The following is a 72,089-nucleotide window of genomic DNA, read 5'->3' as shown; positions in this document are numbered from 1 at the left end:
GCTTTTGAACATAAGATAAAAAATTCCCATAGAAATAAAATAGTCTTCTAGTTCTTATAACTACCAAACACCAAGTTCAGATTTATGAACATCGGTTCAAATTTTTCTTGATGGAACATCCATTTCTAGTGTCTTCATGTTTCACCTAATTCAGTCCTTGAAAAGTTGCAATAAAAGAAACTTGAAGTTCAGAGAGCATATATAACTTGTTCAAGCTCTGGAACTCATGAACTCATGAAAAGGAATTTAGACCTAGCCTGCTCCTTCGTCGTTCAGTGTTCCTTGCATTATACATGCTGCTCTCTTCTTATGCTTGATGTGGTATCTTGAAGAACATTGAATTCCAGCCCCTGTGTTTAACAAAAGGACCCTATAAGCTTAGAGAGGCCAATCTGGTTGCCCTAGATCACATACCAGCAATGGAAGCATGGGATTAGATCTCCCAGGCTCTTCTCTGGGCCCACAATTTTGACTCTCCTGTGCTTACTCTTTACCACTTCCTTACGTCTCAGTCCTTTCCACCTTCCTCATCTCTTGGACCACATTGTCCATTTGCTCACCTTTGGTTTAAGGGTTTGGTGATTACCCCCTGAGTAATTCCAGCTCTGAACCTCCTCCCAGTGCCAGGTTACATCTGTAGTTTCCTAAAGGTCACCAAGATGGTTTCTCTTGTCAACCCCACTGATTTAAGAGATGTCTAGGACACCTGTGTGTCACTGGGGACATTTCCAATGATGATTGAAATGTGGTAAAGTAGCTGGGGGGAGGCATCTACACTGAATTTAAGGGGCACTTTCCAAAGAGCACCAGCTGAGAAGGACTGTGAAAGGTAGTGCACCCATCTGCAAGCCCTTCTTTCTAAGTGAGTGCATCTATCATTGCTGTTCTCCACTGATATCAGACCCCAATTTCTTTGGCCTTTTAACATAGACTCAACACTAGAGACTTTCCAGTGATCTTTTAGGCTTTCAGTGTCAAGTTGGGGCTGCTGGGATATCCTGCTTCCTGAATTAGAAACTTCATTCTTTGCCTTTCCAGCTTGAAAAGGGCCATTGGATTAGGCAGCTCTATCATGTAAACCAATCCACTAAATCACCTTTTATAATACATATGCATACATTCTATTGACTTTCTCTAGAATGCAGCTTCTTAAACTGTAAGTCATGACCCCATATTGAGTGGCATAAGTTAATGTAGGGGGTCACAAAAAACTTGGCACCAGTAAAATATTTCTGAATGTAGCACAGCCAAAGATGAACTGAAAACCAATGTGTAATGAATATAAGATGTTCCTGCAGTGCTCTCCCATGTTGCAGCTCATCCCTTCACCACAGCCTTGGCTCTGTGTATATCACATATACCTGATACCATGAATGCCATCACTCCACACAATGAGAAGGAATGTTGCCTGAATTTGAGACTGTGGCATGTTATGAATTGCAGTGTTTTTACTATACATACAAGGTTTTCTGCTCTTATAGAAATGCAATCGCTTGATTATAGTAAACAAAGATTTTTTTTGTAGGCCTCCTTGGGCACTGCACCACAAGGGTGCACTTATATACATGCAGGCATAACACTCATACACATAAAATAAAGTAAATCAAAAAAATTTAAAATTAGGGCCCGGTATGATGGTGCACATCTTTATCCCAGCACTCAGGAGGCAGAGGCAGGTGGGTCTATGAGTTCAAGGCCTGCCTGGTCTATATAGTGAGTTCCACGCCAGCTGGGGCTACAGGGAGACCCTGTCTCCAAAAGAGCAAAAAAATATATTTTTTTAAATAATTAAGTAGATTTTGGCTTAGGATTACAAAAGAATAATCAACAACTTCTGAAATAACCCTAACCATACCTCAACAATTTTATTCTGTGTATTTATGTGAAGCAAAGTTCTGTGTTGATTATAAGATCAAAATCTTGATCAAATCTGAACAACATTGAAGATGCTCTATGCCCTGAAAATATCAAATATCCATCCAAAGTTTGATTTTTTTATGCAAAAATAAACAAGCACATCTATCTAATTGGCATGTAAATTTGCTTTCATTTTAATAAATGTTAAAATTACATATATGTATATATACCAAATAATTTTAAATAAATTATTTGTGATTTATTAGCAGTAAATGTTTGATTTTTATAAATACTTTATGTACTTATATCCAGAAATACATAAAAATATCTCAGTCAAATGAAGTCATGAGTAAGAAAAGTTTATGAAGCCTTGCTCTAGAGAATCCTGCTTAATAGAGTCACTTGTTACAATAATCAAATCCAGTATTGTTGATTTTTTTCAACCAGCATTTGCTGAATAACTTCTCTATTCTAGAGATTGTTCTGGACACTGGAAACTAATAATACCCATGTCTTCACAGAACATACGTCATTGTTACGCACCCCCCATGCCAAAAGATGATGTTAGACAACTGTGCATGGATCGTTCCAGAACAGAACACCCGGGTAAAGTGAGAAGTAATTGGAAGAGTGCACCAGTAAATCGCTAGTGGTTTTATTCTAAAAGTGGAAGTCAAACTGAAGAGTGCATAGATCCCATGTAGTTTCCCTAAATCAGGGAGAAAACTAAGAAAGTCTGGATTTCTTACTAAATGGGTCATATATCAATTAACTGGGAAAAATAGATGTAGTCACAGTTAGACCTCATGGCTGCAACCTCAAAAGCCTGTTACTTTTGAATTGGGATCAAGAGCGTAACTTATAAGCACTGGATTGCTAGCAATAAAGACTGCTGACGGGAACAAATCATGTTTGCCTTTGCTTTTTTTTTTTTTTGTCTTCTTGAAGCAGGGTCTCCTTGTAGCTCCAGCTGTCCTGGGACTCACTATGTAGACCAGGCTGGCCTTGAACTCACAGAGATCCGCCTGCCTCTGCCTCCCAAGTGCTGGGACCACAGGCTTGCGCCACCACGCCCAGCTTTGCCTTTGCTTTTTTAAACTTCTGTCTGGTAAATGTATAATCTCTGAGGAGGGTTGTGGCTTATTTTGCTTAGGCTCAGCAGTTCAACACACATTATATGATGTTTTGTAAGCGTAATAAAGCAGAAAATTCAGAGTGAGACTGCAGATTAAAATTTAGCCCTATTTTGGGGCTAGGTAGACAGTTCAGTGCCTACAATGCTTGCTAGCAAGTAGGTTCAGATCTCAGCACCCACGTTTAAGCTGGGTTACAGGGTATATGCCTGTAACCCCAGCACTAGGAGACAGAGACAGGCAGATCCCTGGGGCTTGCTAGTCAGCTAGTCTAGCCAATCACTGAGTTCCAGGTTCAGTAAGAACCCTGTCTCAAAATAAGAAGGTAGAGAGTGATAAAGGAAGATCCTGATATCACCAGCCTCCTGCCTCCACACCCACATACACATGTGCACATACATGTGCATACATCACACAATAATAATAAAAATAAAAGAAAGGAAAACAAATTAGCCTCAGTCAAATACCAGAAAGCTGAAGCAGGTGACTAATTCTAGTGACAGTAAATATCCAAAGCACAACGATAAACAGGCATTTCCAGAGCTTTAAAAACCAAAACTCTTATTGCCACCTCATCATTTTGACATCATTTCTGATGACATGTATGCATCAGAAATTTCATAGTGTGCTGCCTATCGTTTTCCTTCACAATTAAAGCCAAGCTTAATCCTCTCGTATTCCACATAAGTGAAATCTGTCCACACTTGATTTCCGTTTTTGTCCTACATATACTATCTGTGAAACTCGCCACTACTCTTTATTCATTATTCTAAAATACCAAAAGCTGTTAAGGTTTGCAACTGAAATGGTCACCAAAGCTCATGTGTTGAAGGTTTGGTCTGCAAAGCAGCAGCATTCAGAGACGGGAGTTTGAGAAATGACTAGATCCTGAGGGCTCTGACCTCATCAATGGATCCATTCATTGACGATTTCATAATTTGATGGACTATTGGCAGGTGAAGCAACCTGTTTGAAGGGAGCAGGTCATTTCAGGGAATGCCCTTAGGTTACATGTATTTCTCTCTCTCTCTCTCTCCCTCCCTCCCTCCCTCTTGTCAGCTACCACAGGGCAAGCAACATTAGTCCACCATGCTCTTTCCTCCATGATACATTCCTTCCCACAAAGCAGGGGGATCATGGTCTGACACCTCAGAAACCACAAGCCAAAGTAAATCATCACTCCTTCCAAGATTTTTACCTCAGGAACTTTGTCACGTCACAGAAAGCTGAATGACAGAAAATCTAGCTCTCAATGGCATGCTTCTGCTTTTGTTCCATCCAGACCCCAGCTTACCTACTGGATGGATGGTGCCACCCACAGTCAGAGTGGGTCTTTCCCCCCAACTTCATTTGCTGTCCCACATGCCAATCATCTTTAGAAACACCCTCGCAGACACACCCAGAAATGTGATTTACTAATATCCTAGGCAGCTCTCAATTAAGTTGTCCAACAAGATTAACCATACAAGCAACAAACATGAAATGAACTGTTCAAACATGTGCACAGATGCTGTGGGAAGGGAACACTTCTACAGAAACTGGAGCTGTTGTCTGGCAAGCAGGCCATATGGCACGCCATGAGGCCCAAAATTTTTTAATATTTTATTTTTTATTTTATTTTATGTGTATGAGTATATTGTCTGCATGTATGTGAGTGCACCCATGTCGTGCAATGCTGCGGAGGTCAGAAGAGGGCTTCAGCTTCCCCTGGAACTGGAGTTAAGGACAGTTCATAGCCGCCTTGTGGATGCTGGGAATCGAGCCCCAGTCCTCTGCAAGAGCAGTCACTGCTCTTAACTGCAGAGCCATCTCTCCAGCCCGAGGCCCAAGATTTTTATTGGTTCAAAGATACATGTAAATCCAATGTGCAATTTGTAAGGCAGCAGAAGAATGTCAATGCAAGGCTGGGGAGATGGCTCAGTCAATAAAGTGGTTGCCGTACAAGTATCAGGACCTGAGACTGATTCCCAGAACACACATTTTTTTAACAAAAAAATCAGATATGCAGCCAGGCACAGTGACACACACCTTTAATCCCAGCACTTGAGAGGCAGAGACAAGCCAGCCTGTGAGTTTGAGGCCAACCTGGTCTACATAGTGAGTTACAGGCCAACTGGGGCTACAGGGAGACCCATTCTCAAAAAGACCAAAAATAAAAAAGTCAGATGTGCAGACATGCTGGTACCTGCTTGTCATCCCAGCAGGAGACAGAGGTGGGCAGGTCCCTGGGACCCACTGGCTAGCTAGCCTAGTCTAATCAGAGACCCTGTCTGAAAAAGCAAAGTGGACAACACCCTGAGGATGTACACACGCATGCACACATATGTGCACCTGCACACACATGCACCTGCAAAACATGAACATGTATATACATATAAGTCTTAATTCATAATTTCTGGAAGAATATGTTCTACTATAAAAGTAAAATGTGTGAAAGGCAGCAGACAAAACATGCAAAGAAAAATAAATTGCCTAGGAAGGCTAAAGTTATAAATGGAAGCCTCTGGGGACTGGAAAGATGGCCCAGTGGTTAAGAGCACTGGCTGCTCTTGCAAAGGACCCAAGTTCGGGTCCAAGTACCCACATGGCGGCTAACAACCATCTGTAACTCCAGTTACAGAGGATCCAATACACACTTCTGTCCTCCAAGGACATTATATACACATGGTGCATTTGCACACAAGCAGGCAATCACATACACATAAAATAAAAATAAATCCAGAAAGTTTTTTTTTAATGGAAGCCTCATTTAGGCCTGTGGCTAAGCAGCAAGGAGAATCCTCGTGTCCTGTGAGGTGACAGTTGTCAGCCTTCTCCCCTTTTGACCCAATCCCTTTCTGAGAAAAAACAGGCTCTGATTACACAAAGTAAGTCTGCTGAGTCTACCCTGAGCCCCATCAGATTTTCTCATCTCAGGAAATGAACCAGACACTAGAGTCATTTTCTCTGGCTGTACTGGGGAAAAAGAAAAATAAATAAATAAAACAACAAATTGGTAATGAAGCGGAAGCAGCATGTCTGTTACTTCAAGTTCGCTCCCACTGAACACTCTGCACACTATTTGCATTCCAGATTCCCCGTTGAAGGTGAGTGTGCCTTGAACTCTCTCTCTCTCTCTCTCTCTCTCTGTGTGTGTGTGTGTGTGTGTGTGTGTGTATGTGTGTCCCCTCCCCCTTCCTGCCTTCTTCCTCACCAGCAGTAAGAGGTTTTGACACCACCTGGAACTACCAGGATTCCAGAATGTAACACATCTAGAAAAACTTCCCTTTATGGATGCGATTCAGGAAGGGGGGGGGGGTTGACCACCACCACCACAACTTACAACTTTTTTTGGCCTAAATTCGAATTGATGGGTACCCTTATGAGAGGAAATAGGCACAGAAAGAGACAGTAGGGATGCACACGGGCCCCACCCATGAAAAGACCCAGGGAAAAGGTAACAAAAAAGTGGCTGTCTGTAAGTCCAAGGGGTCTCCAGAGAAAGCTCCAGAAGTCCAAGAGTGAGAAAACAAATGTTGTTGTTTGCACCAGCTGGTCTAATATCCAGGCAGTATTCTGAAGAAACTACACATAGTTACTCAACTCATTCTAGCAGCAATAACCTGTGTGTGTGTGTGTGTGTGTGTGTGTTGCGTGTGTGCATGTGTGTGTGTGTGCGTGCGTGTGTGTGTGTGTGTGTGTGTGTATTGCAATGAGAGGAGCATTATTAATATCCTTTTTCAGGCAAGGAAATTAAAACCCAGAGCAATCAAAAATTAAAAGTTTTTAAAGGATAACACGGTAAGCAACTCAGCTAGAAGTTAATTCCTATACTCTGCCTGCCTCCAGAGGTCATAGCTGAACCGCCATGGCTCTGTGCCTCTGTTTAGAGGAATTCTCTATACTGTGTTTCTACGTTGGCTTTCTTTCTCTTTGTATCTTAAAAAAGGGGTGAGAGGTAATGCAGAGATTTATGTCTCGTCAATATGCACTTACAGACATGCATACAAAGATCATGGTGTCTGGGAGTAAAAATAAATAAATAAATAATAAGAAAAGCCAGATTCTCTGTTCCCTCAATTTTTTGAAGAGTTTATTAGGATTCTTTATGCTCTAAAAGCAACCCCAACTCATAATGGTTTAAATTTTTTTTCCTTTTTATTTATTTATTCATTTTTTAATATTCCTTTTTTTTAGAAGAAGCATAGCATTACAACTTTATCATACAGCAATAACAGTTTCCAGAGCAAAGATACATCTCTTTCAAAAGTGGCTATAAAATTTTTAGGTTCACTGTTGAATTAATACAGTTATACAATACTGAACTCAGTATAAGCCCTGTAAGACATAAAATTGAATGAGTTTTTAACCTTTAAAAAAGATCTCCATTTCATTTTAAAATATGCTGTTTCTTACAGAAAGACTCATTGTTTTTGCTACTAACACTGAGATGTTGGTACATGTGTCTCTCTAAGAAAAGAGTAAGTTGGGCTGGAGAGATGGCTCAGCGGTAAAGAACACTGGTTGTTCTTGCAGAAGACCCAGGTTCGAATCCCAGCACCCACATGGCAGTTAACAACCATCTGTAACTCCAGTCCCAGGGGATCCGACAGCCTCTTCTGACTGCTGAGGGCATTGCAGGACATGGGTGCACTTATTTACATGCAGGCAATACACGCATGCACATAAAATAAAAATAAAAATAAATTTGAAAAAAGAAAGAAAAGAATAAGTATCTTCCATCTCTTCCCTGTGATTCCTTCAAATTCTCTCTGGAGCAGATGCTCCAGAACCTCTTCACACCATATGACTGGGTGACCAGGCTTTCTTTCCTAGAACTCCTGTGCCACCATTCAGCCTTCTGTTTCAGATTCCCAGCTGGAACACCACATCCAAGGGTAGGGAACACACTACTCAGTTGAAGATGAATAGGTTTCCATGCACTCTCAGAGCTGAGTGTCTGGGGTGGAAGTGGTGGGGAGCCTCCTAATGCTTTCTTAGAGGTTGCCTGAGGCTGAAGGAACAGGAACAGGAACAGGGAGTCGGTGCACTGAGTATAACGCTCCTATTTGGAAGCTGAGACATAGTTCAGTGGCAGAGCATTTGCGTAGTGTGCCCATGACACTGGGCTCCATCCCCAGCACTCTAAGAAAACAGTTTCTATTTGGGATGATGAGAAATTTGTGGAAATAGGAGGTAGTGATGTTTGTACAAAACTGCGTATGCTTAAATTGGTTCAAGTGTTAAATTTTTGCATTATTATTATTTTATCACAAAAGTAATTAAAAAGGAGGGCTAGAGTGATGGCTCAGTGGTTACGAGCACTTGCTGTTCTTCCAGAGGACATGGCTTCTGTTCACACTACCCACATGGCCACTAGCAACAGTCGGTAATTCAATTCCAGGGGATCCAATGCCCTCTTTTGGCCTCCATGGGTATTCCATGCATGCAGGGCACTTATGTACATGCAAGCAAAATACAGACATAAAAATAATTTTTTACATAATTAAAATAAACAATCTCCTAAATTTACTTTCCCAGAAGCTGAGGTATATGGAAGTTCCACCCTTCTGGAGCCCCTTTTTGAGATCTTCCTGAAGCAGGAAACAGTGCAGGGTCAATGGGCATAATGGAAACCTGGCCAGTGTCCTCAGCCAGCCAGGATTATACCTAGGGTGCACTGGACACTAATGTGAGAAGAGGCTCAGGACATGTAGCTTTTTACTAGAACCCTTATCATGGACTTCTTGAGAATTCATATGGGGAGATAATTTAAGGTCAAATCACTTACTGGTGGTTTAGATGGGACAGGGAGTGTCCTTCTTAACTGATATTTTCTAGTGGTGTTTTCAGTGTTCAGAGAAAGTGAGTGTTCTGGATAGCTTTAGTGTCAACTTGACACACCTGGGTTGAGGGAGCCTCACTTGGGGAATTGCGTTCATTGAGCTGGGACCTGTGGCCATGTCCATGGGCATCTTCTTGACTGTTGAGTGATGTTGGAGGGCCCAGCCCACTCTGGATGGTACCACCCCTGGGCAGGTGGGCCTGTGTTGCATAAGAAAGCAGGCTGAGCAGGGGCCAGGGAAGCAACCCAGTAAGCAGCATCCTCCATGGCCTGTGCTCCAGCTCCTTCCTCCAGGTTCCTGCCCTGAGTTCCTACCTTGGACTCCCTGATGAACTGTGACCCAGGAACTGTAAGATAAATAAACCCTTTCCTCCCCAAGTTGGTAGTGGTCAGAATGTTTTGTCACAGCAATGAAGAAACAAACTAAGACAGGGAGCAAGTTGTGTGGTGGGGTTGCTGACAGAAACAAAAAGTAGTGGAGGAGTTTAGAGGAGGCTTTTTTCTCCTGGGACTGACTACACACAGCTGGGGACATATCCAGCAGCCTCAGCAAACCCAGAGAGTACCAGAGCTTTAGTTTCTGACAGCATCAGCAAGGGTGAGCAGACAGCTCTGTGATAGCAGCTATTCAACCACATCATCGGCTCCCCAGCAAGGGAAAACCAAATCCAAGGCAGCCATCTAGCTGCAAGGTGAGTTCATGGTAGATGCTGATAAAAAATAATGACTTTATGTCCACTACCTCAGAATGATTTTTAAAATATTTTATTTGTTAGTTTTATTTTATGTGTATCAGTGTATTGTCTGCATATATGTAAGTTCACCCTGCCAAGATCAAAAAAGGATGTCATATCCCCTGGAACTGGAGTTACCAGATGGTTGTTGGCCACCATATTGGGTACTGGGATCTGAACCCAGGTCCTCTACAAGACCAGCCTAGGGTTCTCTGCAAGAGCAGCCAGTGCCCTTAACCATTGAGCCATCTCTCCAACCCCCAAGTCAGAATGATTTTTATCATACCTGCTTTTGTGCAACTAAGCTGGAAAATGTGGGCTGTGACAGCTGCACAGAAGAGGAACAAATTTGCATGTTGCTGGGTTGTAAGAGCCCTTAGATTGTTGGAGAGGTCTGATAATGCTGTCAAGTGCCCTGCAAACGGAGTGGCGCCCGGCTACACCCGATCTCTCTGTGTGGCTGAGAGCTAGCATTGCAGTCAGCATGGGATCAAGGGTTGAGACTAACTCAACTGAAAATATTAAAAGCACGACAAAGGAAGCCTGCATCTTGATAAGAAGATATCATTGAGGAAAGATGCTCACAGCAAGACAGAGAACGACCTTGAGCCCCTAAAATGTTACAGACTTCAGAATTATACAATGCCTGAAAGAAAAAGAAAATGTTCAGCTCAAATAGAGGCACTGGAGCTAGCAGAAAGGCTGGCAGTGGGTGCTTGCCACAGATGCAAAGGAGGGTAGGCAAGCACAGGGAGGGCAGAGGGCACAGATTACCATGCTGATTACATTTTTGTTTTCAAGGCTGGTCATTTGCTTGTTTAAATAGCTCTGATAACTCACAGTAACCATGCCGGCAGGAAGGAAGATATTCTAAAGAGACACATGTGCTCCCCCCTTTGGCTATCAGGAGAAACAACAGTTTCTAAGAAACTGGAACTTCCCAGGAATCTCACCCTGAGAGAAGGAAAAGACTGAAGCCTGGTACTGCCAAAGAAGGAGCTTGCTTCCCAGGAAGAGATTTTACACAGTTCCTACAACTTGTCAGACCTCCTTGCGGGAGAAACTGGAGCTGAGGCAATGATCAGTCAATGACGAGCAGGACCACATTGGCCAGAGCTGCTTAGTCATGTATACCTCTGGTACTCTATTTAAACCTAAACCTCATGTCAAGACCCCAAAGATGGACTTGGAGGTCACTGGAACTACTTTGAACTGTTTCTCAATGTGGTCACCTTGAATAAATTTCCTTTTTCAGTTTTTCACTAATGCTTTGTCTGATAACAGGCTTATTGGGGGCAGTTGACCAAACCTAGCTTGTGAGGACTGCCAGGGCCCAGGATGTAACAGCTCTGATAACATCTCCAAACATGGATAGTTTAACTGAGCCTCCTTCATCGATAGGAAGTTCATTGCTTTTCAAATAAAAAGATAATGGAAAGAAGAGCAGGACATGTGGGTTCAGACTTCTAATTCCAGTACTCAGGAGGATAAGGCAAGAAGATCAGAGTGTGAATTCAAGGCCAGCCTGGACTACAGAGCCAGACCTTGTCAAATAAATAGAAGGAGAGAGAGTGAGGGGGGGGAGAAAGAGGAGGAAGAGGTGACTAACAGTAACCAAATTAGCTAGTTTCAAGAAGCTAATATAAATACTAGAAATAAGACTTCAAATAGAAATGTCAGTAGTAAATATGTGATTTTAGAAATGAAGTCTTCAGAAAAAAATATGCCATATAATTCTACATGTATGAATAGGCAGGCCATTAATGGTTCTCCTCAAAGGAAGACTGAATCTTCTGATAGTGTTCAAAGTCCCCAATTTTTTTACTTAAACCAAATTTCTCAAAATATGCAAATAAATGGGCTACCCCGGACTTCCCCTTTCTAGTTTACCTGTATATATTGTGAGCAAGAACTTCTGGAAAGACTCTAACAACAAAAGCTGATTGACAGATTTGCACTTCAGAGGTGTGCAGGGATTAGAATGCAACAAATCCAGAGTCAACTTCTCTCGGGCCATCTTTTAGCCCCCTTAGTAGACATTCATTGCCCACCTCTGTATACCTAACATCTTTGTGACTATTAGATAAATCCATTGGTGGGGGGGGATTTTCAACATACAGACACACACACACACACACACACACACACACATCACACTTGTGATGGAAACACACTCTTGTTTCCATTAACCAGCAAGCTAAGCATGCCATCAGATAGCATGAGGCCTGTAGCTGGACTCCCCCACCTTTTTGCAACCCGTCTACATCTATGATGTATTGGAAAAGTGTTTTGATTTAGAACTTTCTTTGGTCTGTTACTATAAAAACATCATGAAGCTGTTATCCCATCGGAACATGGAATTCGGGATAACCTGAATCTGTGTTCCTGGGCCATAGTCACTCATTGGTTTCATAATAAACTACCACTTATCCTCTTTGAGGTAAGAGTTGTGTTTTTGTGTCAACAAGATTATCTGGAAAGGGAAAGTCTTAGAAACAGTAGGCAGAGGCCATGTTCTCTTTGTCACTGAGTCCTCTCTCCTCCATGCAACGTAAGGTCACTCTGGACATCTAATGAACACTTGCTGGGTCCAGAACAGTGGCTCAGCAGTGAAGAGCACTGGCTGCTCTTGCAGAGGACCCAGGTTCAATTCCCAGCACCCATATGGAAGCTGACAACCACCCATAACTCCAGTTCCAGGGGAATCCAATATCTTCTTCTGACCTCTTTGGGCAAGGCCCAACGTGGGTACACTTACATGAAGACAGTACATGCATACAAATAAAACAAAAATAATAAAATATCTTAAAACCTCACTTGCTTTAGTCGCCATCATGGCACAGGTCAGAAATGAGGTAAAATTCCATAGCAAAGGACACCTGACACAGCCCATGTGTGCAGTAAGTCAAACAGGAATTTCTAGTTTTGATTCATTTAGTCAATATCTGTTGCAAAAAAAACTCTTGCAAATCTTTCTTCTTGACAACAGATTTTGTTTTCCTTTTGAGATACTGGAGATTGAGCCCAGGGTCTTGTAGCACATGCCAGGCAAGTGCTCTACCATGGAGCTGTGTCCCCAGCCCTCTTCTTATTTTTTATTTTGAGACAGTATTGCTCAAGCTAGCCTTCAACTGATGATCCTCCCAACTTCAGCCTCACAAGTAGCCAGAATTACAGGCCTGCACCCCCTAGTAATAAGTAACAGTGCTTAATAGAAAAGACATTTCTTCAGTCTCCAGATGGAGTATGAGTCTACAAACAACAGTCACTAAATTATTTCCTGTGTGTATTTTCCATGAGTGAAAAGGGTTCCAACAGCCAGAAATGTTCTCCCAAACTCTGATGGCTTGCTGACAAAATATTTAACATCAAAACAGATGAACAAGTCCCAAGAGCCTGCACAGGAAACACGTCCTTTGAAATACTGTGCTTGGTCTGTTCCTACTTCTGAGTTCATGGTAAATCTAGTATTCCATCTCACCTCTGGATAAGCCGGTAACCAGAGATGAGAACAAGAACTGTAAGGAACATTAAACTACACGGTGCAATTTTCTGATCCAACACAAGAGGGCAGGTTTTGCTTTATTGTAAACCTAATTCCATCTGCTAGTAATTAGGATGGCCATTGCACTAATTGCAAATTCAGAAACCCCCAATGGTATACAATGTGCATGAGTGATCTGGGTGTGTGACTCTGGCAGCGAAATCACTTCTATTTTAATTAAAAGGCCAAGCCCAAGCCTTTCTATATGACACTGTTTACACATTAACACATTACATCTAAGAATTCAGAGTTGTGTCCTGTGGCAAAAAATACAAGTGGGCTACTGGCTTCTACCCAGTAAATGTAGTCTTCATGAAAACACAAAGTATACTACTCTGCATTAGGCACCTTATAATTTTGTTTGTTTTGTTTTAGGAAACTTTAACATATTCTATAGCTCGCAACTTTTTGTGTGTTATTTTTAAGATTCCATTAAGGGACCTGCCAAAACATAATTAAAGTCACAGGAGTTATTTATATAGCAAGTTCCAGGCCAGGCCAGCCAGGGCTACAGAGAGGTCTGAAAAAAAATTTTTAATTAAAAATTAAAATGAGTACTCTTTTAAAAGAAATGCTTTAAAGAGTTACATTTCATTCATGACACAGAGTTGACAGAACTGAGACAAGAGTGAAAGCGACACAGAGTATACTATCTACAAGCGTCTCAGAAGTTAGGGGAGGGAGGGAGGGAGGAAAACTTCTAGTCTGAGACTGGTTCACTCATTCATCCAAAAAAAATATTTATTGGGTACTCAAGATGAACAAGGCTCTCTGGGAATAGGAAGACTTCAGCCTTAGATTTTGCCATTGTGATTGTGTTGTGATTATCCTCCATGGGGTGGAGCCTCTTTTATGCAAAGGTCTCAATGAACCAATAGCATTTTCTGAGTAAGGCAAGATGCTTAGCTATAAAGCCAGCAGAGCCATACAATATGTTGGACCACCTGACCTCTAACTTCAAGTCCAAGATGAAGATGGCACAGCCATTACCTCACTGCCTCTAACTGCTTCTGGAGCCTTCCAACAAGATGACTGGCCTTGGAGGCTTGGAGAATCCTTAGGATCCTTGCCTTGAAGGCTTGCCCGTAGAATTAACAAGTTAGCTCTTGCAGTATCCCTTCTCCCAGGTCAGTGATGAAGCAACCACACCAACCCGAGATGAGACATCAGACTGTGAAGGCATGGAAAGAAGCTCTTCATGGGAAAAGCTGTTCTCTTTTTCTGCCTATACAGAGGGGAAGTAGTTATATACTTGATATGTATACATATTTCAATATACTTATGTTGACTGTCCAAAAGATGGGAATGAATGCACACAAGTTAGAAATCAATAACTCCCCAAAGAAAAACAATAATCTGGAAAATATTTTTTATTTCCCTCTTGTTAGAAATCAATAACTCCCCAAAGAAAAACAATAATCTGGAAAATATTTATTTTTATTTTCCCTCTTTGGAAGTTGTCTATTACTTACTTGTTAACATAAGAGTAAATATATCTAAGATTAAAGTTATTCATTAGAAGTGTTATCCTTAACAATGCTAAATCCTAAACAAGGCACCAATTAAGGCCAAAGAATGTTGCTCTAAAAGAGAACTGAATTCACAAAAGATGAATCTAATTACTGAATCTAATTTCATTTTGGAATGCCAACTTCATAAATGCATTTCTATTGAAATCATAATTCACATAGTTTCTTATACTGAAGATATAACTTAAACTGATATGTTCCTTTTCTTTAAGGTTGAATGTGTCTCCATCATTGAGAAGTACAGCCCCACAATGCTCAGTGACATTTTCTAAGTTTATTTGTGTAATATTCAATATAAGCAATACCAACTCTTTACTGTGTAAGTTTACCCTACCTTTATGGTTGCTAGAAAGCATTTTTAATTGATTTATTATAAGGTTAGAAAATTGTATTCCTCTTATATGAACTTCAAAATTAGAAAATTGTTTCTTTTAGGAAAACATAATGTTTATAAAAAGTTCCACATATTCTAGACAAAAGTAGCTAAATATAAATGATTGCCATTTATCTGTATCTCAGATATATCTTGCTTTAATCAAATCTTATGATAACATGGTATATGAAAATCAAGATATACCTGAAAGGTAAGAGAGAGGTGGTTATTTGTTTTATAGAATTATTCATAATAGCTTATCGATAAAAAATTATTTTCCCTGGTACTTTTAATACATCATTGATTTATACATAACTTTAGGAGCATATCTACTATGCTCAATTTTCTCTTTATTTTAACATTTTTCTTTTCATTTAAAAATGGGATATAAAAGCATATAGCCAACAACTCTAAGCTCAGAACATAAACCTTCCAGGGAGGACCATGTGAAGGACACACTCTTGTGATGTCCATGAACACTGTTAATGGCAGAATTCAGATCTGTGCACAGGCCGTGGTTAAGAGCCCAAGCAGACCCTCACCCATAAGGATGCTGGGTTATCTTGGCTCTTACTGTCACGCCTACTTTCAGATAGACTTGTAACTTTATGAGACTTGGACTTGAATTCAGTTCCAGCTGGGCATCATCCCTTTCTGGGATTTCAGATGTCATTCCAGGGGATCACATTGGTTCTTCGTAAATCACACATGCTCTCCTGCCGCCCCCATCCCTCACCCTCACACAAGGCAGCTTCAGAGACCTCTTACCCATTCTTTATTTACACATACTCATACCAGCAGATAGGCCCACAGAGAAGTCCTTTGGACTTCGGTCCCATTCCTGATGCAGATATCAGATATGAACAGATGACATTTGCCTTGCCAGCTTACTTGTTTTCTCTTTTGAGACAAGGTCTCACACTATAGCCCAGCCTATCCTGGAACTCACCAGAATCCTGTCTAAGCCCAAGTGTTCAGACTACGACCCATGCCTGGCTTGAAATATTTCTTTAAAAATATTTGTTTTTTATTTACGAGATAGACAGAGAGAGCAGACACGCATGTGCCATTGCACACATGTGGCAGTTAGAAGACAATTTTCAAGAGTTAGCTCTTTCCTTCCACTTTGTTTTTGAGGAAGGGTCTTCCTTCCCTTGCTGTTTCTGCCCTGCGTACTCCAGTCTAGCTGGTCTGCAAGCTTCAGGTAGATTCTTCTGACACTACTTCTCATTTTACCATAGGAGTGCTGGGATTAAAGTCATGCCAGGCATCTGGCATCCAGCATTTTACATGGGTTCCTGGGATCACACTCAGGTCACAAGGCTTGCATGGCAAGCACCTTTACCCACTGGGCCATTTCATAGGTCCCTGACTTGAAATCTTAGTAACTTTCAATTTCTCAGAAATGGGGGGGGGGTCATGACAAATCTATACAAAATCTATACATTATGTTAGCGATTGCTTCATTCTTATTTATGATCTGATCATTCCTTAGCAGAACATAACCATTTAATTCTGTATTGTCATATTTTAAACAGATGGTTTGCTTTAGAATGATAAGATTTAACTGATTAGTATTCATGAGTAATTACCAGTACCACACGGCATTAACAAATCTAAAGCCAACTCTTACAAATAATCCAAATGAATTATATGCAAGATTTTTTTCTTATGAGGCTGCCTACTAAAGGAATCAAGGAGTCAGCATCAGTGAAGAGAGACCTCAAAGTCCTGAGGCTCTAATCAAATTGTCTCATGTTCAAGGATCAAAGCCTGACCAGCCTCCCAGTCAGCCATCTCTGAAAAGAATGATTCCACATTTGTCAATAAGTTTGGACTATATGATAACCAGGAAACTAGAATTTTATTCCCCCATCTGTTTTTTTTTTATCACTGTGGAGTGAATATTTATGTAGCTATTGAGTCTTGTAATGGACCCACTGTTAAGAACTGCAATTTTTAACTAATTTTGTAAAGTTCAATTCGTAAAGGAAAACTAAATTGAAACTTCATTTATTTATTCTTTATCCTATATGGAAAATAAAGCTTATTTTCACCATCAAGCCTAGGAAAAAAAAGAGGGGAAGATTAAAAGAGGAAGAAAAAAAAAAGCCGGGTGTGGTAGCCCACACCTTTAATCCCAGCACTAGGGAGGCAGAGGCAGGCGGATCTCTGTGAGTTCAAGGCCAGCCTGGTCTCCATAGTGAATCCAGGATAGCTGGGGCTACAGGAAGACCCTGTCTCAAAAAGATGGAAAAAGAGAGAGAGAGAGAGAGAGAGAGAGAGAGAGAGAGAGAGAGAGCCTAAGGCAGATGAGGACGAGGACACCTAAGGGAGTTTTTAACTAAAAGGAATCTCAGAAAGTGAGTGTTGGCATCCTGCTGTGGCTAGGTCTGAGTGTGTTCCTTTCTCTGGGCTGGACAAGGTTCAAATGTGCTCCCTCCTCCAGGCTGGGTATGATGTAAGCGTGCTCTCCCCCGTCCCTCCCTCAGGGCTGAACAAGGTCTGAGTGTAGTCCTGCACCCCTCACCTCCAAGCTGGACATAGTCTGAGTATGCTCCCCCCAAGGCTGGAAAAGGTCCAAGTATGCTGCCCTCCAGGCTTCATGGATTAAAACTGAAGCCCCATTATAAAGTATTAACAAGATAGAAACTTTATGGTTTTAGAAATGGGGAAGCAATTAGAATTAGATAAAATCATCAGGATGGAGCCCACCCCCACAACATCTCAACCCACTGCATTGAATCCTAGTGGGTCTATAAGAGGGAGACATACACCTCCCTCTTATAAGAGGGAGACATACAGATAGACATATACCCATGCTCTCCCTAACTGTTGTCAAGTGGTGTTCTACACCTTCTTGGGGATCTTTCAACATGGCTACCACCAAATTCAGCCTACAGTCCTTGAACCTATAAAACAAAATAAAGTTCTTTTCTTTATAAAGTTTATCCAAAATAAAGTTCTTTTCTTTATAAAGTGAGCCTGCCTGGGATATTTCAGTACAGTAATGAAAAGCTGACTAATACACTCCCCATAAACATCATTACAAGCAAAAATACTTGAATGGATCATAGTTGACCCAGGCCTCATTCAACTTCAAATTTAAATGAATACAGTCAATGATTTGTTGTTATTGTTTGTGCTTTCAAACCACAAAGAGCCTTAATCAATATAAAACATTGTTATCAAATGTAACAGTGTCAGCTCTATCTTACTTTGATGACAGAGACAGGGATAGACTCAAGCATCTTAGCTTGAGTTCAATAAGCAAACCAAAGCAGCATCTGCAGCTAAGCATCTTCTATCCAGGGGTTCATCACTATAGGAGGCAACATGCCAAAGATTCGACTTAAAGGAAGTGGGGCTTTATTTAATTACTGCCCAGGAAAGAAACCATGGTTGGTCAGCCTCTTCCCTAGGGGAAGGTGGGTACAGCCTAGGCCTCTTCTGTATATCTCTTGCTGCTCAGATGTGTCTCCATTAAGGGTGCATATCCTTTGTGAAGCCTTCTGTATTGAAGGAAAGCCAGCAGCCCAAAGAGACCAACCAGAGCCACCAGTGTTCCCGTAACCACTGAGAATGTTGTGGTCCAAACTGGACTTTCTTCCGCTGAAATTAAAATGAAAGAGAAGGTTCTACAATTAGTATTTCGTCAGCCAAACTCTCTCAGAAAAGGGAAGAATAAGCATATTTGTTTTTCACATGCATTTTTGTTGAGAAAGCAAAACTACCTTTACTGGAATTTTATCTCATCTTTCTTCACAATTTATCATATCCACAAATATTTTCTCAAGGAAGCCAGAAATGCATCTCTTAATTTAAATACAGCTTATTGCATTTTGTAAATCTGTTACAATAAATGTTTATATGCAGAACAAACCCTCTAAGGAAATACAGAACTACATTTGGAAGTTAGAAACTCATTTGTAGAAGTGCGTGCTAAAATGCTATCTGGGGGATTGTTAAATAAACAGCCCTCAGCAGGAAATTCTGCTATTGTCTCTACCCTTTTGATGGATGATAAATGTATGTAAGAAATCAGGTGGGCTCTTCTGACAGGAGACCCTTGATAACAGAAGCAGACTTGTTTATACCTATTTAGATGGCTGCAAATAAAATCAAAACCCCTCACCTGATAGATCTGCTCACAGTCTAATAGTACTTTCCTGTGAAATCAATGATGCTTTGAAATAAATATATCTATGTCTATTTGTCATTTCTCTAAAACATAATAGCTGTCGTTGGCCAGCAGTTCTAGAAATTCATCCCTTCCGTCAGCTTCCAGTTCTATACCCAACCTCATCTCAAGGCCAGATTACATTCCTCATGCTTTTCCTCCATCCCACAGAAGGCCAGGCCCATCCTGACTAGATTTCTCCAAAAGGATTTCACCCATCTTCCTAATCAGATCCACAACACTTGTTATTAGTTACAACTTCTTTTTGACATATTGTTTCTTAATTCTTTGATAATTTCATACAATGTATTTGTAATTTTATTTACTTGTATTTTATGTGTATGAGTGTATTGCCTACATGTATGTAAGTGCACCCATGTTGTGTAGTGCCCTCAGAGCACAGAAGAGGGCATTGAATCCCCTGGAACTGCAGTTATGGACAGTTGTTAACCACCATGTAGGTGGGAGGACTTAAACCCGGGTCTTCTGCAAGAGCTGCCAGTGCTCTTAATCACTGAGCCATCTCTCCAGCCCCCTCATACAATGTATTTTAATCATATTCACCCTCCACTCCTCCCTCTAACTCCTCCTAGATCCACCCCCACCTCCCCACCTACCCCTTAGTGTCCTCTTATTTTTTGAAATACTCCACTGAGTCCAATTTGTACTGCCCATATACTTCTGAGTGTGGGGTCAGCCACTGGAGCATGGTTGACCTATCAGGGGTCACATCCTTAAAGAAAACCAACTTTCCCTCCTCCAGAAGCTATCAACTGTCGATAACTCCTGAGTTGGAATGGAGGCTCATGAGCCCCACCTTGCTAGAATGTTGACTGGCTTGGTCATCTGTTGTGGGTCTCTCCCTCCCCTCGTGGGCCGTTGGCCACCAACCCACGAGAACAAAGGGAGCAGAAGCGATGAACGGGGTCAGGACGGCCAGTGAGCACAGATGGAAAAGACCTTCTGGGAGTCGGTTTCAGTGTTGCAACTTGCTTATTCAGTGGGGGTCAGGGAAAAATATAGGGTGGAGGCAGCAGCCAAAGCTTCACCTGTTGGTGTTCATAGTATGCTTTATTTGAATGTGGCAGGAGGACCCTATCATCTGGCTACAGTGCAATGCCTAATTATCATACAGAAAAAACCTGGGGGCAATTTATTGCAGGTAATTATGCAAAAGGTCATGTTCCAAATAAGGCCAGGCATCTGTGCTTGGAGGCACTTTCCATATAGCACCAAGCTCCTTAGAGCTATCTGGACATGGTGGACTACAACCTTAGCAGCAGGGTTCCCCTGCAGGGTCTTGCATAGGCTAGTTACAAATTCTTAAAATGTGGATTTTTTTCTGGGTGTGGTGGCACACACCTTTAATCCTAGCACTTGGGAGGCAGAGACGGGTGGACCTCTGTGAGTAGGAGGCCAGCCTGGTTGACACAGCAAGTTCCAGGCCAGCCAGGGCTAGATAGTGAGACCTTATCTCAAAACACACACACACACACACACACACACACAAACATACAGATTTTCATTCTACCATTTCTTTGATAAGCCACCCAAACTGACTACCTTTTTTCATTGTCCAAATCCTGTTTTCCCTTTTAAAAAATTATTTTTAAATTATGGTAACACACACATAATATAAAATTTACCATTTTATTTTTTAGTGCAGTTCTGTGGCATTAAGTACCTTCACATTGCTGTGTGGCTGTCACTGACATTGTCTACAGAACTTTTTTGTCTTACAAAACAGAACTGTTGCATCCAGAACACCTGTTCTCCCTGATCTTAGCCCCTGGATGCCACAGTTCTTCTGTCTCTGAAAAATTTATTATATGTTCTTTCTTTTTCTATTATTTATTCAGTGGGGGGGTGCATGTATGTGCACTCACATACCACAGCACACATGTGAAGGTCAGAAGGTAACTTGCCAGAATCAATTCTCTCCTTCCACCATGTGGATTCTAGGGATCTACCCCGAGTCATCAGGTCTGGCAGCAAGCACGTGCTTCAGGCCAGGTCACAGATCAGACCATAATGCACAGTACCTCTGCCTAGGCTTTCCAACAAAAAGGCGTTAGAAGCAAAAAGAATTTTCTTTCCACTCTCTGAGGTTTTGGTAATTTGAGCACAAAAGCCAACTGACCAATAGGCCTATTAACAGGAGAAAAATCACACAAATTTATGAATGTATTAAGTGCATAGGAGTTTCACAAAGTGTAAAACTTTAAGAAGAGCCATCTGGTTGAGGCTTAAGTGCTCACCATACAGGAGAATGGGAACCCAGGCTATAGTCAAGGACAGGAAAAGATGAAATGATTTTTAGGGGAGATTAATGGGCCCACAAGCAAATGATATACTGGAGGAAAGTGCTCCTGAGCTCTGAATGTGGCATCAAATCTAGTCTGTTCTATGAGTTCATCTTCTGAAGGACCTGGCCTTCAGGCAAATGGGGAACGTCAGAGATTCAGCCTTGTCTTGCACTTTGGGAGGGAAAGAAAGGGCAGAGAGGATTCAGGAGCCAATCAGAGAAACCTCGGTTCTCTTTAGTTCAAGCAAAGCATTCTGCGTGTCAATGTGCCACACACTCTGAGGGGTCATCTTCTGAATGCAAATGGGCTTTCCTCCTCCTCAGTTAAACCACCTGTACCCTTCCCTGCCTGTCTCTCTCCTTCTTCAGCCTAGAACACCTGCTCACCTACCTGGCATCTACCAGCCTCTTCAAGTCCAGTTCAAGATCCATCTCCTTCTTAAAGTCTTTCCCAAGTCCCTCACTCCCCTCTACCCTTGGTTGGAAGAGGATCAGAATATCCCATAATACAACATTTCTATAACATGCCCGTGTATAGAAGATCATTTTGACCTACAGGCATTTAACCTCCAGCAGGTACAGCTTCCTGGAGTTTCTGAAGCTGACTAAATTCAGAAATTCCCAAGAAAAAAGCACTACCAGAACTCCCCTCCCTGGAAGAAAGTTCATAGCTATGAAGAGATGGACCTTTATAAGCCATGCTAAAATAGCCTGTCTTCCACTAGTTTCCCTAAATATTTCCTCCCCAGTTTGCCACCTCTCAGAGCCCAAACCCTTTGTTCCTGTTGTGTCTCCACAATTTCTCATTCTTTCTTTTAAAATAGCATATAAGCTTCTGGACCACTGGCTTCTGTTCTTAAAAGGTCTCCCTGTCACACAAAGATTAACATCAAATCTCTCCTGTTAATATTTCTCTTGTTAATCTCAGCTGCTGAACATCAATGAGCCGAGAGCTAGTGGGGGGAAAAAAAATCCCTTCCTCACTGGTATCAGCTCCATCTCCCCAGATAGAGGCATAAATTTCATGGTCAAACCAATCAGTCAGCATAGTTTTGTACCTTCTGATAAGCTGATGAGTTTTAGACCTGTTTGAGCCTGCTAATTGATTGTTGCCATAGGAAATAAAAGGTCAGGGTGCACAGTCCAAATCTTCAAATATCATTATGTTCAATCCAAGAGGAAAAGGAAAGAGGTTCAAAAAATATATCCTTAGCTCCAGGAAGAAAGGAAACTCAAATCAGGAAGAACAGGAAGTAGATGCAGAGCAAAAGAGAAAATGGGGAGCAGACGCTAGTGCCTGAAAGGCTCAGAGGTCCGAGAGCGACCAGGGGAACTCAGAAGGGCTAAGACTTGGGGAAAATGATAGACACAAATGTGGAGACACCACTGGCAGATTCAATTCTTCCGGTTCTTGGCACATTAAGATACTTTGGGTGCTTTATCTTTCCTTTCTCAAACTTTCTTGAGATTCTGTGAAGAAAATGTAAAGTTCTCGGGCCTGGGCAAAAGACAAAAATTTGTACTTCTACATATACCAATCAAAATATCCTCTCTTATTTTTAAACAATTGGGAAAAGGTTTCTAAAACGTACATCTTAAAAGCAAGACTTAGAAAGCACAAATTTGAAAACATGCACATGACCAGTCTGTGCATCACGCTGTCCAGTCTGTCATCAGGCCAGTGTCAATCTGTGCAAACCTGCCCTGACAGCATCTGTGCAGTCAGGCTGATGAAGTGACTGATCCAGTTGCAAAGCCATTACAGTATATCAGTCAAAGAAGTACCAGTCTATATTCAAACCATGGTTGTGTATACTAATATTAGTCTTTTAAAATATTGCACTCCATTACTTTTTACAGTGATTGAGTTTTTGCTTTTTTGATGCTCTTTGACTCTGTTTTATTTTTGTTGTTGTTTTTCTTTTTCTTTTTTTGGTCTTTTTGAGACAAGGTCTTCCTATAGCCCCAGTGGGCCTGGAACTCCTTATGTAGAACAAGCTGGCTTTCACCTCACAGATATCTGCCCACCTCTGCCTCCTGAGTGCTGGGATTAAAGACTTGTTCCACCACGCCCGGCTCTCCTATCAAACTTTTGTGCTGAGATAAATCTCATGCTTCTCAAACCATAATCCCAGCCATGCCTGCAGATAAGGAGACCACACTAGTCCCTGTCTACAACTAGCTAGTTCCTTCTGACTTTATCAGTCATATATTTCAATAGCCATGGGGCAGTTTCCCTTGGATCCGATTAATTCAGACAGAATTGTGAAATCAGGCAGAGGAGCAAACATTGCCTCTGTGGAATAAGGTCTCTTAATAACTCAGAGTTTTCCAAAATAGTCTGCAGCCAGTTCCTTTCTGATGTTTAATTGGTAGCTTAATGGCTCATCTTGTTAAAACCAAGATATTCTAGAAAATAGCCAATAAACTTAGCTCAGCCTGAATACTTCAATTAAAGGTCTTAGTTTACATTTTAAAACAGAAAGAAAGAACACTTCCTTAGAAGTTAAATGAGTCACACATTTAGAGCTTGTATTCTGTACCTGGCAGATCAATGGCATAACTGTAGCCAAGTTGGTCTGCAGTTACAAAGAGTTCTTCATTAGTCACTGGCGGGAAGAAGGGAACCATGTTATACATCCGATTGTGACCGATGGGTGCCAGCTCTTGAGGCCAGGCATCTGTAGGAGGGTTGTTTCTTTTCAGCCACTCATCAAAGATGGCATCAGTAAAGGAATGGAGGACCTGCAAGGCAGTTGGACATGTTAATCAACCAATCCAGCTGGAGCTCTTGCTACAGCAGAGTGGAGTTCCTAACACCTGAGTTTCTATATCCCCAGCCCAGCCTTGATGACACATGTGCCATCCTGTTTGTCAGTTTTGTCCTTGTTGTTTGGTGATGAACTTTTCAAGGACATGTGGACACATCACCTCAAAGAGCATCATAAATCCTTTGGTCAAATGAAGAAATGAGAGTTCATGTTGCAACTTTCACACTGCTTTAGAAACATTTGAGACTATCAGCATATGTGTGCTAATTATTACTTTCAGAAAAAAAGGGAAAATAGGATAAACATACATTATAGTCAAAATTCAGATATATGGGTTTAGCATGAAAGAAAAGGCAGCATTGACCATTATTGTAAAATAAATACGCAGTAAAAACAAACCAAAGTGGGTTTTCAGATTGTGCTAACCTTTCACCTATTCATTTTGTAAGCATTTCCTTGAATTTTTGCTATAATACAACAATATAGAGTCTAAAGATGTTTGGATGAACACAGTATTCATTTTTATTTCTCAAAGAAGCTCTGAAGTCTTTTCAGAAAAAGCAATCACATGTTTTAAAATATTACCAGCACAATACCAATATGTGTGCCTAATTTTCCAACAGGGCACTAAATGAGAGTTCAGTTGAGATTTCACACCTAGCAGAGTTCTTTTATTCCTAGACCGCATGTTCAGGAGCTCAAGGCCAGAATCTGCTCTTCTTTCCTTCTATGTCTTAAGGATGGTCAACCCAGGATCACCGTATGAGAGGGCCACCTCTCTGGAGACACCCATGTTGGGAGGAAGCCCAAGCCAGTCACACAGAGAGACCACACAGAGAAGACGAAAAGAACAAAGGCTATCTAGGCCACAGCTGCTCCAGTGCCTGCCACCATCAGACTGCAGCTGCACTGAGACCCTGACCCACAAACTGTCCAGTAAAGTCCTCCTGAGTTCCTGCCCACACTCATGAGAGAGAAAATAAGAAATCATGTGAAATGAAAATGATCATTAGTTCTTCAAGTGACCAAGTGTTGGGGTGATCTCTTATATAGCCACAGGTAATGAGAGCAAAGGGAAAATGTCTGAACATCCTGTGACAGGCTCAGGCTTACTCCACTATGTACAGTGGAGTAACCGTCAAGGTTAGTGCTGATGTTCTAGAAGGGAGTGGCAGTAAGGGTTGAGATGAAGAGGTCCATGATTTAATGACCAAGGAAAGGACTGAAAACATCATTAGTGGACACCAGCATGTGGCAGTGGGAAAATGGAAATGATGACATAGCCCCTAGCACAGCTCCTATCGTGTTGGAAACGTGAGTAAGTGGTCACCATCTCTGTGACTCTATCACCAGCACTATTATTATTTTAACTTGAAAAAAGGACTTATGGGAGAAGAATGGAGGAATTCACATTTTATAAACATCTATGGACTATATACCTCTGACATCATAACTCTATACAAATAACTAATAAAAAACTGAGCATTTAAGAAAGCACATAATTAGCACTTAATAAATACTGTAATTAATGTTGTTAATGTTTGTTCTACATCAAACACTACTCTATGGACTTTAACTATAATGACATATTGAACGCTTAAACAACCTGATTTGGTAGATACTACTTTTATTACATGCTCAGCCTACTGTGACAAAGGACCACAGATTAAGTGGCTTAAATACTACACACTAATTGTCTCCCAATTCTAGAGAACAGAAGTCTAAGGCAAGATGTCAGTAGAACTGGTTCCAAGTGATGCAAGGGAGAATCTCCTAAGCCCTGAGCCCAGCTTCTGGTATATGATGGTGATCTTTGCCATTGCTTGTCTTATAGATTTCTGTCTTCATCCTCACATAGTTATTTTCTGTCTGTAACTGTCTGTGTCCAAATCCTTTCTGTTTCTATGGACATTACTTGCTCTGGGTTGAATGTTCTCTCCAAAACTAATGCTGAAATTCAATTGCCATTGTAATAGAATTAAGACGTGGGACCTTGAAGAGGTAAATAGGTCATAAGGGCTGTGACCTCATGAAAAAGTTAGTGCTGTGATTGTGGGGGTGAGTTATTATGGAATAGTTTCCTCATAAAAAGGATGATTTCTGCCTGTTTTTCCTTCCTCTATCTTGCCCTTCCCTTCACTGCCATCATGTTAAGATACAGCACACAGGGCCTCACCCAAAACCTATTACTTACAACTCACCCACATTATGGTATTCTTTTATAGCAGCAGGAAGTAGACTGAGGTTCCTCTCATACTGAATTAGGGACCTACATTACTCCAATGTGACTTTATCTGAATTACATTTATAACTAGAAAGTCACTTTTTGAGGGATTAGGAGGTCAGTATGTGAATGAGGGGAAGGCACAATTTAAAGCAAAAGAGTACTGTCACGGATGAAGAATATAAGGCATAGAGCACACAGCTGCGCTGTGATGGGGCAAGAATTAGAACCTAAGAAGCCCAGCTCTAAAGCCAAAGTCCTCAAACCACATTCTGCTTCCTCTGCTTCCAGCCACACAGTGCTACGATCATTCATCCAACCCTCAGAACCAACTACAACAAGACAAATTAGTTTGAAAGCATATTCTCAAGTCTTGACAGCAAGGAGAAAGCACGGAATTTGACTAAGGAGTTCTAGGCCAATTATAAACTTTAAATAATGTCTGAGTCCAAATCAGAGATAAAATTGTGATTAGCAAAAAGAGACATGAAAATCTCAAGACACAAGGAAGATGCAGTTTCAATGTGGCAAGAAGCAAATCACTTGGAAATGTAGTAGAATTCATCCAGTGCGAAGCATATAATTTAAAAAGCAGACAAAACTGTAAAGCAATTCATAATCTGCCAAGATAAAAGAATGAGAGAAAATGAGAGACAATAGGCTTCATAAGGCCATAAAACATACAATAAATGTCCAAGTAGGAGCAATATATAGAGTGCCCAATTTACAGAACGCAATAAAAAAGGAGACTGGAACATTCTGAGAAGATGCAAAGAACACAATAAAGATGCTACAAGTAATAACTTATCCACGAGTTACAAAGAGAGGTGGTGTAGCCTGTAGAATGGGTGTTTTTTGTTAAAGGTGTGGACAGTGTTCCTCAACAAGAAACCTTGAGTTTTCTTGGGATATTAACTGTATCTTTACTAGACACAACTTGAAAATGAACTTTGGTAATATTTCTGTAAAAGCCAAATATTATTTCAGGGTCAGATATGAAAGTAAAAGGCAAGTAAAAGTATATTGCTATGAATCTTTGTCTACTACAGACAGACATAACTAAGTTCGGTATTAAAATTTGAGCATTTCAGAAATGACATAAAATTTTGCATACAGGGGCAGGAGAGATGGCTCCACAGTTAAGAGACTGGTTGCTCTTGAAGAGGAGCCGGGTTTGATTACAAATACCCACATGGTAGCTAAAATCCGTCCTTAACTCCAGTTCCAGGGTAACCCAATGCAGTCTTCTGACCTCTGCAGGGATTGCACGACACAAGCACACTTACATACATGCAGGCAGTATACTCATACCTCTTTCCGGCAAAGCAAGGATAGATACAAGATGGAGAAAAATACTAAGTTTCAACTTAGAGGCATTGTTAAGGAAAATGTGATTACATGGTTTTAAAAAAATTAATGTAATCCTTGCAGGAGAAAGCAATCAGTCAATACAAATTGTACTCGTAGGCAAGAAAAAAATAAACCAGAATGTACACAAGGCTAAGGTTACTACAAAGGGTCTCAAGTCAGATCACTATAAATTCAGATTCTTGCTGGATTAGAGAAATAAGATTTCCTGCACCTGGAAAAAAGAAACCAGGAACATCTGAGTCTAGCTGAAAAAAAGAAAAAAAAAAAACTGTATCTATTACCACAGGCTAGCATGCTGCGGCTTATACAGCCTGAGTCCATGTGCAACCATCCAGTTTACAATCAGAGATGATCTCATTGTGGTAACAAGACATTGTTCTGGTCCTCTGAGAATCAGAACTTGAGTAAAAATTCAAATATGATTATTTAAAAGTCACAAGACAAACAGAGACACTGAGGCATATGGAAGCTTTAATTTAAAACTCAAACTAACAGGCATAAAGAAAAAAATGAGCCAATTTTATTAAAGGAAAGAATTCCTGATAACAAGCCCTTTAACGCCATGTTTAATCAAGAGTGTTATTCTATGGAAAGTTTTTATTCTTCCCTTGTTCTACCAAGAATTTGAAGCCATGTGTAATCAGGATGTTCGTTTTATGGGTCCCTAAATAAGCCACAGAGAATGGGCATGAAGGAGTTAAATAACACCCAGGCTTTTGCCTGGCTGGCTGAACTCTGCCACAGGGAGCATAATTCAATGAGAGTCAAGAAACAGCTTCTGGGACTGAAGAGCTGGCTCAGGGGTTAAAAGAACTGGCTGTTCTTGCAGAGGACCTGGGATCAGTTCCCAGTACTCACATAGCAGCTGACAACTCTTCATAACTACAGTTCCAGGGGCTCTGAAGCCCTCTTCTGACCTCTTTGGGCGTTGCATGACATGGGTACACTTACATAGATGCAGGCAATACACTCATAAACATAAAATAAATAAACACAATATTTTTCTTAAAAATAAATGGGGGCTGGAGAGATGGCTCAGCGGTTAAGAACACTGGTTGTTCTTGCAGAAGACCCGGGTTCGAATCCCAGCACCCACACGGCAGCTAACAGCTGTCCATTACTCTGGTCCAAGGGGATCCAACAGATTCTTCTGACCTCTGCAGGCACTGCACGACATGGGTGCACTTACCTACAGGCAGGCAATACACGCATACACATAAAATAAAAAGTAAGAAAGAAGGAAGGAAGGAGGAAGGGAGGGAGGGAGAGAGAGAAAGAAAGAAAGAAAGAAAGAAAGAAAGAAAGAAAGAAAGAAAGAAAGAAAGAAAGAAAGAAAGGAAAGAAAGAAAGAAAGAAAGAAAGAAAGAAAGAAAGAAAGAAAGAAAGAAAGAAAGAAAGAAAGAAAGAAAGGAAAGAAAAGAGAGCAAGCTTCCTATAGACTGAATGCATGTGTTGGCCCCAGATGCCCATGCTGAAACCCTAAGCTTGACCATGATGATCTTGGAAGCTGTAGGTCTTTGGAAGGCAACAGGCTGCAAGGTGGAGCCCTTATCAATGGACTCGATCCTTTACAAAATAGACTCCAGAGAACTTCTTGCTTTCAGCCATGTGAAGACACAAGAAAACAGTAATCTATGAACCAGGAGGAAGGTCCTCATCACACACTAAATCTGCTTGTGCTTTGACCTTGAACTTTCTAGCCTCTAGAACTGTGAGAAATAAATGGCTGTCATTTAAGTAACCTGATCTATGGTATTTTGGGTACAGCAGTCTAAAAGGGCTAAAGCACAATCATAGGTAGAAAGGACGTGCACTTGGCAGTGTCCTCTGGGCAGTGCTCAGCAAGCATGCTGTGTCTTTCCCATTGTGCTGCGATCTCCTCTCTTTATTCCCCTCCCTCCACTCTCCCATTGGACTCTAAGAAGACAGAATAGAAAGTCTTTTTTCTGGAGTTTGGGGGTAAAGTGTTTGCCATGTAAGTGTGAGAACCTGAGTTTGGATCCCCAGCACCTGTAAAAAGCCAAGTGTGGTATTGAACATCTATAATCCCAGCTGTGGGAGAGACAGACAAGTAGATCTCTGGAGCTCATTTGGAGTTCATCTAGTCTAGCTGAACTGGTAAGCTCCAGGTTCACCAAGAACTTACTTCAAAAATTATATAAATAAGTAAATGTAAAATAAAATTTAAAAGAAAAGATGGTTCAGAGAATAAGGGCACCTTCTGCCAAGCCTGGCAACCTGAATTCAATCCCTGGACCCACATGATGGAAGGAAAGAACCATTTCTTACAAGTTGTCCTCTGACCTCCACACACTGTAAGACACATCTGTGTACATGCACAGACAAAATAGATAACTGTTTTTAAAAGGTTAAGGGTGACTGAGGAAGACATCTAGTGACAACTTGTGTGACCTCCACGTTCACCTGCACAAACATGTATGCACACATGAGAAAGAAAGAGAATGTTTCTATTGCATTCTGAATAAGTTTTATCAGGAAGACACTCTAATGCATGCATATATAAATATACCTATGACTGTACTGAACATAATATACATGATATACAACATGTAATACCATGTATGTAAAGCAGCATTATAAAGAGCACTAGAAACTCCTTGAGAATAAAAAGCTTATGCTCTAAGGATTAAACTTTGAGCAGATGCAAACACCAGGTACAAAAGGGTTCTGCTATTAGTGTTTCAAATTTCAAAGAAGTGACCAGATCATCACGCATCCTAAGTGGACAATGCAGGCTGAAGAGAGACAGCTATAGCAATATTAGGAGGACCCGACCCAGAGCCACCCCCAGGACACTTTTTCCTACAAGATCACAGAAACTCTAAGAGACGGGAAACGGAGTCAATGCTAGACCATCTTGGATTTGCATATAAATCGTGGTTTGCCACTAGATTCATAATTTCAGCGGCTCAATAACAAAGTACATATAATTTATCTCATAGTATAGACTTAGTTTTAAATAGAGTATGTGACTATATTTACAAAGCCTAGAATTGAAAAGACCCCTTCCAGTGGTATTTAGCACCTACCAAGGTAACAATCCTCCAGACTAAACCCACAGAGACCCCCCAACAGGTGGTCAGTCATTCTCTCTGATATTTCAGCTCTCATAAAACTCATCAAGACATTATGTCACTTAAGAGGTAGTAACTGTGTATCTGTTACATAAAAATAAGTAAATGGTAGCATTAAAGAAGCATAAATACAATAAAACCAATGGCTCTGTCTTTTCAAAAGCCATGAAGAATTATTCAGACATGCCCTTCACCAATTAGTGTTAACTCCTATTAGCATGACCTAACAGGACTAAATTACCCCAGCTATAATGAAAGCAATTGTGAAGAGATCAAGTTAAGAATTGTTTAAACCGACAAAGGCAAAATTGTTGGAGGAATAGGCATGGGGCAATTCATGAGTAGGAAACTTTTCCTGCACTCGTTGATCAGGCTCTTTCCACTTGGTAAGCATCTTCTTAGCTTCTCTGAATTTTACTTTCTCCATATTTCAAGTAATTTATCATAAAGAGCTTTATGAGGTTAAAAGATTATGCTTGCATTAACACCCTGGAATAGGGGCTGTCACTGAATAATATAACAGCTTCTTTTTTTTTCTGGACAAGGTCTCCCTGTAGCCCCAGCTAGCCTGGAACTCACTATGTAGACCAGGCTGGCCTCAGTCTCACAGAAATCTTCCTGCCTCGGCCTCCCAAGTACTGAGATTAAAGGTGTGTGCCACCATGATGGCTTTAACAGCTTCTTAATAACAACCAAAAAAAAAGTTGGAAAAAATGCAGAGGACTGAGTCTAGGACCTCAAATGAGCTAGTCACATACTGTACTAATGACCTAACCTCCAGACCCTAACAAAAATTCATTAAGCATGTAAGCATGTAAGTTGGGTTATATGTAATGTCCGCAACAACACTAGCTTCTCATAAACTTAACAATAATAATACATTTTACACAACTATATTAGGTTTCATAAAAACAAAATATAAAAAAGGATGTTACAATGTGTTAGCTCACTCTCATTGATTCTGATTCCATTGGCTACGTGGGTGTGGTTTTTTTTTTTTTCCTTTTTCTAATTTTCCAGAAGTCATTATCTACAGATCACATAAAAGCAAATGCAAGCAAGATTTTGAAATGTGTAGGAAAGATGTAGCGCTTCTTTTATAAGAAAAGGAATGCAAAAGAAAATTTTTTACCTGCCAAAGTGGCAAAGAGGAAGAGGTGGGCTAGTACAGGGACAAAGAACATGGTGGCCACAGGGAAGAAGGTGACTGCCATGTAGGTGTTAAGAGAAATTGTCTTCAGCCTTTCAGAAAAAATTCAGCAATGTCTATCAAATGTCAAATGCATTTATCCACCTTTAACCAGGGGTTCTACCCTATCTGCTTATCTTACATATTCTAGGTTATCTGTCATACTATTATTTGTAAAGCAAAAGATTAGAAACTGCTAAATGCCTGCTATAGCTTCAATGTGGTTTGTCCCCGCCAAAATTCATGTTGATATTTAATTCCCAGTGTAAAGGTACTGAAAGGTAGTGGTAATTTTGAGTGACTAGGTCACGAGGGATCTGCTTCATGAGTGGACAGCACTCTTTTCCCGATAGTGAGGGAGCACGGTACACTCCCTAATGGGAGAGGACTAAGACAATGCCCATCTAGGGGACACTAGCTAAAAATTTCTGGATAAATCCATTCAAATAACCAGGAAAGGAAATGAGAATACCTTTTATGAAGGGATACATTAGTGACATGGGAAGGGAGGGAAAGGGAAGGGGAAGGAAGGAAGGAAGGAAGGAAGGAAGGAAGGAAGGAAGGAAGGAAGGAAGGAAGGAAGGAAGGAAAGAAAAGGAAGGGGGAGAGAAGATGAAAATCTACAGCATATTTCCATGTATTTAAATATGTAAACCTATTTACTCCTATGTTTATAAACTATATCTAGAGAAAAAGGATTATAGGTGGCTAGAAGATACCAAGGACTTCATTTGGGTATTTTTCCATCATGATCCTCTTATGTACATTATTAATTTTAAGATTTAAACATTTAAGGAGGGCAAAGCATATGATTAGTACTCATGATACCCTGCCTTCAATTCCCAGCACCAAATGGAATTAAAAAGTTAGGAAAATATGCAACAGCCTTATAATAAAGTAAACTAAGCAAAAATAGGATAGTGTATATAATATATAACTTATAATTGCAACTGTATACAACTTGAAACCATGAAAGTATAAAAGTTGAAACAGGGGGCTAGAAAGATGGCTCAGTGGTTAAGAGAACTTACTGCTCTTGCAGAGGACCCAGGCTCAGTTCCCAACACCCACATCAGGTGGCTCATAACTGCCTATAACCCCAGTTTCAGGGGATCTGGCATCCTCTTCTGCCCTCTGTGGGCACTCCATATACATGTCACATGTAAATTTACACAGGCACACATATATACATGTAAAATTTTAAAAATAAATAAATTGGGGCCTAGAGAGATGGCCCACTGGTTAAGAGCACTGGCTGTTATGCAGAGGACCCAGGCACTCACATAGTGGCTAGCAACTGTCTGTAACCAATTCTAGGGGACCCTATACCTTCTTCTGGCCTCTGAAGGCATAGCATGACACAGGTGCACTTCCATACATACAGGTGTGCTAGATAGCTTTAGTGTCAACTTGACACACCTGGGTTGAGGGAGCCTCAATTGGGGAATTGCTTCCATAGGACTGGCCTGTGGCCATGTCTGTGGGGCATCTTCCTGATTGTTGAGTGATGTGGGAAGGCCTGTGTTGCATAAGAAAGCAGGCCGAGCAGGGGCCATTGTATTAGAAAAACAGGTTAAGCATGGGCCAGGGGAGCAAAGCCAGTAAACAGCATTCCTCCTCCTTCTAAGTTCCTGCCCCAAGTTCCTACGTTGGTTCCCTGATGAACTGTGATTTGGGAGATGTAAGCTGAATAAACCCTTTCCTCCCCAAGTTGGTATTGGTCAGCGTGTTTTGTCATAGCAATGGAGAGACAAACTAGGACAACAGGCAAAACAGTCATACACATAAAATTAAATAAATAAATAACAAATAAATAAAAATTAAAAAATTGTAAAAATGAAATGAAATTGTGAGCATTTTAAAGCTTTCTCAGGCTGGAGAGATGGCTCAGTGAGTAAAGCACATACTATACAAACATGAGGACTTGAATTTGGATTCCCAACACCATTGTAAAAAGCGAAGCATAGTGCTCTGTGTCTGTAACCTAGCACTGGGGAAGTAGAGACAGATTCTGGGACTCCAGGTTCAGCTAGAGATCATGCCTCAAAAAAAATAAAGTGGCGAGAGATAAAGACACCCAATGTCAACTTCTGATCTCCACACGCATATGCATGGGTGCATACATTCACACACATGCATACACTGTCCCACAAGCTTTTATATCAACTTTTCTGTAATCACAAACTATATAAAAACCATCTAACCCACTAAAAATTAAACTTTGATATAAAACAATGTTTTAACTTCAAAAATATCAGTCTAAATATGATTCTTGTTATTTAAATAAAGTGGATCTGTTTTCAAGTCCTTCAGTTTTGGATAGGAACATGCAACATCTTAAACTTTGAAAATTTTCAACTGAACTCATACAAGTTCAGAAGTATTTTATACTTATTATTAAGATCTTTTAATTTCCTTAGAACAGTAGCCTCAGATGTAGTCTTACCGGGCTAACAGGGTAATCCATTAGCTATTAATGCTTAGAAGTTGTTTTCTCTTGCTGTATATTCCAAAATGAATGGATCTATACTCTCCAAAGATGGCCATTGTTAAGAAATAAAATGGAGGTGCTGGGGAGATGGCTTGTGGATAAGCACAAGGACCTGAGTTCAAATCCCCAACACCCACATAAAAAGTCAGGAGCTGTGGTGTGCACACCTGTAATCCCAGCACTGGGGAGGTACAAACAGGTGAATCCAGAGGCCTGCTGGACAGCCAGCCTACCTGAATCAGTGAGCTCCAGGCTCAGCGAGAAACCCTGTCTCAAAAAATAAGGTGGTAAGTGATTGAGGAAGACACTGTATGTTAATCTCTGGTCTCCACTCACATATGCACCCACACATATCCACACACACACACGGTAATAAGACCACTTTTGGATCTCAATCCATTGAGAATTTTAATGTATACAGAGGAAAACAATCACACCAGCTATCTGGTATTAACTAGTCAACTCCTGGTCCCCACATATATATTCAAAAAGTATAACACAAAAGTCACAAAGAAATGCCACCTCCATCCAGTCAGAGGACTATCACCAAAAAGACAAGGATAAGAGGGCCAGTGAGGACATGAAAAAGGGGGACCTGGCGCACTGTTGGTGTAACATTAGTAGAGCCATTATGAAAAACAGTGCAGACCGTTACTCAAAAATTAAAAATAGGAGTGCCATGGGACCTACAAATGTTACCAGTGGGTTTAAATAGAAAGGAGATACATATTTGCACTCTCGTGTTTCTCATAACGCTATTCACAATAACCAAGACAGGGAGTCAACCTAAGTATACATGTAACGCCAAATTCTCTCCAGGGAGACCCACGCACTCTCCTGGCTCCCAGGCCCACACTGTCCTAACCTGACCCACAAAACTGACCATGCATTCTATTTGTGGTTTTGCATAAAGTTTATGATGTCTGAAAGAGAGTTACTTACAAAGGCATACATTCATGGGCTCTTTCCCCTACATCTCAGCTGAGCTTTGTGAGATCCGCCACCACCTGTACCCGTGCTCCACCAAGATGGCAACTTCCTGCTATTTCCCAGCTTCTTCGCATCTGTCCTTAGACCCTCCCCCTCATGCAATTGAAGCTGACTGATTGGATGGGAGGGGTGACTGTCTGCCTGTCTGCCCCTCCGTCTACAGGATCACTTAGGGTTCAGACCTTCAGCTGCTGCTACTGGTTTGCTGGGAGGACACGCCTATCCAACAATAGAACAGAGGAATTGATTTTAAAAAGTGAGTTGGGCGTGGTGGCACATGCCTTTAATCAGGAAGCAGAGGCAGGCGGATCTCTGTGAGTTCAAGGCCTACATAGTGAGTTCCAGGACAGCTGGGGCTACAGGGAGATCCTGTCTCCAAACGACGAAAAAAAAAAAAAAAAAAGTGGTTCAAGGCTGGTGGTGGCCCAGGCCTTTAATCCCAGGAGGGAGGCAGAGGCAAGCGGATCTCTGAGTTCGAGGCTAGCCTGGTCTCCATAGCGAATCCAGGCCAGCTGGGGCTACAGGAAGACCCTGCCTCAAACAGACAAAAACAAAAACAAAAAGTGGTTCAAGGCTCAGTTGGCAGAGTGCTTGCCTAGCATGCATGTAAACTTAGATTTGATTCCCTAAACCATATATACCGTTTCTCAAAATATAAAGTTAAAAGTGGAACACATACACAGTGGAAGACTCTTTAGTTATTTTTAATTTGTTTTGCTTTGTTTCCTTTTTTTCTTTGAGACAAAATCTCATGTAGCACAGGCTAGATCTGCAATCACTATGTAATCAACGATGACCTTAAACTCCTTCCTCCACTTCCTGAGTGCTGAGATTACAGGCATGCAACACTATGGCCAGCTTCTGTTGAATTAGTAATGATAATCTGTTCTTTCTTGACAACACAGGTGAACCTAGGCACATTATACCAGGTGGATTAAGCCAAGCACGGAAAGACAAAGACTGTAGGATCCCATTCAAATATGCTCCCGAAGAGCATCTTGAGGAATTAGGGAGAACATCACTCACCTCCAACACAGCTGCTTTCTTAGTAGTTACTGGTTAACTTTATAGTCTCTTGGCTTCCTCTTCTTTTTAAAAATATTTCTGGGCTATATCTAAATTTAATACAGAAGGCAGCAATGCTTAGCATTCCTGTGGTCTAACCTCATTTTCCATGATAAATGTGTGCATTTGCTTGAACTATCACAGGAATGATTAGGATTTCAGAGATTGCTTCTCTGCTTCAGCGTTCTGCCTCCTTTTACTCTCTATTGTGATCATACACAACTTCTCTTGCTTGAAGAGATTTCACAAAATAATTTTAATAAAAGCTCTATGCAATATATTTGCACAAATGGCCTCACCGATTTGAAATTCCTGAAGCTCTAACTCTGTTAACTAAAATAGTTTAACCTAAATTTCAATATGCAAAAAATCATTTAAAGCTGAATTGGCTTCAACATAAAACTCTTTGTAAATAGCCTGAAGAAAATGTGTGCTGTGAAATCAGTGCCAAGATGTTATTCCCTCTGTCTTCAAAGAAAGGCTGTGGCTCTTTTGCTTTGTTTTTTATTTTCATATGTATATATTAACTTATTACCAAAAAAACACAAAATTTTAAAAATGGAAGGTATTAAAAGTAATGACAACAAAGACACCCTCTATTATCTTTGAATTAGATATAAATTACAGCATTCTTCATTAATAAAGTCATAATGTGGGATCTCATCTAGGACAGGAAGAAACTATGACTTAAGAGATATCCCAGGAGATGAGTCAGAAAGATTACAAGTTCAAGACCACCCTGGGCAACACAGTGAGACCCTATCTCAAAACAAAATGTGGGCCAGGTTTGGTGGCACTCACCTTTAATCCCAGCACTACAGAGGCAAAGGCAGGCAGAGTTCTGTGAGTTTGAAGCCAGCCTGGTCTATAGTGAATTCCAAGCTACCTGGGGCTACAGGAAGACCTTGTCTCCAAAAAAAAAAAAAAAAAAAAAAAAGTGAGAGAAAGAAAGAGGGGTTTATACCTTATAACCCTACTGCAAAGGAAGAAAACTACTCCATTAGATTAGGGTCAGGCAAAGTAAAACCTAAACTTATTGTACTAAGTAAAATAAGGTACACACACACACACACACACACACACACACACACACACACACACACTGCATTGGCCCACTACCTGTTTTTCTAAATAAATGTTATTGGTACACCACACTCTTCAGTTTGTACATTGTCTATGGTTGCTTTCATGATATGGTGAAAGAACTGAGAGGTAGGGATACAGTGATACAGTACTTGCCAGCATGCATAAGGCTCTTGACTTAATTCCTAGTACTGGAAAGAAAGAAAAGAAAGAAAGAAAGAAAGAAAGAAAGAAAGAAAGAAAGAAAGAAAGAAGAGAGAGGGAGGGAGGGAGGGAAAGAGCAAGAGAGAGAGAAAGGGAGGAAGGGAGGGAGGGGGAGGAAGGGAAAGGAAAGAAGGAAGGAAGGAAGGAAGGGAGGGAGGGAGGAAGGGAAGAGGGAGGGAGGGAAGGAGGGAGGGAGGAAGGGAAGAGGAGGGGAAGGAGGGAAGGAGGGACCGTAGGATGGAGGGATGGAAGGATGGAGGGACGGAGGGAGACTTGAGTAACTGAGACTCTCTGGCCCAGAATGCTCAGAATCTTTTCTGTCAGACCTCTTACAGAAAAATGTGGCCAGTCTTTGTGAGTGGGCTTTAATGGACTTTAGAGGGCTTCCTTTAAAGGCAATAGCAGTTCTACTGACAACCAAGCTATCAGCATTGCTATTATTTCCTTTAGGAGGAGAGGGAGGTCTGGGATATCCTCCTCAATTTGTCAGAGAATCCCACGATTCTACTCATAATATTTTGAAACATTGGTAAGAGATATTGTGACACTATCCTTGTGAATAGGCATTATATGTACAAATGACATAGTTGTGTGTACAAATGATACAGTACATAAAAGCGATATAAAATACATACTTTAATAGAAACATTTTTAGAGACATATAGTTCAGATGAAGAGCAGAAAAGGGAAACAGCAGAAACCTAGACAGGAGCTGATAGCTGAGGTGGCACAGGAAAGTGATCTGAAATGTGAAGACAGGGGCCTTGAACAAGAAGGCACTGTGGAGACAGCAAAGGCAGCTGTGGAGGCCTCACAGAAGAGTCCCCACCTAGTTGGAGCCTGAGGCCCCCACCATCTACACCCCTAAAAACTCCATCATGTATTTCTGATACACAGATATGAGAAGAGAAGCAATTTCTAGAAGGTAGTATCATCCCCACTACCTCCTTTCACCTCAAGATGTCCTGAAGCTCATCTTGACCATACTTGAATAAGTCTGGAAGCCTGAGAACTCTGTTCAGTCCTGGGAGACTCCATCCATCATTCACACGACCAGGCAAGGCGAAGGTCCTTGAAAACTCTACCTTTACTCACATTTTCTATTCTGTATGTAGGTCCAGCAAAGGACAATAAATCACCCTTGAAATCCCTCTGACTCCATGCTTGTCTGTCAGTTGCCTTAGGGCACAACTGTCTGCTTATGTTGAACAAGATAAGGAACCTCAATTAAGGTTTAGAATTCAAACACAACACATGGTTCTCTAATTCTCTCCCACAGAAAACATTATTTTTATGATAACATTCAAATTATCCTTGGCAGTTTCTGGAGCATTGTCATATTACCTTGACGTAGAGTCACTCTAATAAGCACAGAACTTTTCTCAACACAAGATCAAATCATGCAACCTTCAAAGTGGGAAACAGAGAGCCCACATTGTTCAGTGATACTCTCAAGAAACAGCAAGTTAGGGCTAAGTAAAATCAACTTGACTTGGGAATCCAGTGTCCTTTTTACAGCGTTCCATAGCATCCCAGGTCGACAAAACAAACCTCTACAAACTGATGGTGTTGTGAATTGAACAGACCTCTCAAGTTCCTGTGTTAATGCTTTCCCCCATTAATGTGCCTACAGTTAGGCACATTATGGGACCTGTAAGGAGATAATTAAGGTTTATTGAGGTCTTAACGGTGAGCCCCTGATATGACAGGATTAGTGTCCTTCTAAGAAGTGACTCAGGGGGGCTTCATCCTTCTCTCTTTCTCCATCACTCAAGGTCACAGCAGGGAAGCTCAGTAAGAAAGCCGTTGTGGTTAGAATATGAAATGTCCCTGTAGGTTCATGTGTTTGAACACCTAGTCAACCTAGTGCTAGTGGCACTATTTAGGACAGTTTGATGGAACCTTTAGGAGATGGAGCCTTGCTGGAAGAAGTGGGTCACTGGGAGAGCTATGAGGTTTTATAGCTATGCCCTACTTTCTGTTCAATCTCTACTTCCTAACTGTGATGCAATGTGACCAACAGCCTCTCATTCTTGCTGGCATGCGTTCCCCACCATGATCAAGTGTATTCCCCTCGTACTGTAAGCCAAAATAAACCCTTCCTCCTTTTCTTGCTTCTTGCCAGATATTTTGTTCACAGCAATGAGAAAAGCAACTAACACTGGAGCCTCCACCTTATGGTAAACAGACTGGCATCTTGTTTACAGACTGCTGACCCTTCAGCACAGCGGCTATTGTTCAAGCCACTCTGGGTTATGTTATTACAAATATCTGAGCAAACTAAGACACATTGATAAAGTTCACACTGAGGTGAGGAAAATTCTGGGAGAATCTAAACTCGAATGCTATCAAAATAAAATCAAAAGGGAAAAAGGCAACATTTTTTTCCTATAATGGCTTCCAAACCATCTACCTAAGAAAAGAGCTCTGAAGACAGTATGTAAATAATATGAGCTAAGTGTCTTCAAACCCTTGTTGGAGGTCAGCAGTTGAGAACCAGTGTTCATGTGTAAGTCTTCTCAGCTAACATTAGTGGAGGAAAAAAAGAGCCGCCCCAACACCCAGAAACTGGCCTGGTGCTGTCAGCCAGGTCTGGATGTGCTCTAACAGACATAAACAATTCCATGGAACATCCACATCAGGCAGGGCCCTATGTGATGAGATCAGGACCAAAGCAAGACAACCCCATAGCCATGGCTGAGCATAGACAGAATATCCAACATCCCCTTTGCTGGCTAGTATGAGCAATGCTGCACCTTTACTAGTAACCTGTGTCTAGCCTGGCCTTCCTGTGAATTAGAGCTTTGGGTACCCAATCATAAAGTTGCCCCAGCTTCCTGACAGCATTGACCCAGAGCAAAACTCCCCTACTTCTTCCCACAAGTCACCTGGCACAAACCCAAAGTCTGAAAGTCTTTTGTAACACTCATTGGTCCAGACTCTCCACTATCCTCCCTTCTCTCCATATAAGAAGTTATAAACCCAATGTGTTCATATATGGTAGAAAGAAACAAGCATCATACTCCAACCCCACAGGTAGTAACAAACCTCATATATACTATGTTATTTCCTCTGTATGCATGCCTATAATAAAGTTTAATTTATAAAGCAGGCATTATAAAAGATTAACAACTAATAAAACAGAAAAACAAAAATAATGCACTATAATAAAATGGAAAATATTTTATTGAGCCAGTCATTCTTCCTCTTCTTCCAGACCATGGTTGGCCACAGAAAAGGTTTAGAGCTTTAGAGCTATCTATGTTCCCAGAAGCCTTTGACTAGAGGGCATTCACTGTAGACAGCTGAATACTCTGGCCCCAACTAGAACATTCTCCAGTTTAGTTGTCTCAAGACAACCCCTTGGCAAATCTATCTTTTTAAAAAATACGTATTTTTTATTTTATGTGTATGACTGTATTGCCTGCATGTATGTAAGTGTACTCGTGTCATGCAGTGCCCAAGGAGGTCATAAGAGGGCGTTGGATCCCCTGGAACTGGAGTTGCCGTTGGTTGTTAGCAGCCATGTGGGTGCTGGGAGCCTAACCCAGGTCCTCTGCAAGAGCAGCCAGTGCTCTTAACCACTGAGCCATCTCTCCAGACCCCAGCAAACCTATCTTGAAAGTTAGTGCAGCTTGGAATTCTAAAAGTAGTAATCCCACTGTCAAGTACTGTCAAATTTCCTTTAGTTTTTAAATGAGACTAAAATCAAATTTCTCAAAGGACTTTGTTATATTTAGAATGCGGAAGAACCAAGAGGGTCCTGCCCTTGTCAGTGCTAATTCTCTCAACTGATTGTCTTCTATCACAGAAGCATGAAGCCAAATAAAGTAAGTGACACAAATGTGTGTTTCATGTCATTGTTGTTGGAAGTGTTTGTGGGTACCACTTGCCAGCCTTCCTTTTCCTCCTTTTTTCTGGCTACCAGAATCTTTCTTTCCTGCAGGCAAATCGTGAAAGCTGGTTTGTGTGGACTTCACACTTTCAACACCACTCATTTGCCAATGAAAAATGATTTATAGTTATGCCAATTTATGGTAGACAGTTTGTTAAATTATGATAACATTCTGCCAACTTGTGACTCCTTTCTGGACTGTTTACTCCTACTTAAGGTCATCTAAAAGCCAACTATCCCTGAAGGATTGGTTTCTGAGTGGGGACTTTATACATTAGCTAGCCATCCTCCAGGTACAGACTAAAATCCATATATGTGCATAGATCACACTGTTCACCCAGAGAGTGAAGTATCAGCAAACTGAAAAGCAAGCAAATCAGTATATTATTTAGAACGTTGTTGGTGTTTTTTTTCAATCTACTCTGTGTCTCTGAACATACCACAAAAACAGGATCGTTGGCAGCAGAGTGTGGCAAAGCATTCGTTCCGTTCAGGAAGGAGTGAACCAAATTATGAAGGCTCATAACTTGAGAGTCCAGTGTTCCATCTGCTTTATCAAACCCTTCCAGGGCATTCCTGAGAGAAATGGCATATCAGTAACATCAGTTAAAAACTGACAAAGTCTCTGCATTTTCTATCCCAGACAACCATCTTCTAATCTAAGATTTAGATAAGGATGTGGAGTTCTGTTTTCCCTGATTGAGCCAGAGTTAGTGTAAACCTTCAATGACAACCTTCTATTATAAAAGAAGGGAACTGGGGGTAGGGAGCGACTGCTCTTCCAGAGGACCTGGGTTCAGTAACCAGCTTCCACATGGCAGCTAACGACAGTTCCTCACTTCAGTTCCAGGGGATCCAATGCCTTCTACTGGCATTTTCAGGCATTGCATGCATGTGGTACATTTATATGCAAGCAAAACACTCATATAAATAAAATTAAAATAAAATAAATAAAACCATTTTTTAATTAAAAAAGGAAGGAATTTTTAGTCACTGTTACTTTTGTACCTGCTGGGTTAAACTGTTCACTTTAGTGTACTGTATAACAATTATTTAGCTTAATACCTGTTTCCCTATGCCCTTGAAGGACAGATTCTGTGTTTTCTTCCTATTTTTATTACCAGCGCTCTGTGTCCTGCCCAGAACATGGTCTGTGATCAATAAATAATTTTGAATCAACATATGGTCTTATATTCATATCTGTCAGTGAAATATACATTTAACTATAAGGCATTACCATTCTAAATATACCCCAACGACCCCCTTTCCTCTCTGTTCACCCTCCCATCTTTAAGAATTTCTAATTATCTATGCCCCAACACAGTGATATTCAAAACTAAGCATACTTTAGAATAACCAGAAAAAAATTTCATGTTCCATTCCTAGAGTTTCTGATTCAGTAAGTATGGACTGGATCCTAACAATGTACATTCTTTTTTAAAAAAACATTTTATTTATTATTTTTATTTTATGTGTATGAGTGTATTCTCCATATGTGTGTAAGTGCACCCATGTCATGCAATGCCCATAGAGTCAGAAGAGGGTGTTGGATTCCCCTGGAACTGGAGTTACGGACGGTTGCCAGCCACCATGTGGGTGCTGGGAATTGAACCCAGGTCCTCTGCAGTCAGTGCTCTCAACCACTGAGCCATCTCTTCTAGCCCCAACAATGTATATTCTCAACCAACTGCCTTTTTTTAAAAAAATATTTTATATGCATGAGTGTTTTTCCTACACATATGTAAGTGTACCACATGTATGCAATGCCCACAGAGACCAGAAGAGAGTGTCAGATCCCCGGAACTAGAGTTACAGCTTGTTGTTAACCACCATGTGGGTGCAGGGAACCTAACCCCAGTCCTCTGCAAGAGCAGCCAGTACTCAACTGCTGAGCCATCTCTCCAGTCCTAACTAACCAACTTTCAAATGATGCCAACGATGGTGGTCTGAGAATCACATTTTAAGGCCCATTCTCTCTCAACTCAAATCTAGTTTAATAGTATCTTTATCATAAGGAATAACTAATGCATACTCCTTTTAAAAAACAGTCTTTAGTGTTGCCCTTTACACTTCTTTGACACTACTTACGTTACCTACCTTTGACACTACTCTGAGGGTGTGTTCACGCACCAACTGCAAGACCTGCTACATTTAACACAACAACTGCACTTAAGTTCAGTCTACCCTGCCTTTAGTTCTACATAAGTTATGTAATTTTAAAAAAATATTTTATTGTTTTTATTTTATGTGTATTCATGTATTGCCTGCATGTAGGTAAGTGCACCTGTGTCGTGCAATGCCTGCAGAGGACAGAAGAGACTGTAGGATCCCCTGGAACTGGAGTTATAGATTTGAAGTCAGCCTGGGTTACATTGTGAAATCCAGTCGAGAGAGAGAGAGAGAGAGAGAGAGAGAGAGAGAGAGAGAGAATGAATATAAACCTATAAATCCAGTTTTGGAGAAAATTACCGTCCCTTTCTATACATAGTCCTCATAATTCTTAAAATCTTTTGGGATGTGAGAAAAAATAATAGTTGATCTTTAGGTTGCAAGTATCAGACTATCATTGCTGTGCAGTAATTTGAAAATCTAAAAAAAAAGCTCAGATTAAGAGTATTAAGAGCTGTAACTGAGGGCTGGAGAGATGATTCAGTGGTTAAGAGCACTGGTTATTCTTGCAGAAGACCCGTGTTCAAATCCCAGCACCCACATGGCTTCTAACAACCATCTGTAACTCCAGTTCCAGGGTATCCGACACCTTCTTCTGTCCTCCACGGGGACTGCATGACATGGGTACATACATGCAGGCAATACATGCATACACATAAAACAAAAATAAATAAATAAAAAAGAATTGAGGGCTGGAGAGATTACTCAGTGGTTAAGAGCACTGGCTACTCCTGCAGAAAACCTGGTTTCAAAGCACCCACATGGTGGTTAACAACTGTCAGCAACTCTGGGGAATCCAACATCCTCTTCTGACCTCTTACAGGCATTGTACGATGTGAGTGCATTTGCATACATGCAGAAAATACACTCATACACAAAAATATTAAATAATAAATTCAAAAAGATCTGTAACTGATAAGCAATTAATGTTAATTCAACAGTCAAGAAAATAATAATAAGTATGGGTAAAGTACGATAGTTAATGGGATGACTTAATTCCAAAGATAATACCTTTATATATACAGAAACCAGAGTTAGAATGTCTTTGAAAAGCTAATGAAGCTATGCTATTGGTAATAAGGTGTGGTTGAAGACTTTCCTACCATCAGTCCCTTGGTTTTTAAGTCTTTTTCCACTACTTAGCTTTGTAGGTGTCTCCCAACATCTGGATTTCTTTCTGTCCCACTACAGCTACAAGTACGAGAGTCTAATGGTATTGTAGAAGAGCACGGGGCAGTGCCTACCTAAAGCTGAAGGTAGAGTTCTGGAAAAAAGGTGGGTTGTCGAAATTCTGCAGGGACAAGCAGTCTTGCACATTTTTCAAGGTTGGCAATGTCTCACTGTTTCTTCCTACTTGATTTCTTCTCAGTAAACCTTCATATGTTCCATTACACAGAGTCACCCGGCGGTTGTAGTCATCCAAGCTAAGATTTACAGGATTAAAAGCAATACATCTTAATCTGTGGACATCATCATGAATTTATTCCAAGCAAATCAGTGAGGGTCGTGGTCATTAGTTACTTTATAAAGGTCAAAAGACAGGTGGTAAAAATATTGCCCTTGAAAGTAATCATGGAGGGAGACATTTCATAAACATGGGTGCATAAAACATGAAGAGTAAATAACTGTTTATTGAGAAGACAGTGACAGGGTTAACAAAACAAGGAGGTGACATCTATCAAAAATCTTGTATTTTAATCTGGAGGGATTCGAATATTATTAAAGGGACAGAATGATGGCCTCTATATACTGAGCCAAGCTGGTTTGTGTGGACTGTCCATGTAGCACATGGAAAAGAATTTAGAGTAACTGAAGGCAAATGGAGGAAGTCAGAAAAGCAGATAAAACTAGACAGAAGAACTATAGTAATAAAATGTTTAATATTTAAAGCGACGAAAGAATTAAATACCTCAATTTGATTATTACACATTGAATATGTATATCAACTTAACACTCTATACTTCATAATTTATACAATTAAAATAATTTTTAAAAGTTCATTTACTTATTTATGTGTGTATTTATCTCAGTGAGCATATGTATGCATGTGTGTCGGTATGCATAAATCTGGGCTTGCATTTTCTCAGCTAGAAGCCAGCAAGCCCGAGTGATCCTCTTGTCTCTACTACCCTCAGAGCTGGAGTTGCAGGCTTGCCTAGGATGCCCAGATTATTATGTGGGTACTGGGATCAGAACCCCAGGCCTCATGATTGCTCAGCAAGCACTCTGAACCACTAAGCTGTCTCTCAGCCTCTGAAATAAAACTTTTAATGAAAACTAAGCACAATATTGTGAAGTATGTGAAGACAGTTAGAAATTAATAATCAGGTGGTAAATGTGGGACCAAGAGAAGATCCTGTGCCCCTAAGACATACTGATGGTTGCCTAGAATGTCCAGCAAAGCATTAGGTCATAGACCGATTTTTAAAGACACTGCTCGAGTTTGAAAGGATGATGGGGAAGTAGCTTGTAGATGAGATAGAATCAGTACACATGAGGACAGGGTAGGACAGAACCCAAACATCAGCCAACAAAAGGCCTCCATGGCACCATTTCCCAAAGTGTGTTCTAGTGAGACAGTCTGTGAAGTAAGAGTCCCAGGGCCGAGCACATTTAGGTTCCTTGAAGAATAATAATATGCTCATCTATGAAGGCTAGGAGATGTTCCAATTTTTATTTAAAAAAAAAAAAAAACCCTTGAACTCAAAATTTTCTAAACTTATATAATAAAAAAAACTTATTTCCATTTCATTTATAAGTTTTTAAAAAAAAAAAAAAACCTTTGAACTCAGAATTCTCTAAACTTAGATGATCATAAAAACTTGTTTCCATATCATTTATAAGCAGTGCAAGGCATTGTGGGAAATGATGCTCTAAGGAACTGTGACACATGAGCGAAGACATACAAAGATATGTAGCATATCCCACAAGTAGAACCCTGACGTGAGGGCTGCAGGATGGGTGCAGAACACCTCCTGGGTCAGACCCCTCAGCACACACACCTGCCCAGGTGCAGTGCTGAACAGAGAACTGAGAGGTGACTCGGAGCTCGGTGTCCTGGGGCAGTGGAATGAAATGGGTAAGAAAGCAAAGCCATGCCATTAAAAACATGGGGATCTGAGGGAGAAGACATGAAGGAAGGCAGGCAAAGGAGCCTCTAGGAGAATCGTTTTCTGAGACATAGTTGTCCCCTCCTTATCGACAGTTTTATTTTTCATGGTTAGTTACCTGCAGTCAGCTCTGATCTGAAAATATTACTGCAGTGCACTGACGAATTAAGGTATTTTGAAAGAAAGAAACCACTTTCAAATAGAATTATCTACAAGTATACTGTTATAAATGTTCTATTTTATTATTAGCTATTGTTAATCTCTTCTGAGTCTAATTTATAAATTAAACTTTATCATAAATATGTCTGTGCAGGAAAAAACACAGTGCATAGGTTTGGTACTCTCTAGATATCTGGGTGTCAGGCATTCCCCACGCAGGGGTCTTGGAATATATCTGCAAAGCTCAGGTGCAGCTGCTGCGTTGTGTCTGGAAGGAGAAACAAGTCCAAGGACACTTTGAAGACAGAATTCTTCCAGGACTCTGGGCCACTTGTCTGCTCAAGTGGTCTTCAAGAAGTAAGAGATCATACCACCCCCCAGCCCACCCAAGATCTATGCTTCTGCCCCCCACCCACACACACAACTTTTCAGCAAACTGTGTCCCAGACACAGCAACCTGCTTCTAAAGACTTCTTTAGTTTTACACATAATATTCACCTACCTAGGACCTACCATCTGTCCACACCCTGTCTGCCCTCCCCCATACCTGGCTGGGGTCTATACCTCCTTCCATCTCAAAACCATCAGCCCCACTCCCTTGTAGACTTGTCCTGACTCTCTTCTTGGCTTCACACTTACACCTATTATAGTACTTCTCAGACACTTGGTAATTCATTTACCACAAATTGATCTCTGTAAATACAAAACGGCTGCATTTTATGCATCCCTGTGTTCCCAGTACATTGCATCACCTAGCATAAGATTGATGCTCAGGAAATGTTGGCCGAATGCCAGCACTGCTCTTGATTTTAAGAGCTGATCTCAAAATGATGGCCAAGCAAACTCAATTCACAAATGTGATTTTGAGAGTTCTGCTTCTTTTATTAAAGAATTTAGAGTTTTGAAATTCCTTTCTCCCATGGGAAAACTTCTTTCAAAAACATGCAAATATAATCCCATATACCATAGAAACATAAATACAATGTTTATCATTCAGAGGGAGAACAGTCTTGGGAGCGCCACAGTAGAACATATGCCATTACCTATCACATACAATCTCCCAGGTGGAGAATCTTGAGTTCTGACTAATCAGAGTTGGGTCATCTTGTCTTCCTGCTCCAAGCAGCTGGTCTGTGCACACATCACACTCATTTTTCCCAGTTGCGAAGTTCCAGTAGGGCAAAGCAAAGGATTCGTTACCAAGGAGTCTCTTAAAAACAAAGAGTAGGTCCCATCACTTTGTGTATGTGTCAGATACAACAAGGAGACATGTAAGGGAAAAAGACTGGTGAGTTCCTTGGTCAAATTTATAGCAAAATTAGGAATATCAAACATATGGTCAAAGAAATTTCAATAAATTAAAATATATCCATATATGTGCACAATTACTATACATGCAAATCTCATATATGGATAAATAGCAAAGTGCAATATTACTCATCCTCAATAAAGAAAGAAGGAAATACTGATGTTTGGCAATGTAGAAGAACCTAGAGGACCTTATGCTAAGTGAAATAAACCAGATAAAGAAAGAAAAATACCACATCGTCTCTGTTATGTGTGAAGTCTGAAAAAGAACAAAAATATCAAATCCATAGAAACTGGGGAGGGGGAGTATGAAGATGAAGATGTCTGGAGAGCCAATGCACAACACAGGGACAAAAATTCACAATATTGGATCGTGCACTGGTACTTTATCAAGAGAGTTAATTTTAGAGACTGAACACGTACAGAGAAGAAAGTGAACTCAGAGATGCTGCGTATGTTAGCTTTCTTGACTACTTAACTTAGTAACTGAGATAAGTGCATCAAAACATCATAGGGTATGGTTCTCCTTAAATTTATGCAGTATATGTTTTAAAGAGCAAGTATGTAGTTTTAACCAACCTGGAGATCTCTTTCCAGCCACAGCAAATGGTATCTGTGCCAGGTGACAAAGGCAGGCCCTTGGTGTGAGAAATCTATGGCTTTATAGGGGCGCCCTGGACCTAAAACAATTGGGAAACATTAAAGATCACAGAATAGAATGTTTACAATGTTAAACCTTATGAGGAATTTGTCTGAATTCCCTAAGTCCACAATGTGTTAGTTTAAAACAAGTATTTATCTCTTCAAAATCAATAATAACAATAATGACAAAAAGAATTTCAGCAACATGTAGCTCTTTATGAAGCAGTCACTTCCATCTCTCCCCAGTCTGATTTTTAGCAGAAAGCCAGGAAATTCCAGTCTCAGTAGTAAGGGCCCCAATACATATTTAAATTTTTGGATGACAATGCATTAAGATGAAATACTGTGTAAAAGTGTCAATCATTAAGACCTAAATGAAACATACTTAAAAAAAAAAAAAACATGCTCTAACTTGTTCTTTAAAGCTGCATAAATTTATACAGAAGAAATCAATTAATAATACAGCCTTTTCAATCACATTTTGTCATTATGCGGCCTTTATATAACCAAAAAGAGCTCGCACAGATTCTGCCTCCCCCATCCATCAGCTGGGACTGCCAGCTAACAAGTATGGTCACTGAGACCAGAAGAAAGGAAAATACATTCACACCAATTTGGCTGGCCACTGGAACTGCAATTTTAGTGAAGTGCTTTGGGCAATTTAATGCCCTTCTTACTGCCTTCTCCATCCTTCTTCTCTCTTTCATAACAGCTTTTGATGGTTATGCAGAAACTTTAGCTCACTTTAGTTCTCTTTCAAAGTACCTGTAATAACTTCAGAGAGCTGAACAGACATGAATATAAATTTAATTCCTACATAGGACCAGAAACTATAGTTTTCCTTTCCTCTTGAGAGGCTACCCTCTCATAAAGCAAAAATTCCTCAGACTGATGACAGGAAAACTATAAAGGTTTATAGCCAGAAGAGCCTCCTTATCTATCGATAAAGAAAGATGGATGCTTACCTGTGAGGCAGGTTTTTAAAACACTCACACTGACAGCAGAGTTTCTGTCACTGCTGCTGGCCATAGAGGCTTCTTAAAAAATGTTTTCATCTAGAGAAAAGTTTCAAGCTTTCCACACAACATGATGAAGGAGATGTCAAAGAACAAAAACTGTGATGAACACAGAGCACAGTAGTGAGAGTCCAAATGCGCTCAAAGTTTTGTCCATCCTGACCCCAAGCGGGGAACCCAAAGGCACAGACAGCTTCAGGGATACCCAAGTGTACAGACTGCCATGAGAAGAATCTAGAATGAGTTCAAACTCTCCTAGAACAAACCAGTGGTTTCTCGGCTCATCAGTAACTGAGGACGAATCTGGACCTGTTTGATCTATGAGATTTGTAACAGTCAGCCTGCCATACCTAGTCCTACTCAGGCCCCAAGTTTTAGGTCCTGGGAGGTCCTCAATATTTCACAAGCATCACTTTATAAAATTATGATTTTCATGTGGTGGGGTGCATGTGCCACAGAGTATATATAGAGGTTGGAGGACAGCTTTGTGGAGTTGGCTTCCGTCTTCCACTTTTATGGGCTAGAACTCAGGTCAAGTGTCTGACCCACCAAACCATCTCACCATCCCATAGCATCATTTTCATTTCACCACCTTCTTAAGCATCTGGCAAAGCCAGAGCCATGATCATTTAACAGGCTAAGGAGGAAGAACTCTACATTGTTGTAGTTTAGCTTATACTATACTTTGACAACACAACTCCGAAACTCTGGGAGACTCCTAACAGTGCCTGAAAACCATAAGTGAACTTCCAACTGAACATCTAAAGATGCGTGAGCTTAAGAAATGCACGTTTCCAGCACTGACACTGTAATTCTGTACAAAGACAAGCTCTGTGTCTTGGCACATGTTCAATTAACTCTCTAATTTGAAGGAAAGGTCAGAGAGGGCTTCTATGACCAAAGTTGCAATTTTTTCTAGAATCAAAAGGAATTTACCTCCACTTTACTAACTCATGCTTTTGAGGATTAATAGTTTCACAGAGAACTAGGCTCAGACTTTGAACCAAGAATATAAGTTAGGGGAGGGAACATTTGAAGTATCTGTAGAACAGGAAGAAACGGTCCCATTTTAACTTCAAGCAGTGTTTGGTAATTCTGTTACTGTCCTAAACTTAACCCTGCATGAAGTCGCTACTTTGTTAATTAACTTGTGTCAAATGCCCTCCCACTCCATCTCCCCACCCAATCACAAGCCCTAATAAAGCCTGTTAAGCCAACCTGAAAGACCCACCTAATAATGTGTCTCGGACAGAGTAATAGTGGAGCCACACAAAGAAGTCATACACACTGCAGTTGGCGATCTGTGGCTGGGTTCCATTGGGTCCAAGCAGGCCCAGCCAGTGCTGTGTGGTGATCACATAGTCGGGATGTACAGTCTTCTTTGCCAGGTCTAGGGCACCCAAGAACTGCTCCCTCTCCTGAAGAGTCAGGGAATGTATATTCCGCCGAACAACTGATGGCTTCTTCTGGTTGCAGTTGGGGCCAGTCCAGCCAAACTTACAATCTCCACAATCATAGCCAGCAAAATTTCCTAGTTTATAAATAGGGAGACATGGAGAGTAGGGCATGAGCTTATGTACGTCAGAAGAAAATTCTCAGTTGGAATTCTAGGTAGGATGGAAGAGAAAAGAAAGGTGCTTCCAAGGGGGCAAAGACAATTTCCTGACACATCCAAGGAAGATCATGCAAAGACACAGAAGAAAACAAAGAAGAGAGGTCTCCAGAGGGCTGTCTTAAAGCTTCCACACCTGCTTTTGGTTTTGTTTTGGGTCTTGTTTTGGGTCTTTTTGATACGGTCTCCCTGTAGCCCCAGCTGGCCTAGAACTGGATATGTAGAGCAGGCTGACCTCACCTGCCTCTGCCTCGGGAGTGCTGGAATTAAAGGCGTGTGCCACCATACCAGGCAAGCTTCCACAACTGTATGGAAATAGTTTTTTATCATTAAAGCAAAGGAGGAGGGAGAAGGGGGGGAGAGACAATTTCCTTCCCTCTGTTTCCTCTCAAAATCCAGGTAGACTAGGCACTAGACGTTTCCCCAGACAAATTCCAGCAAAGAGGCTATGAAATGCATTCGCTGCTGTTAACACTGACCTGTGTCCCCCCCCTTCAAAATGCAAATGCCTGGTTTTACAAACCAGGTTTTTAAAGTGATAATTAAGGCAAAATGAGGTCATTGGAACAGCATCTAACCCAGTATGATTGGTGTCCCCATATACTCAGAGGAGAGATCACGTAAGGACAGGAAGAGGTCTCAGGAGACACCAGCCCTGGTGACACCTGTTCTCAGACTTCCATCTTCAAAGCCAGGAGAAAATAATTTCTATTCTTTTCTGCCACAGTCTGCTGCACTTCACTGTGGCAGTTCTAGCAAGCAAACTCTTCTGCTTTTTCCATCCCTTCCAATGTCCTCTCCACGCTCCAACCTGGGCTGAGCAGCCGTGGCTGTCTTTGCTGACTGAGCTCTGCTGTCTGTGGGACAGGCACCACTGGGCTGGCACAGACTCAGTCATTGACTCGGAGAGAGGAGAGAAAGATGGAATCAAAATTAATAAATAAACTAGCTGACTTCCAGGAACTCTGGTGGTATCTAACATTAAAAATGCTGGTTTGTTTCACAAAGGAGACAGCAGTTAAGACAAAAATCAATGGTGGCTGGCAGATTGTAAAAGTGAATTAGCTGCCATGATATTGGGAGGTACAAATCTTTCAGAGTCTGCTGTGGGCAAAGAAACACCCTGCTTTATCACATCCTGGGGACAAGGACTCCTGTGTGAGCTCAGAAGTGTCCCAGAGGATTAGGGGCTAAGTGTAAGCTCTCTGCACCTGCCTCGAAACAACCTCCCTCCGCCTCTCAGCCTTGTGCCTTAAAGCCTTGGGCATAACTAGCACCTCATTCCTTAGGCTGTGATACATTAGAGAGTGAAAGTTTAGGTTTTATTCGCCCAAGAAGATAATAATGCTTATCACCAAAAGATTAAAGTGGTGATAGGAAGCATTTAATGCTGGTGATCTGTTCCCTAGCTCATCCTCTGTCTGGGCCTCATGCCCTCAGGGCAATTTACTTGTTCTTTCTTGTGCTTGGAACACTTTTTCATGTCTTCCTAAATTCCTCTTTGTATGGCCTACCTTCCCCTCCATTAAACATTACAATGGGTCTTCTCTATATGGTCTTCTGTGGGGAAAGGTTACTTTGTGGGATGAAACCCAGGGCTTTATGGACCCTACGCCTGTGCTCTACCACTAAGCCACATCCCAGCCTGAATCCCAGCTGGTCAGATGGGCCCAAGCTGTGCTCTCACAGCACTTTGCAGTGCCCTTTTGTACACTAACTGTTCTCGTCTCAGCTCCAATTGGCTAAAAAGCAATAAACTCTTTAGGATGCTTTGGGCTCTGTGGAACTTGGAATCTATTTTCCCTGAAGCTAATTTGCTAAAATGCTGCAGTATCTAATTTTAATTGTTTAAAGCATCATCTAAGACCTAGAGGTGTAGTTTGGTGGTACAGTGTTTGCTTAGCATTTGCTAATCTCTGGTTTTTATCCCTAGCACCATCAAAGAAAAAAGAAAGTAAGGCTGTATCACCCACTGTGGTAGCTTTTACAGTAACTGAGAAATGATGGAATAAAATTCTATGTCTGAAGAATACTAACTACCCCCATGAGCATCCACTCAAACTTCCAGCTGTTTTCCTAAAGTCTGGTTGAATGATTAGAGGTAAGTAAGTGCATGGTCATCTCCTTGCAGTGGAAGAGGAACCAAGGCCAGTGTGAGGCAGAAGGTAGACAGCAGTGGATGGAAGAATGCATAGGGGCAGAGTATGTATGTGCATTATGCTCAATTTGTGTGTGTAATGTCTGTATAGGTGTGCACACGTGAGTGTACACACATGTAGGTCAGAGGTCAATGTCAAGTTTCCTCCTCAATCACTTTCTAGTTTTTGTTTTGTTTGGTTTGGTTTGGTCTTTCTGAGACAGGGTCTCCCTGTGGTCCCAGCTGGCCTGGAACTCACTATGTAGACCAGGCTGGCCTTGAAATCACAGAGACCCATCTGCTTCTGCCTCCCAAGTGCTGGGATTAAAGGTGAGTGCCACCACGCCTGGCCAATTTTATTTTTTGAGACAGTCTCTCGCTGAACCTTCAGCTTGCTTACCTAGCGACACTGGCTGGTCAGTAAGCTCCAAAGATTCACCTGCCTCCGCTTCCCTAGCACTAGGTTGTAAGCACACATCACACCTGACTTTGGATGTAGCATCAACCACTTAGGTTTTGATGCTTGCATGACAGATGCTTTATCAACTGAGCCGTCTTCCCAACCCTTTCTGTTCAGCGTTGCCATGAATCTAAAATGGTTCTAAAAAGATTTTAAATGGTAAGAAATAACACACCTAAATTTTATAACATTAAATACAATGCATTCTTACATTAAAAGCCAAAAATAATTTTGAATCTTGAGGTCTTGACGTTGAACTTGAGTTATTCATAGCTTATGCTGTAATTCAAGATCACACTGTGTTATCCTGATTCTTCTGGTTGGTAGAGATACAATCATCAATAGTTCTCTTCCTCATTTACTTATACAAGTGATTTACTGAACATCTGGAACCTAAAGGGCCGCCAAAACTAAACAGCCCTTGACATTTGGGGGCCTGTGAGATTTGGGGTCAAATAGCATATGGAAGGGTGTACATGGGAAATCCTTATACTTTTGACTCAATTCTTCTCTGAACCTAAAATTTGTTCTAAAACATAGAAGGCACATAACATCTCTCTCACTTATCACTACACTATGCATTCCTAAAATCATGTCCATCTTCCCCTCTTTCTACACATAAAGGGCTTTCTGTACTTGGTGCTAAATAAATGTCTGGTGGTGGGCGATGACAGAAACCATGAAAACATGAATAAAAGGCATATGTTAGGCACGCGTTACGACGACAACAAGGCACGGATGTAATACCATGGAAATGAAGGGCATGTTCAGGATGAGATATCCACACAAATCTAACTACAGGAAAAGTGAAAATAGAACTCAACCAAGTTCTATGGGACAATGAAAGGCAAAACAACCTTGACTCAGAAGATGAGAGCTGGTTCACCACAACAGTGAATGAGGAACCATAATATAACCAGAGTCCCCCACAAATGCAGTATGTAGCAACTCGTTGCTATTTATCTGATAGACCTATTTTATGATCCAGAAATTTAGTAAATTAAAAAATCTTATTTCTACATGTTCACCAGGTCCTGTATGTTTTGAAGCTGATAGCCCTGACCCAAAGAATTTTTCAAAATGTAGACAACAACCAGAAAGGTATGACATGCTCGCTTGGCACACATGCTGTGCATTTCTTTAGAGTTCCTGGTCATCTCTTACTCTGTTTAATATAAGCTGCTTCTCCCTTCATGCAAGAGCAATAAGAAATGTGACACCATGTTAGAAAACATAGTGTCTCTTACCCAGGAAATGGGAGAGGGGAAGAATAGATGACTCCAGTCTATCTCTCATTCAGTCTGTCCTTGAGCAAATATTCAACTTCAAGAGGTAAAATCCTCTCCTGACTTAGGACTGCAAAGATGAGAGGGAAATCATCTAAACACAGGTTCCTACACGTACAGCACCGGCTCAAACCCAGAAAGCTATTAGACTAACTAAGCTTAACGACCACCGATTAGTGACTTTACAAGGAACTCTAAATAGCCTATTCCTTTTAATTAGGGATTCTATTATTTTAATGACAATACTTTATACTCACACAAGTCCTTTCATCTGCAGAGCTCAAAAAGATTTTACAAGTGTGGTTTCATCATGATTCCCATTTCAGAGATTGGAAAATGGAGGCACTTAGTTACTTGTACAAACAAGAATTTCTCAGCCAACTGTTCAAAAACTATTTGGTGCCCAAGGATTTCAAAAGCCCAGAGACACAGCTGCAACTGACATCTGCTCATAAATGCTAGGTGGCAGGTGAGCCTTAGATGGTGATGTCAAATGCAAAGTGTCCTGAAGTGCAGCTCTTTCTGACAATGAAGTTCCGTGAAAACAGTTTTTTTAAACATATTCCAACAGAGAACAGAGAAATTTTCTATAGAGAATTGGAACACGCAGACTTTAGGAGTTTCTTTTCTTTATAAATTTGTTTGTATTTGTTTTTATTTATGAGGCTAAAAGTTACCTTACCAGCCTCATGCTTGTAGAAAGTAGATGGAGTCATGATTTTCCTAATGAATCAATAAATGCCAGGGTTACCAACCATCTGTTGGCCAGAAGCTAATCTCTATCTCCTTAGAAACTTCAGGATAGCCAAGGAAAATCCCAGGGGCTCCATTTGCAAATGAATTAGGAGACTACCAGAGACGAGGGCCTTTGGAACACTCAAGGTGAGATTTAAATTCTATAGACTACCCAAAAGTTATGAAAATGCTACCCTAGGAAGGGAAGTGGGGGTGGGGGTTGACAACTATACACACAAAGCAACTTTCCGTCTCCAGTCTGTAGGACGTAGGTGCCTCAACCATCCAAAGTTAGTATGGAAACACACTGGAATACTATTCAGGCTTAAAAAGAAGAAAGGGTACTGGGAACGTAGCTCAGTGGTGGAGTGTTTGCTTAATGTGTGCAAAACCACAAGTATAATCCTCAGCAGTGCAAAAAAATTTTTTTTAATAAGTTATGGGAGGAGCAGGAAAAAGCATCATCATCTACCAATTGCAATACATGATGGACATGGAAGACATTGCGCTAAGTGAAATTAATTGGTCACGGAATAAATAATGTATGGTTCCTCCTAAATGAGGTATCCAAAGTGGTCAACTGTACTGGAAAGGACGTGAGCATGGTGGTCACCAGGGATGAGGGGAGAGGAAATGTGGAGCCTCTGTTTCATGAATGTGGAGTTACGGTGACAGAAGATGAGCAAGTTTCAGAGATTTGCTTCACAGCATGGAAGAGACTGTATACTTAAAATGTGCTAACAGGCTAAAGGTCATGTTAAGCATTCTTACAAAACCCAAAACAGCAAGAAATACAAGGAAGGAAAAGTTTAGAGGTGGTAGACATGTTCATTACCTTGATTGTGGCAAAGGGGACATGAGGCTATGCGTATGTTCAAACTCACTAAACTGTGTGTAGTAATTATGTGCAAAATTTGTATGGCAATTATAACACAATAAAGCTAGAAAAAAAAGGGGATAATCTACCAAATTAAATTTATAGGAAGAGCAAATCTTAAGTAACCTTAACACACATGTGTGGAATGAGCAATGGTCCTGAGTGAGTGGGAGACAGGGAAATCATGGGAAGGAGAGAAACCACAGGTGGAGGATGGACACTCAGGGGCAGTCATGGGTGGATGGTGTCTGGGGATGGAGGTCATTTCCTCTAGGACACCATGCACCCTGAGAAGACCCTGCTTCTGGGAACTAGTCTCTGAACATGAGATGTCCTAAGACCTGGGGCTTGTGGACAGAGGTTCCTATTTCATTCTGCAAGTAGGTCATTGAAAGCCCAAATTTCTGTCCCTTCTTGAGGAATATTCAAAGCACTCCCTCAACAAAGAGAAATAGTGAGTATGCCTTCTAGTCACCTGTTCTCTGTGGTTTCCATTCCCACATTAGGACCTAAAAAGCCCCTCGAATCACTTAATTAAAAATCTAACTACAAGGGCTGGAGGTATATCTCAGTGCTAGAGCACTTGCCTAGCATTCACAAGGCACTGGGTTCAATCTCCCAGTACTACAAACATAACAACAAATATATGATAAGGAAATAATTAAAAAAGCACAGCTCTTAGAAGTCTGGTACCTTCCCTTAGTAATACTTTTCCATACTCAACACACCTCAGTGATCTATATTCTATGTTTTAGCAATATATGAGAACAGATGTCAGAAATAGATCAGAAGGGAAAATCATATGCAATCAGCCACCAAAGGCCGATGTCCAAGGCTTTGATGAAGCTGCTGCTTATTTCTTTTTTCAAATGCCCTGCGAGCCTTTGAGCATTTATCATAGCTGTGCATAGGTGCTGGACGGAGGAGGATTTGAAAAGCCCAGAAGGTCAGAATAAGAAACATAGAGATTTTAAATAACAAAAAAGAACAGGTACTAAGAGAGAACAGAGTCTAAAGGAAGGCCACTGAGCACATCTGACAATCCCAGTTTGAAATCAAACCAGGTGGAAGGAGACTATTGCCCCCCAGTAACAGCCCTCTTCTTGTCCCACTAAGGAAGCTGCCTCGCCCTGTCTCCCTGACTTTGGCAAAGTCACAGTCCAGTCCCAGCTTGAATAAAGCAGATGGTCCCTGCTTGCCGTCTATTCAAACCATGAAAAATGCTGAGGCCAGGACTACTGAGCACCTGTCTCCTCTCCTGTCACCCAATGCCAAGCCGCACCCAGCTCTACAGCAAGTGCGAACCCATTGCAGGAGAGGCCCCATCCATCTTGAAAGGACTTGTTCTAGTTTCAAAGCAGGCTCCTCAGCTCTTTAGCCTTCCCTCCCAACAAACAAGTCAAAGGTATGTTGGCACGGGTTCAGAAACCCAGGCTTGGCCCACGTAATACTGATCTAGTTTTCATAACGACATGTATACTACAGGGTGTGAAAGATAACTAAGTCGTGAGTCTTACAGAATAGACTTGCCACCGGAAACAGCTAGCTTGCCTTGCAAAGCTAGCTTAACAGTCCGTTACCGGAAGGGCCTGTTTGCTCAAGCTGGGACCCTCCACGAAGCTCAAACTCAGAGGGCTAGATCTGCCCAAGGGCCTCACCTGTGCACTTGCAAGTCCGGTTGAAGAACTTCCTCGGCCATTGCTCACGGTCATCCTGGTTTCGCAGGACATAAGGGCCGCTCCAGGGCCTGGTGTCTGTCAGCACCTCTGTGCACTGTCCCCGGCCCTCTTGAGAGCCACAGATGTTGGCAGGCTCGGTGCCCAGAGGTGGGCAGCACTCCTTGTTCAGCACACCCCCCAAGGTCATGCAGACCCTGGGGAACTGGGCCCAGGTTCCAGGCAGGATTCCGCAGCCCAGGCAACTCAGCAGAAGCCCCCAGTGCACAGGGCCCATGCCTTCCTAAAAGGGGGACCTGCCCAGGCTTTCCACCCTAGTTTTCTGTCAGACTTTTCTCCTTGTTTTCCACCTATGAGTTCTTGACCATTAATTGACTAATTCGTCTTTTCTTTCTTTCTTTTTCTTTTTTTCTTGCGTTCTATCTCTCTCCACTCTCCTCTTCAAATACCTACCTAAATCACAGCACCTAAAGGTGTGCACGTGTGTACATGCCCGTGCACACACTATTTTATGTGACTCAAACAACTAACACAAATTTAATTTCATTAGAAGCGCCTCTAACAGAGAATTTAATGAGGCCGACTCTTCTTGCCAGTCTTCTCCGTTAAATCAGGCTTTGTCTAATTGAGTTAATTTACAGAACGCTCCAGCCATACTGCTTATTATGCTGGTATTTCTGAGCCTCCTCCTTCTCTCCTTAGCCCTTGACTTTAATTGCCTTGAACTCAGTTCAAAAGCCAAGCACCGTGCTGCCTTTATTCTGTCTGGCTTGCCAAGCCACGGGGCCTGGTGGGGTTTGGGGAAGGGCTGGGAGAAGCCGTCATTAGGGGGATTATAACTAGAGAATCCTGATCCTTAGCACATGATCTGAGGTACACAATGCAGCTGATAAAGTGTCTGGCTTTGTGTCAGGAGGGCAAAACCGGCCTCTTTATTGGGCCCATGTGCCCCAGCCAAGCTTGTGACCTCAGACTTCCCAGAGCGTCAATAGATGCAGTGAGCATTCCGTCAAAGGCCCTTTACAGACCAGCACATCGCTAACTACTGCTCCCTCATGACTGCTCACTGACGCGCGTGAGAGGCCACCATAGGGGGTCATGCAGCTTCCAAAATAAAGAAACGTTTATTTAGGGCCAGCGCACAAGGAACGGCTTTGTTGCACAATTCGAATTCTCTTGCCTGGAAATAATAGCTTACTCTTCTCCCATCCAGCACATCCATGCAGCACATTTTTTTTTTAATTTACTGGAGTAGCATGCACCAGGAATTCACAATTGTCGTCATCTCACTACAAGAGAGGCAGTGGGGCAAGTTGCAGGGAGGGTTTGTAAGGAAATTTTCTGATTTGTATTACAGTTAGGCATTATCAAGCTTCAAGCTTCAGTCTGGAAAGTAACGCCCCCACGTGCTTCTGGGGGCCACAGGGAGAATGTGGACATGGACAATGGTGGTCACTTGTCAGCATCCATTTATTCCACCATGGTGGAAACAGGGCTGTCTTAGTCATAAGACATAAGATCTATGCAGACCACTGACATGAAACTGTTGCAGCCTGTTTCTTTTGTTCATTCTTTAAAATTTATTTATTTGGGGGGACTGAAGAGATGGCTCAGTGGTTAAAAGCACTAACTGCTCTTGCAGAGGACCTAGGTTCAGTTTCTAGCACCAACATGGCAGCTAACAGACCTCTGTAACTCCAGTTCCAGGATAAAACGCCCTCTTCTGACCTCTGCCGGCACTGCATAACACAGCTGCACCTACCTACCTGCAGACAATACACTCACACACACAAAAATATAAATAATAAAAATAAAATATTTTTCAAATTATTTATTTTTAATTTATGTGTATGAGTGTTTGGTCTGCATATATATGAGTCCACCTGCATGTCAGAGCCCCTGGAACTGGAGTTAAAGACAGGTATGAGCCGCCATGTGGGTGCTGAGAACCAAACCTGGGTTCTCTGCAAGAGCAGCCAGTGTTCTTAACCGCTGAGCCATCTCTCTAGCTTCTTCAAGTCCATTTCTAAGAATACCTCATATACAGACATAAAGATACCTAGTATCAAATTTCAAAGAAACTCTCCAGGCTAAGAAAAGTACACAGTGTAGCAGCATATATACTATAATGAGAACAATACACAGATTAGCATGGCCCCCATGCAAGGATGACATGAAAGTTCATGAAGCGTTTCTTGTTGTTGTTTAATGTACTTTTGAGATAGGTTTACACTACGTAGCCTTGACTGTCCCCAGACTCACAACCCTCCTGCCTCAGCCTTCCAAAATGCTGGGATTACAGGATATCCTACCACACCTGGCTTGAATAGGCCAATTTAGCTATCAAAGTTTTAATTTCATTATGAGTCATTAAACTGTTTTAATGTCTTCAATTAAAACTCATAGTGGGGAAAAAAGGGGGGTGGGAAAGCACACGGGTATTTCTATCCATGCGCTTCTGTGACGCCCTGTGATACTAAGTTGTGGCTAACTTGATGAGAGTTCTTCTCTCTGGATTCTGCACAAATATCATCAACACCCCAGCCCCATTGAATTGGCATCTCTGATGGTATGTCCAGGGCATTAGCAGTGTGTGTGTGTGTGTGTGTGTGTGTGTGTGTGTGTGTGCACATGTATATGCATGTATGTGTACATATGGTGTGTGTTGGGATGTATGCACATGTACCTGTCTGCATATACGGGTAAGGTCAGAAGTCAACATCAAGTGTTTTCCTCAGTCGCTTTCCACCTTATTTTTTGAGACAAGGTCTCCCACTGAACCTGGAGCTTACTCATTTGGCTAGAGTATCTGGTCAGAAAGCTCAAGGGAGCCACCTGTCTCTTCCTCCCCCCCCCCCCCCCCCCGCACTGGAACTACAGGCATATACTACCATGTCTAGCTTTTTACATGGGTGCTAGGGACTCAAAACTCAGGTCCTCATGCTTGCACAGCAAGCACTTTACTGAATAACCCCTCTCCCCAGGCCCATATCAGCATTTTTATAAGCCCTCTTCCTAGTTCTACTACACAGCCAGAGTTGCAGGCCAGAGTGTGAGAATAAAGCACAGCTCCAGATGAAGGTTTGCAGTGCTGAGAGACCAGGTGCATTCGTACTGTTGTAAGCAGTCTCCACAAACTACGAATCTGCATAAAAAAGACCTTTATTCTCTCACAGTTCTGGAGGCCTGACCTCTGAAATTCAGGCCCTAGCAGGACTGGCTTGTTTTAGCAATCTGCCATTCTGTAAGAATACCTGTCCCTTCCAGCCTCTGGTGGCTGCTGGCTGTCCTTGGTGTCCCCAACTTGAGTGTGCCATACCGCAACCTCTGCCACAGTCACAGGGCATTTTTCCTCTTCATTTTCTTCCTGCATCCATTTCTTATAATGGTCTCTTACACTGGTCACAGGATGAAGAACCCACTGGAATAACCTAGAATGGTCTCAGGTTAAGATAACTTTACAAAAAAATCCTTTTTAAAAATAAAATCACATTTTCTGGAACAGTAATATATGTTTTGTGGGGCCACTTTTCAACTTATGACATCACCATCGATGGAAAGAAGCTTAACTATATTAGAACTGCAATACATCAGGGTTGGAAGGGCATTTTGGACCTTGTTCATATCATCCATGTATGTCTGACTGCCATTTTGTGCCAGGGGATTTTAGTCTGTGTTTTGTGAGGCTTTGAAGTTCTGAAAATGTCAGAATCAAATGTCTTGGACACTGAAACGGATGGCATCAGCAATTCTCCCATAAGATTGTCCCTGGGTCTAAGTCTTGCAGTATCTCTTTCAATGCAACACACACCAGATAATGCAGCTCATCTGAGGCTTTACATGCAAGTTGTCACAACTATCCAGAATTACTGCTCTGGCCCTGTTGGCAATTATGAACCTCAGCTTCATGCCTAACTTCCTCCTTGAGTAGTCCCCTCAAAGGCTGAGTCCACTATTGCTTAATATGTTAAAAACAGAATTTTGGTCTCTCCTATCATTTGTCCTCTTTAGTACTTTAGACCAAACACCACCATGGTCCTTGATACTCTTACCTTTTTAAAAGAGATTTTGTGGGGCTGGAGAGTTGGCTCAATGGTTAAGAGCACTGGCCACTCTTGCAGAGGACCTGGGTTCAGTTCCCAGAACCCACATGGCAGCTCACAACCGTCCATAACTCCAGTTCTAGGGGATACAATACCCTCATGGCAGCTCACAATAGTCCTTAACTCTAGTTTCAGGGAATTTGACAGCCTCATCTGGCCTCCAGGGGCATTGCACATCATGGGTGTACTTACACACATGCCAATATTTATCTGTTTGTTTGTTTGTTTATTTATTTATTTATTTATTTATTTATTTATTTATTTATTTATTTGGTGTTTATGCTTGTGCACATACCACAGCATGTGTGTGGAAGTCAGAGAAATAGTATGAGGAAGTCAGTTCGCTCCTTCCACCATGTGGGTCCCTAAGATGGAATTCAGGTCCTCAGACTTCACAGCAAGTGCCTCAGCAAGCTGAACTATCTTCCAGGCCCTGGAAGTCCTTGAATATGATTCTTCTCTTTCTTCCTTCCCCATAAATGTTTTCCAAAGCACTTGGAATGAAACTGATTGTCATTCCATGTGCTGCTCAAAGTTTGGTCAGCAGATCATGGTGTGTTCCTGGTGTGAATCAAGATTTGCACTCTAAGGACAGAAAGTGAGAGCTGGCATTTAAAACTTGGCATTGCCACGCATTCAAGCACATGATGAGTAGTCTCAGGATGCAGGTGGAGGGTCACATTTGCACAGACAATCATGGGGCAGAAGCTGTAAGCTAGTCATGTGCATTCAGATTGCATGCTGCTCTTAAAACTGCTTTTCAAGAATTCCTTACCAGAGATAGTTTGAAGTGAATTGCTTTAGAAGATCCCACATGCTCTGTCCCCCACCTGCCTCTCTCCTATTGCTCTGACATGGTAGTCCACATGTACCCCATTCGTTCCCATCCATTGTATTGCTGGGTTTTCTTCCTGGAATATCCTATCCCAGAATCTTCTCTGTCACTCCATTGTCAGCTCCTCCTGGTTAAGAGAAGTTCTCCTGGCCACTCATATCAACACATCTAAACCCAACCACCTGGCTATACTCTCTTCATCGCACTCATTTATTCACTGGTTATCATCCTAATTTCACATCAGACAAGTCTGTGAAGGAGATGTTTTCCTGATTCCAAGGTCTTGATCTCAATTTGCTGTCTCACTACATTTATCCTCTTTGAAGATTCATCACAGTACCTTAAAATATGGAAATTTAGATTTAGTAATCTCCTACTGTATACCAGGTACTGTGCTAAGCTTGATTTTTTTTTTAATCTTCTGTTATCTCATTTAATTCACAAAGAGGGTTGTATCTTAGTTGGTAGAGAGCTTGCCTAGCATGTATGAAGACTTGGGTTTGATCCCCAGCAACACACAAACCAGGCATGATGGTATGCACCAGCACTTGAGAAGTGGAAGTAGCAGGATTCAAGGTTATCTTTATCTCCATAGCAAGTCAGTCAGCCTGGGCTACTTGACACCCTGTGTCTAAACAAACGAACAAGCAAATCCCAAAGAACTTTTCTTTGAAATGTAAATGTTTCTCATAGAAATGAATTGTTTTAATATTGCTACCTTAAATGGAGGCGACCCTAGGCAGATCGCAATAGAATTAAGAAGTCCTCATTGTAATAGAGGAGACTGACAAAACTGAGAATAAGGGCTGGGTCCCTCCAGCCTGGCATAAACTAAATTACCCCTGAGTGTCACGATTTCAGCCTACATTAAGGTCTATTATAATAAAGTATCAGATAACGTTCATATGATATTTACAGAATCATCTAATACACTTCTCATTAGAAGGATTTCTTCCAAGGCCTAGCATCCAGAAAAGCTGCACTTCGTCATAGCAACCAGCTTGTCCTGAACTTTCTGCCCCTGTGAATCTCTGTATTACGTTTTCTTTCTTCGCCTTGGTCAGGGATGAAGCTTAGTTCCAAATCTATAGACCTCATAATACACAACTGACTTATGCTGGATCTAGTCTGGTATTTTCCTTCCCTTAGGTTCATAGATTGTGAGATTCTTATTTTGTCGTTTTGCATATTTATATGTTGCTGGCACTGTCTCAAATTCTCTGAGAGTTGAGGCAGAAAGATTCATACATACACACATAGATTCCTGTGTTACACTAAATGCAATAAACACCCAACTGAGTTGTTAGCAAGACAGGGCTTAGAAAAGAATTCAAAAAAGATCCCTAAGAAGTGAGTGTAGGTGGTCACAGACACGGGCTATAAGCCAAAAGGATCCCAGAGCATAGGTGTGATTGCAATTAAGACCACCTTATTGTGAGAGGGAAGGTCTGCAGGACATCAAATGGCAGACTCCAGCAAGAGAAAGCACAGGGTAGAGTGAAATTACTTGTTACCAATAAAACCCACAAAATCAAGGATTGCTGTAATGAATGTTCTGAAACCCAGTGAAACTTGCCAACGTTTGAACATGGATTTCTTTCACATTTTTTATTATATTTTCTTCTGGAGGCTTAGTGTGGCAAATGCTGCTTTTTTATTGTTAAATGTTAAAGGAAGGAAGAAAGTAAAAAGGAAAGAAGGAAAGAAAGAAACCCAGTGAAGAAAGAGCACTGTGGGTCTCAAAGCTAAGTAACATGAGAGTACAGAGGTGCCTTCCTAGAAAGTCATTCATTTTAGCATCACTATACAGTTGAGGCATGTTCCTTCTCCAGATTTGCCTTTTGTACATCAGCACCTAGCACCATCAATCCCCAAAGGACTCAATGCATATTGAAGGAAATGAATTGAATTACATGCTTTAGAATATTTATGCACAGATGGTGTGATGTGGGATGGGGTGCAGAACTTTGGAGCTAGGATGACAATGCCTGCCTTTCCCATAGTCAAAGGAGGAAGAGGTGGCTCAAAGCTGGATAAGCCACTGAATAAGATGGTAAATGTCTTGAGTCATTGCTGATATTAATATAGAGAAAACATGTGTATCCTTCTCTGTCTGTCAGCAAGTTGCCTGATCCTTTCTCCCAGGCCTCTGAATGTGAAAATCTTCCCCATCTTTTAGCCCCCTGCCGAACTCCTCTGTCTGATGTCTTTTGATCTATTCTCTACTGCCACATCATGGGGACATGAGATTAGTTTGTTTTGTTTTGTTCTGTTTTGTTCCCTGTGTCCAAATTGTTTCCTAAATGCTTAGCATCTGTCCTGATAAGGTTTTGCTTTCTACAGCTAAAAGCCTTTCTTTTCCTGGTGCTACGTGTTATTCTTCAGAGGAATTAGAAATGGGCTGTGTGGCTTCTGTTGTGTCAGTTTTTTCCCTTTTGTGTACGTTTTTGATAGTCTATCCTGAAAGCTATGCTTAGGCATCAAACATACCCTTTAATTTCAGGTTTTCGTATCACTAGTGTTTACACTCACTTCGGGTCTTTGTTGTGCCCTCGTGGGCCCTCTAGTGCTCACATTAGCATTTGTTTTTGATCCTTTACCTTCATTTGGTCCATGAGTATTCAACTTGCATATTTCTTATATGAATCTTTACAATTTAATAAGCGATTTGGGTAAACAATACAGTGACTCTGCATCAAAATACAGATCCACTGCGGGGGGGGGGCTCACTCCTTTTTCTGCCCGTTGTGAAATAAACCCAGTGCACACTTCCTGTGTGCTTGCAAGAGGCTCAGACAACTTTAGTACTGACTTAATGGCTTATAAACGTGCCATTAAGACTGCTTGGGAAAACTGGGGAGATGAGTTGATGGGTAAAAGTGCTTACTATGCAAGCATGAGGACCTGAGTTAGAGTCCCCAGCATCTACATAAAAAGCTGGGCATGGAGGTACATGCCTGTAACCATCCAGAGAGTTTGCCTGCTAGCCCAGTCATAATACCAAGTTTCTTATTCAGTAAGATATTACCCTCCACACCCCCAATGCAATCAGGTGCAGAGCAATAGAGGAAAATAGCTTCCATCCTGCTCTGGCCTTTATAAATCAGTGCACAAACAGGCACACTGACATACATACATAACACACACACACACACACAAGCAGGGCTAAAAGAATTGTCAAATATATGTTGTCAAGGGAAAACACAAGGAATGAAATGATAGGGACACTGTGTTTATTCTAATATCTATCTGTAAAGGGATATAGACTGGGAACACCTCTGTCTGTCAATCTGATGATGCCTACCTGCTTGTCTGCGAGTGCAGCAAGAAACAGGTAATATGGCTGTCATCGGGAAGAAGGCTCTAAGGACTGGGGGAAAACAAAGGAAAGGACAATTGCTTTTGTTCCATGCTTCTGTACGTTTTGATTTTAAACTGTGTATATATAAGACTTGTTTCAAATTGAAAACTATAACAATGAATATTTGTGAGGGGTGTATTATACAAACAAAGGAGCTTCCTTTAAGGAGCAAAAAGTGAATATGTCAATCAAAATCCCAGAAAGTTACTTTGTGGATAAGGAGAAACACATTTCAAAGTTTATGGTGCGATACAAAGGATTTACTTGTTCTATAACTCTGGACTAAAATGGTTATTCTATCAGTCTCAGTTTTCTGATGTGTAAATTTCAGAGGATAATATACATTTACTAAAGTTTCATGCTATGGATTAAACATGCACTTACAGGCAGAACCTGGCACAAGGTAGGACAGAGAACACTGGAGTCAACAAACAGTGGCTATAATTATTATTTCAGGAAAATAATGTACTGAAGCCACGTCAGCCTTGATCTTACAACCTGGCAAAGCATTAATCATTATGAATAGTCTGTTTAGGAAACAAAAACTTTAATATCCTATATTGATTTTATTATAGGTCAACTAGGAAGGGTTGTAAATTCCCCCAGAATGCTGATAATCCTCACTGAGAAACCTTGATTCTAGGAATTATCAATTCTCTCTCTCTCTCTCTCTCTCTCTCTCTCTCTCCCTCTCTTGCTATCTCTCTCTCTCTCACACACACACACACATTACACTCATGAGCATATATACATCTAAATCTAGAATACAATTATAAACCCTTTGTCTAGTATTTTTCCTTCTGGCACCTAAATCAGTATTTTTAACTCTGGCATATGAAAAATATTCTTATCCATAGTGTAATACTTCTACCCAGAAATGAAAGTAGCTGTTCTTTCTTAGATTCTGCTGAATTAATCCAATGATATTTACAAATTTGCTTCCTTGTTAAACTTAAAACTTAAGAATCTTCATCATTAATTATAGCAAATATATATCAGGACAAAACTTTAACGAGCCAATAGAAAGTGTAAATAAGCTAAATGTAAGAGCACTCACTAATTTCAAGAACTAACAAAAATGAATCCAATCATTAAAAAAAATAGACTTCAAAAACTTCTTGACTGAATCTAAAGCTGATACAAGCTCATTATTTTATAACTGCTGCCAAAAATTATCTAACCACAATGTCTGTCTGACATCCTTTTGCAAACGGCCCCTTCTCATTTAATCTTATCTGCACTAATTCAGCTCATCTCTCACACAGGTAGCAGTAAGTGGAGTCAGTTAAGTTTAAAAAAGAGTGCATGAAATTGGGAAGGAAAAGTGGTGAAGGTGTGGAGATTGGAGAGACTGGAGAGAAAGGAATGGGGGAGGATTTGATAAAAATGCATTATATGCATGGATGAAATTTTCAAACGATAAAAAATGAGAACTGATACTGATTTAGATTGGGGAAACATGTTTTATTATGATTATTATGTTTTTCTATAACTGTAGGAAACATGCAAGGGAAAGGTTTTATGCATTGATGAGAAAAGTAGCAATTAAAATTATGCTTTGGGGTCTGGGGAGATGGCTCAGTTGGTAAAGTGCTTGCTTTGCAAACATGAGGACTTGTGCTCAATGTCCTGCAAACCATGTCAAAAAGCTTGGTGTGCTGGAGATGCAGAGGCAGAGGATTCCTGGGGCTTGCTGTCCAGACAACCTATGTACTCAGCGAAATCTAGGCTGTTAAGAGACCCTGCTTCAAAAACAGAGAAGGATGGCTCTTGCGGAATGACACTCAAGGTTGTCCTCTGGCCTCCATGTGCATGCATAACACACACACACACACAGACACACAGACACACGCATATACATTTATGCACAGACACCACACACCCACAAACATGCATATGCACATGCTACACATACAGTCACACACACATGCCCTCACACATCATACATATACATACACACAGATACATACATATACACACATACCACATGCACACAGACACAAACACATATATGCACACATACACATACCTACATACACACAAAAACATGCACACACACATACACACACACACACACACACATACACACACACACACACACATACATACACCAAGAAAATGATTCTTAAACTTGCAATTCATTTTACAAGCTATAGAAAAGAAGTATGTTCTTGCAAATCATGGCAGACAGCTGCCTAGTAAGTACAAGTTTTACTGTTATGAATTTTTCATTTCTAAAAAGCATTCTAGCATAAAAAGAAAAACAAACTGAAAGGTAGTACAAAGCAAGATTATTTCTTAGGGGTTTAGATTTATCTTCTGCTAGAGAGAAGTTTATAATAGCACAATATTTTTATATTTATGAAACTTATTGAATTTGTGAAAGTCCACTATTTGTTTGTGCCCAGGTAATATATTTCACCTTGTAGCAATGTCCTGAAGGCCAGGTCAGAACCCTGCAGAATGCAGTTGTAATGGTAAAGGCTGAACGAATACTGGAAACATTTATCCCTCACTGAGAACCCAGCCATCAATATACAAGTAAGGTCATGGTGCAAGTGGGGACTGGGAACCATCAAGAGTAAGGAGCTAAGAAGTGAAGCACAGTGTTAAAAATAAGGAGCTGAATCCCCCAGATACCATCACTTCCTGCTGAGGACATCTGAGCCCATAGACACTGTCTATGTTGTCCAAGATAACAGAATGGTCTGTAGGTTTTCTTGGGCTGACATAACAAAGAACCACAAATGGAGTAGCTTGAACAATAAGCTACCACTTCACAGGTTGGGAAGCTAGACATCCAGATCAAGAAATCGCTAAAGGTGTTAGGAATGGTCTGTTCTAGCTTCTGGTAGTTACTTGGCATATGGACTCAGCACATGGCATCTTGATTTTGTGTCTCCATATTCATGATCTATGAGGTCGAGGCCAGCCTGGTCTACATAGTAAGTTCCAGGCCAGCTGGAACTACAGAGAAACCCTATAATAATAATAATAATAATAATAATAATAACAATAATAATTACAATAATTGGAGGGGATAGTAGAACATATGAGATATGAAAGACCTGGTGTGGGAAATACTGGGAGCTAAAAATTTAAGGAAGAACGGGGTCTGGGAATGAAAGAAAAGTGGGAGCTAAAGATTTAAGGAAGGATGGGAGTCTGGGAATGAAAGAAAAGTGGGGATAGGAGATGGATTAACCAAAACTAAGGATGTATGAAAAAGCCTTATGGAAACCCACTACTTTGTAAGCTAATTTAAAAATATAATTTTTAAAGGCATTTGAGTATGGGTGGACAATGCTGCTCTCGGAAGACATGGGCTATTAAACGAAAATCTAAATATCAAGCATAGAATGCATCCCTGTGAGTTATTGGTCAGGGAGTTCCACAGAGATTCCCAAAACAAAACCTTTGTTTTTCCAATGGATTCCCTTCTTGCTTAAACCTTTCCACACCTAGTAGTGCCCCTTCTGTACTTTCATTTTACCTATCTTCTGCTATCCTCCCTCTCTTAATGCACTCACCTTCTGTGGCTCCCTCTCCCCTTCCAATGGTCCCTTTTTCATTTCCTGGCTTCCATATGTACTCCAAGATAAACACCCGTGGTGGTTTAAAGGAAAATATCCCCCATAGGCTCTAAGTATTTGGACATTTTGTCCCCAGATGATGGTGCTGTTTTGGGAGATTTTAGAAGGTATGGCCATCCTGGAAGAAGCATGTCACTGGGGGTGGGCTTAGAGAGTTCTTAAGCCTTGCCAGATCACCAGTTGTTCCCTTGCTTCTGTGCCTGTGTGATGATGTGAGAGCTTAGCTTCTGCTGTTCCTGGTCCAGCCACCTCCAGCCACCATGCCTCCCTGCCATGACAGACTGTAATTCCCCTGGAACTGTGAGCTCAAATAAATTCTTCCTTCTATAAGTTGCTCAGGTCAGTGTTTCTATCACAGCAACAGAAAAGTGACTAATACAACACCCATAACAAAAGATTCAAAGCCAGGATCCACATATTAGAGAGAACAGACAGTGTTTATCTTTCTAGGGTTCCTTACTCGGTGTAATTTTTTCTGGTTTCATTTACTTACCTGCAATATTCATTTTTCTTGATAGGCAACTACCAATGCTCTTGGTTACCCATCATAACTGATGGTAAGACCCTGTTGCTGAAGATACCACACACTCTTTGCAGAGCAAAGAGGAATCAATCTGGAACTAACCAGGAAACTTCCTGCTGGCTCACTTTCATAGTTCCAGAAGATGCTATGCAGGTCACTAGGGGAGAAAAGACATTAATGGTCTTGCTCAGCACTGGACCCTGCATACTACAATATCAACCTGCCAAGCAAGATACACCCACTAGTATGATAGTGGCATGACTGTTATGGGGGTAACCAACCACTTTCTGATTGAATTTGAGACCTGCTCCATGGGAGGGATTTCATGTGTGGCACAATAAACCTGGTCAAAAAACCCATGGCTGGGATGTCATATCCCTAGGGGAGGAATTATTATAATTATATATGTTATATATAACTATTGTACTTTCATGATTAGAGACTGTTTCTTCTTATTAGATATTCATTGCATGTGAGGAAACAGTCCAGATAAGGTGATCCCTACTAATCCTTTAAGACAAATTTAGATATATTTGAAATATAAAGAAAAAGCTCTCTGCAGAGAGGCCTTTATTAAAGCATGAGAGAAAGAGCCAATGTGTCAGAAACCTGCCAAGAAAAAGACAGGTG

At 41.1% G+C, this 72,089-nt stretch overlaps 1 protein-coding gene and 1 non-coding gene across 4 annotated transcripts; one reads left to right on the top strand and one right to left on the bottom strand.

Moving 5' to 3' along the window:
- Positions 1–18,402: 18,402 nt before the first annotated feature.
- Dct (dopachrome tautomerase) lies at positions 18,403–59,408 on the bottom strand. Of its 3 annotated transcripts, XM_008827002.2 has the most exons (10): positions 59,027–59,321; positions 51,493–51,792; positions 49,183–49,283; positions 48,339–48,505; positions 45,271–45,450; positions 42,235–42,433; positions 36,292–36,321; positions 24,847–24,858; positions 24,023–24,224; positions 18,403–18,612 (listed from the first exon to the last, which is right to left on the bottom strand). In XM_008827002.2, the coding sequence occupies exons 1-10, from the start codon at positions 59,319–59,321 to the stop codon at positions 18,434–18,436; spliced, it is 1,665 nt and encodes a 554-aa protein (XP_008825224.1). In that variant the 3' UTR covers positions 18,403–18,433. The 3 variants fall into 3 exon arrangements, with proteins under 3 accessions (XP_008825224.1, XP_008825225.1, XP_008825226.1); XM_008827003.2 differs by lacking the exons at positions 24,847–24,858; positions 36,292–36,321 and having other exon boundaries at positions 18,403–18,606; positions 42,298–42,433; positions 59,027–59,408; XM_008827004.2 differs by lacking the exons at positions 24,847–24,858; positions 36,292–36,321 and having other exon boundaries at positions 42,298–42,433.
- A 1,735-nt stretch (positions 59,409–61,143) lies between these two features.
- LOC115069258 lies at positions 61,144–61,247 on the top strand. The gene has a single exon (XR_003848529.1). It is a non-coding gene; the product is annotated as a U6 spliceosomal RNA (small nuclear RNA).
- The last annotated feature ends 10,842 nt before the right edge of the window (positions 61,248–72,089 follow it).

Source organism: Nannospalax galili, unplaced genomic scaffold, assembly GCF_000622305.1.
Source record: "Nannospalax galili isolate Female #2095 unplaced genomic scaffold, S.galili_v1.0 scaffold272, whole genome shotgun sequence".
Taxonomy (NCBI): Eukaryota; Metazoa; Chordata; class Mammalia; order Rodentia; family Spalacidae; genus Nannospalax; species Nannospalax galili.
Note: the sequence above shows the minus strand (reverse complement) of the source record. Positions and strands in the feature narration are given on the sequence as shown.

Excerpts from the sequence above, each read along its gene's own strand:
- Dct (XM_008827002.2), bottom strand. The coding sequence starts at position 59,321 with ATGGGCCCTGTGCACTGGGGGCTTCTGCTGAGTTGCCTGGGCTGCGGA. Across the intron at positions 51,793-59,026 it reads CCGGACTTGCAAGTGCACAG|GAAATTTTGCTGGCTATGAT; the intron begins GTGAGGCCCTTG and ends TTTATAAACTAG. Across the intron at positions 48,506-49,182 it reads GGCTGGAAAGAGATCTCCAG|AGACTCCTTGGTAACGAATC; the intron begins GTTGGTTAAAAC and ends TTTGTTTTTAAG.